The sequence below is a fragment of the Octopus sinensis genome, linkage group LG21 (assembly GCF_006345805.1).
Source record: "Octopus sinensis linkage group LG21, ASM634580v1, whole genome shotgun sequence".
Taxonomy (NCBI): domain Eukaryota; kingdom Metazoa; phylum Mollusca; class Cephalopoda; order Octopoda; family Octopodidae; genus Octopus; species Octopus sinensis.
In genome coordinates this window covers 12,778,339-12,850,427 of record NC_043017.1, presented here as the reverse complement: position 1 = coordinate 12,850,427, position 72,089 = coordinate 12,778,339, and the positions used below count along the sequence as shown (strand labels likewise).

The following is a 72,089-nucleotide window of genomic DNA, read 5'->3' as shown; positions in this document are numbered from 1 at the left end:
TGTATGTATGTGAGTGCATATGTGTGTGTATTTGTGTGTGTGAGAGAGAGAAAGAGAAAGAGAGAGAGAGTGAACGAGAGAAAGAGAAAGAGAAAGAGAAAGAGAGAGAAAGCGAGGGAGAGAGAGAGTGTGTGTTTGTATTTCTATATGTTCATGTATATGGATATGCATGTATGTGTGTTTTTGACTGTGAGTGCGTGTATGTGTGGGAAGGCTTGTGTGTACGTACCTGAATAAGTGTGTGTGTGTGTATGTGTGTGTTTGTAAGTATATATATATATGTCTGTAATGTGAGTGTGTGCAAAAAAGAAAGAGAGAGAGAGAGCAAACCAATTGGCATTATGAGAATCAAAAGTTTTTCTGCCCCCTCCTGCCCTCTTGCCCCCACCCCCCATCATGTTGCAGGGGTAGGGGATGGGATATGCAGTGACAAGGCTCAGAAATCTAGTTTGAACAGGTCACTACAAAACTACTCAGTCCCTATGTTCCCTAATCTATTAATCCCCATCAAGATTGGATTAAGGTCAACTGATGCCTTAAGCCTAATCCCCTAGTGGTACATACCACACTTGGCCTTTCCTTTGTCTAACTTCTTGCAAGTGACGTTAAGATATCATAAAAGTAAGAATGATAATAATATAATAATAATAATAATAATAAGAAGATAATAAGAAGAAGAAGAAGAAGAAGAAGAAGAAGAAGAAGAGAAGAAGAAGAAGAAGGAGGAGGAGGAAGAAGAAGAAGAAGAGAAGAAGAAGAAGAGAAGAAGAAAAGAAGAAGAAGAAGAAGAAAAGAAGACGAAGGGGAGAATAATATAATAATAATAATAATAATAATAATAATGATAATAATAATAATGATAATAATAATAATAAGAATAATAATAATAATAATAATAATAATAATAATAATAATAATATAATAATAATAATAATAATGATAATAATAATAATGATAATAATAATAATATAATAATAATAATAATAATAAGAATAATAAGAAGAAGAAGAGAAGAAGAAGAAGAATAAGAAGAAGAAGAAGGAGAAGAAGAAGAAGAAGAAGAAAAGAAGAAGAAGAAGAAGAAGAAGGAGAAGAAGAGAAGAAAAGAAGAAGGAGAAGAAGAAGAAAAGAAGAAGAATAAGAAGAAGAAGAAGAAGAAGAAGAGAAGAAGAAGAAGAAGAAGAGAAGAAGAGAAGAAGAAGAAGAAGAAGGAGAAGAAGAAGAAGGAGAAAAAAGAAGAAGAAGAAGAAGAAGGTCTTAACACTAGAGGAGTATAAATCAAGACATGACAGGGTTTGCTAATATCTACCCTTGCTAATACTTTGGCATCATAAAATCAAAACTGCTGACAAGTGGTATAATCCCCACCCTGAGGCTGTAACTGAGGGAGAAAATGTTAATGATTCTTTGGGACTTTACTGTATATACAGACCGGACCATCAAAGCTAATAAACTTCATATTGTCGTGGAAGACCAAAACAATAAAGTTTGTTTAGCAAGTCACATGAGTATCCCTTGTGATCATAATAGCTTGACGAAAGAATTTGACAAGCTCAAATGGTTCCGGGTTCAGTCCCACTGCGTGGCATCTTGGGCAAGTGTCTTCTGCTATAGCCCCGGGCCGACCAATGCCTTGTGAGTGGATTTGGTAGACGGAAACTGAAAGAAGCCTGTCGTATATATGTATATATATATATATATATATATGTGTGTGTGTGTGTTTTTGTGTGTCTGTGTTTGTCCCCCTAGCATTGCTTGACAACCGATGCTGGTGTGTTTACGTCCCTGTCACTTAGCAGTTCGGCAAAAAGAGACCGATAGAATAAGTACTGGGCTTACAAAGAATAAGTCCCGGGGTCGATTTGCTCGACTAAAGGTGGTGCTCCAGCATGGCCGCAGTCAAATGACTGAAACAAGTAAAAGAGTAAAAGAGAGAGAGTATATGCTAATTGAAATTGAAAAGATGTGGCATCTCAAGGTGGTTGCAATACAAGTGATGGAAGGATCATGAGGAATGATCAAAGAAGGAACTGAAGATTATTTGTGAATGATCAGTGCAATAGATTGTTTTAATTGCTATGTCATTCCTATTGAGAAGAGCATTGTTGATGTCAGAATGATTTCTGCTTGTGTATTTTAGTTCTTTTTTTTTTTCACATATAGGTGTAGGAGTGGCTGTGTGGTAAGTAGCTTGCTTATGAACCACATGCTTCTGGGTTCAGTCCCACTGCATGGCACCTTGGGCAAGTGTCTTCTACTATAGCCTCAGGCCGACCAAAGCCTTGAGTGGATATGATAGACAGAAACTGAAAGAAGCCCGTCGTATATATGCATATATATATGTGTATGTGTATATGTTTGTGTGTCTGTGTTTGTCCTCCCAACATCGCTTGACAACCGATGCTGATGTGTTTACATCCCCGTAACTTAGTGGTTCAGCAAAAGAGCCAGATAGAATAAGTACTAGGCTTACAAAGAATAAATCGTTATCTGACTGGCAGGAGAATGCATTGCATGGCAGATAGTTGCAGTAAATAGTAGTGAGATATGATTATGGTTGCAGAAAGGAAGGCTGAAAAGGATAATAGAAAGTTTTTTAGTAGCAGCACAAGATCAAGCTTTAAGGATTAATTGGATAAAAGCCAAGATAGACAAAAACCAAGTAGATTCCCAATGTAGGTTATGCAAATCAAAAGAGGGAAGTGTTACTCATGCAGTAGCATGCTGGCACAGAAAGACTACAAGAAAAGACATAACTTATGGAGAGTAATCCACTGGGAGTTATGTGGAAAGTTAGGATTTGAACATGCTGATAAATGGTATGAACACGACCCTAGTAAAGTACTAGAAAGTAAGAAATATAAGATGTTGAGGGACTTCAACTTTCAGACTGACAGAGTAATAGAAGCTAGAATGCCTGATTTAGTAGATGTAGATAAAGGGAATAGAAAGAGCCAGATAATTGAATTTACAGTCTGAAATGATGAAAAAAATCAATATGAGAGGTTTAGAAAAAATAGCAATGTACCAGGACCTAGCCATTGAATTACAGAGACTATGGAAAGTGCGGGTAAAATGTATTCCAGTAGTTATAGGTGCATTAGGAACTATCTCTAAAGATTTGAACAGATGGGTAGAGGAAATAGGCATAGAACCCAGTTTAGTACAGCTCCAGAAAATGGTGTTATTAGGGACAGCTAGCATATTTAGGAGGGTTCTTGGCATCTAAGGTTACTTGTGGTCGATGTTAGGAATTTTTCTATTCTGTTGTGTGTATATGATTAACAACAACAACAATTGTAATAAGGATAATAATAATGAACTTATAATATAGAGTAGTCAGGTGCACTACAGCTCATAAGAAAAGAGTAAAAGAGGGGACAGAGAGCAGATATGTATGTCCAGTAAAGAAAGACAACAATAATAGTCAAAAGTATGTCCAAAGTACATAGAATAAAACATAAAAGACAGGCATGAACTGTAAAAGAGACATAAAGAGGAAAGGAAAAGATAGATAGGCACATAAGGGATAGTACTAGTGAATTTAAGGGAGCATGGAATTTTTGGAGGATGCTGTGTTCTGACAGCTAACAACAGATGTGGGTACTTTATTTCATGCTTCAACAATTCTGAATACGAAAAAAGAAGTGTGTATTTAGGGCAATAGTTTACATTTTTATTCCATTTTTCTTTCTTTTTGTTTTTTTGTAAATTAAACTGATGTAATTTTCGCATTTTCCATTATAAATATATGCATAATCTGCTTTGAGCATATAAATTCATAAGGCCAAGATTTATCTGGGTTTTCAAAGTGTTCAGATTGAAGGTACAAAACCCTCTTTTCACTGAGTGGGTCTCTCAGTCCCTTACAGGGTTAACCACAAGGTATCTTGTACTCAAGGCGGCGAGCTGGGAGAAACGTTAGCACGCCGGGCGAAATGCTTTGCAGTATTTCGCCCGTCGTTACGTTCTGAGTTCAAATTCCGCCGAGGTCGACTTTGCCTTTCATCCTTTCGGGGTCGATTAAATAAGTACCAGTTATGCACTGGGGTCGATATAATCGACTTAATCTGTCTGTCTGTCCTTGTTTGTCCTCTCTGTGTTTAGCCCCTTGTGGGTAGTAAAGAAATAGGTATCACTGGTGTTCATTTTTAATAGTATGTGCTGGAGTAACATGAAATAAAAAGCCTTGCTCCATATATATATGATGATGATGATAAATGTGTTTCTATATATATATATATGAGAGGCTTCCACATAGTTTATATTCATCAAATTTTACATACAGGATATTGGTTAACTTGAGGCTGGAGTAAAACCCATTTGTCTAAGTTGTTATACAGTGGCCCAAACAGTTATAATAAAACTTCTTTAACACATGGCTGTGTCTGCACCAATTATACCTGAAAGAAAAGCAAAGAAAAGATGGAATGGTCAAAACTGGAAAGCCTTTTATCATAGGTTAACCTGAATAAAACTGATCTAGGGTTAAAGAAAATCATAAATAACAACTTAACCCTTTCATTACCAACCCGGCCAAAACCGCCTCTAGCTCTGTAGTACAAATGTCTTGTTTTCTTAAGTTTTGAATTAAAATCTACCACCAAATTTATGTTCCTAACACTAGCTTAATGGTAACTAAGTTATTTTACAAGACATATTTACAAAGTAAGAAAACAGCACAGCTCCCATGACTTCAGGAAACATTTTTTCACGCTGAGAGTTGCTGAAGCATGGAACAAACTGCCGGCATCAGTTGTTAGTTGTCGGAGCACTGCATCCTTCAAAACTTCCATGCTTCCTGAGATTCGCCAACACTACACTTGATTTTCTCCCCTCCATACACACACAAGCATGTATCTGACTCATACATTGTTCGCTTTCCAGACATTTCTACATTACTGCATATACTTTATACGCACTTTCTGACAAGTTGTGGTGCACCTGAGCACTGTATACAATAATTCCATTTTTATTATTATTATTATTATTATTATTATTATTATTATTATTATTATTATTTTACTAAATTCTTTGTTATATTTAAAAGAATTGAAAGAAACACAGAGCATCTCAACAGAAATACGGTAATGAAAGGGTTAAGTTTGGATGAGTGTTGTTAGCCTGGTGCTACCTCGAACCGCTGCCCTACCTTGATGAAACACTCACTGCTGTCTTTTGCAGTGATGTGTTAAAACAGATGTCGATATGAAAATATAATAAATGACGCATACACACATGCATGCAGACGCGCGCCCACATGCGTGCACACACACACACAGATAATATATGTATGTATATGAATGTAACATTCAGAATATTTATGAAATCTACAATGCATACATATGTACATTACATATTTGGAGATATATATAACACACATATGTGTATGTATACATATATGTATGTATATATACATATATATATATATATATATATGTGTGTGTGTGTGTGTGTGTAAATTTATACATATAAATATATATAAATATGTATATATATTATTCTTGTATATGTGTGTTTGTATATATATATATATATATATATATATATATGTATATATATATATGTATGTATGTATATATATATATATATATATGTATATATATATATATGTGTGTGTGTGTATACACACATATATATATGTGCTTGTGTTTGTGTGTATATATATGCTTGAAATATTGGGTGTGTTTCTAAAAATGATGTGTAATATGTTGCTTTTATATTCACAGGTGTGGCTGTGTGGTAAAAAGCTTGCTTCCCAATCACATGGCTCTGGGTTCAGTCCCACTGGGTGGCACCTTGGGCAAGTGTCTCCCACTATAGCATTGGACCAACCAAGGCCTTGTGAGTGGATTTGATAGACAGAAACTGAAAGAAGCCCATCATATATATGTATGTATGTATGTATGTATGTATGTATGTATGTATGTATGTATGTATGTATGTATATATTTGTGTGACTGTGTTTGTCCCCTCACTATTGCTTGCCAACTGATGCTGGTGTTGTATGTCCTCGTAACTTGGTAGTTTGGCAAAAGAAACTGATAGAATAAGTACTAGATTTACCAAGAATAGGTCCTGGGTTCAATTTGTTCGGATAAAGGTGGTGCTCCAGCATGGCCACAGTCCCATGACTGAATAAAAGAATATGTATATTTGTATGTGTGTGTTTGTATATAAAGATATTTTTAAGAAGTTGAAACTTTAGAAATATTACTTCATTAATGGTTAAAATTTCATCAACAGCAAAAATATATGAGTTTCATTGGGGGTTATGGCCTCATTTATGCCCCCTTACTTCAAAGATATACTGCATTATATCTGTCCTTATGCATAGAATATAATTTCCAAATTTTATAAAGATCCATTCAGTACTTTTGAGCTAGTTTTGGATCATAAAAAATGACTAAAATTTGGGATTTCCAAATTTCATAAAGATCCATTCAGTACTTTTGAACTAGTTTTGGATCATTAAAAATGACTAAAATTTGGGATTTCCAAATTTCATAAAGATCCATTCAGTACTTTTGAGCTAGTTTTGGATCATAAAAAATGACTAAAATTTGGGAGTTAAGGCCCCCATTAGGGGGTTTTAGAATCCTCATGAGAAGCGGAAACTTTGGGAATATTTCTTGATGTGTGTCAATTACCTATGGTTGAAATTTCATCAACATCGGAAATTTATGAATTTTCATGAGGGGGTTCTTCCCCCTTTAACCCTTTTGTTACCAACCCGGCTCTGGCTCTTTAGTATAAATGTCTTGCTTCCATAAGTTTTGAATTCAAATCTTCTACCAAACTTTAGTCAAAATTTATGTTCCTAACACTAGCTCAATGATAACGATGTTATTTTACTAAATTCTTTGTTATATTTAAAGTAATTGGAAGAAATACAGAGCATCTCAAAATAAATACTGTAACGAAAGGGTTAAGCCAACTCAAATTGAAACCAAACATGCTGCATTATACTTGCCCTTATGCATTGAAACTAAGTTCCAAATATAAGGATCCATTCAGTAATTTTGGTCCATGAAATTGTATGAAACATACAGCATTGGATTTTGCATTCCAAATTTCATTAGGATCGGTGCAGTAATTTTCGAATGCATAAGTAACACATGAACACACGTAAAGACACTGACATTTATATAATAGATATGAATATGCACATATACATACATGTATAAATGTGTGTGTGTTTGTCCCCCACCATTGCTTGACAACTGATGGTGGCATGTCTACGTCCCGGTAACTTAGTGGTTCAGCAAAAGAGACCAATACAATAAAGTACTAGGCTTACAAAGAATAAGTCCTGGTGGTGGTGGGAGATTTGTTTGACAAAAGGCGGTGCTCCAGCATGGCTGCAGTCAAATGACAGAAACAAATAAAAGAATATATATATGTATATGTATATATGTGTATATATATCTATATACATATATATATATTTATATATATATATATATATTATACATATATATATATATATACATATATATATTATATATATATAATATATATATATATATATATAATATTATATATATATATTATATGTGTGTATATATATATATATGTATATATATCTGTAAATGTAATATGTGACAATTATTCTGTAGCCAAGATAAAACTCCGAGTTTCGGATTCCAAGGTGGAAATCCACGCTACCATCTCTTCAGTTATCCGGCCATCGGAAAAACGCTATGAAAAATGACCCATATATATATATATACATACATACCATATGCACACATGTATTTATTTGTATAAGGTTGTATAAGAGCAAATACTTATATGACTAGTCTGTGAGTAACTGTGTCTAAAGTGAAAGAGATAGAGAGAGAGAGAGAGAGAGAGTAGGAAAGGGAGAATGAGAGAGAGGAGAGAGCCAGTTGGTGTAAGAGAGAAGGTGAGAGGGTGGTGTGTGTGCCTAAGAATTAATACGTGTATTCTGATGAGAAAGCAAACGTGGACCTGAGTATCAGTCACTGCAATAATGGAGCTGACATTGTTCCACATCCTCTCACATTCTGTGCAGATGTTTTATACACAGTTACTCTAAGTGTAATCACTCACACATGCATACACATATACCTATGTGCATGCATGCATACACACACATATACATGTGTATATGTGTGTGTATATATATATTATATATATGCATATATATATATGCATATATATATATATATATATATATATTATATGCATATATATATATATATATATATAGTTAATCCAAACAAGAAAGCACACAAAAAAACCAACAACGCGAGGACGTTGGAACAAATATAGTATTATTGGACGCTCAGGAAAGCAGGAAAGAAGGAGGGTTTACGTTTCCAGCGGAGCTCTTTGTCGGAAACATAGGAGAAGGAAAGATCCAGAGAGGGGAAGACGGAGGAAAAAAAATCGCCAACGGTACATACGCGGTCACATACATATATGCATATATATGTATATATATATATATGTATATATATATATATATATATATATATATATATATATATATATATTATATATTAATATATATGTATATATGTATATATATATATATATATGTATATATATGTATATATATATATATTATATATATATATATATATATTATATATATGTATATATATATATATATATATATATATATATATATATATATATATGTATATACACATGAGGGTGTACCCAAAAGAAACCGGAATTTTGCAATATTATTTTATTCCCCTAGTATTTGATGTTTACACTTTTATCGCCCTTCAAAGTGTTCTCCATTTGAAGCAATGCAATGGTCCAAACGTGTTTTCCACTGTTCAAAGCAGTCCTGGAACTCTTGTGAAGAGATGCCCTTTAATGCCCCTGTCGTTTTTCTCTTCACCTCCTCCTCCACATCTGCAAAGCATTTTCCTTTAAAGATTTTTTTTCATTTGGAGGAACAGAAGAAAGTTAAGTGAGATCATACCCTCTTTGGCGGATATATTCTGCATTTTGATGGGATGCCAATCTATCACAGGGTTATTCGTTTTTGCTAGCTGAGTGAACTGGAGCAACATAAAATGAGGTGTTTTGCTCCAGAACACAACACATCACCTAGGCCAAAATGCAAAACCATAGTTTTACGATCGCGAGTCCAATACACTAACCACTAAGCCATGTTCCTCTGCTGATGCAAGGAAATGAGGAGTTAAGATATAAAAGAAGGGGCAGAGCCAAAGAAGTTTCTTGTAGACGAACTACAAGTCTATTCATATTTTAGAAGAAATTATGGAGGTAATCAAGGTGGAATGTTTTTATATCCTTTTCATATATCCTTTATATCTCTTTCTTTCTCTTTCTCTTTTACTTGTTTCAGTCATTTGACTGCGGCCATGCTGGAGCACCGCCTTTAGTCGAGCAAATCGACCCCGGGACTTATTCTTTGTAAGCCCAGTACTTATTCTATCGGTCTCTTTTGCCGAACCGCTAAGTAATGGGGACATAAACACACCAGCACCGGTTGTCAAGCAGTGCTAGGGGTGCTAGGGGGACAAACACAGACACACAAACACACACATGCATATATATATATATATACATATATACGACGGGCTTCTTTTCAGTTTCCGTCTACCAAATCCACTCACAAAGCTTTGGTCGGCCCGAGGCTATAGTAGAAGACACTTGCCCAAGGTGTCATGCAGTGGGACTGAACCCAGAACCATGTGGTTGGTAAACAAGCTACTTACCACACAGCCACTCCTGCGCCTATATCCTTTTCATATTCCTTGATTTCAAATTTAAATTTCTGATCTTGTCTTCCAATGTGAAGAGATGTTTCCCTTCAGTTAACAGCCATCCACGGGGTACCACACATGTGAGTAAAACGTAAATGATTCATTTTAAAAACACCAACTTAATGCTTAAATTTCAGGGATAATACAATAAACTGTTTTAGTTTCAGTGTGGCACAGGCATAATTCCTGTTGTCTTTCAGATCCAATATTTAAACTAAATATAACAATATTATGTATAGGCACAGGAGTGGCTGTGTGGTAAGTAGCTTGCTTACCAGCCACATGGTTCCGGGTTCAGTCCCACTGTGTGGCATCTTGGGCAAGTGTCTTCTGCTATAGCCCCGGGCCGACCAATGCCTTGTGAGTAGATTTGGTAGACGGAAACTGAAAGAAGCCTGTCGTATATATGTGTATATATATGTGTGTATGTGTATATGTTTGTGTGTCTGTGTTTGTCCCCCTAGCATTGCTTGACAACCGATGCTGGTGTGTTTACGTCCCCGTCACTTAACGGTTTGGCAAAAGAGACCGATAGAATAAGTACTGGGCTTACAAAGAATAAGTCCCGGGGTCAACTTGCTCGACTAAAGGCGGTGCTCCAGCATGGCCGCAGTTAAATGACTGAAACAAGTAAAAGAGTAAAAGAGTATCCTATGATTAACTAGTACAGCTCTATAACAAATTAACCCTTTTGTTACCATATTTCTGTTGAGATGCTCTGTGTTTCTTTCAATTAATTTTAAATATAACAAAGAATTTAGAAAAAATAACTGAGTTATCATTCAGCTAGTGTTAGGAACATAAATTGTGACTAAGGTTTGGTGAAAGATTTTAATTCAGAACTTTTGAAAATAAGACATATGTACTACAGAGCCAGAGGCGGTTTCAGGCGGGTTGGTATCAAAAGGGTTAAATATAGCTGAGATGTCAGCTGATAAAATCTACCTCTTCATTTAGTGATATTGTGACGAGAGAAGTGTGCATATTTGCGTTACATTGAATATAAGCTTTCCTGTGATTATAAAGCAAACTTTCATTTCATGTGACTCTAAATAATGAAGATTACATATATATACCAATTCTATTTTATACAGTCACATGAAATAAAATTAGCTTAATCATGGCAACAAATGCATTCTCTAGGGAGTACCTAGCAAAAAAATCTTTCGTATATTCCGTATATATAAAATTTTGGTGATGCAAATAGAGACAGACATCAAAACATGAGTCACTTTGTAATAATATTATTAATAAATATTAATAAGTATGTGTGGTGTGTGTGTGTGTGTGTGTGTGTGTGATCTTTTTTTAGTTGTCTCAGTCATTTGACTGTGGCCATTCTGGAACACTGCATTGAAGAGTTTTAGTCAAACAAATCGACCCTGGGACATTTTTTAATTTTTGAGGCCAGTACTTAATTCTATCAGTCTCCTTTGCTGAACTGCTAAGTTATAGAGATGTAAATGCACCAACACCAGTTGTCAAGTGCTGATGTGGGAACAAACACAAAGACACACGCACACACACCAGATATATATATATATATATGAATATATATACATGCATACATACATACATATATATATATATATCATGGGCTTCTTTCAGTTTCTGTCTACCAAATCCATTCACAAGGCTTTGGTTGGCCCGAGGCTATAGTAGAAGAGACTTGCCCAAGGTGCCATGCAGTGGGACTGAACCTGGAACCATGTGGTTGGGAAGCAAGCTTCTTGTTACACAACTATACCTGCACCTATATATATACATACACACACACACACATATATATATATGTGACCTCGTCTGTATCACTAGCGATTTTTTCCCCTGTCTTCCCTTCTCGGGATCTTTCCTTCTGCTATGTTTCCGACGAAGAGCTCCGCTCGAAACGTCAAACCCTCCTTCTTCCCTTCTTTCCTGAGCGTCCAATAATACTTTATTTGTTCCACGTCCTTGCGTTGTTGTTTTTTTGTTTTTGTTTTCTTGTTTGGATTAACTTTATATATATATATATATCTATATATATATATATATATATATATATCCGTAATAATGAAGGGTGAAATTAATTATTTGGAAAAATTATCAATTACACCAAGTAGTCTTCGGCATGTAAAAGCCTCATTCGAGGAAAATTTAAGTAATACTAAGCAATAAGGGTTAGCAACGAGTTGCCTTACCACATATTTCTAAATTCGGTATGTGGTAAGGCAACTCGTTGCTAACCCTTATTGCTTAGTATATATATATATATATATATATATATATATATATAGAGAGAGAGAGAGAGAGAGAAAGAAAGAGAGAGAGTTAAAGAGAGATAGAGAGATAGAGAGATTTCTATATTTGTTTTGCAAGATTCTTGATGTCAAACTGTATGTTAAAACAGATATTGTTATATTTGGGGACGGTCATTATTTTTTTGCCAATTAAACACACAGACTATTTAATTGATCTTCATTTGGGTTTTTAGTTGTATTATTTTTAGTTGTCAAAAGTTGTATTATTTGTTTGTCCAAGTTCTTCTGTCATATATTCTGTGACCTCATCTGTGACTCTGACCCATGTGCCTCCTCTTGTCCTGCTTATTCTATTTTTAAATAGTGTTTTGTGTTTAAATGGAAAAAAAAAACACAAGGCCATCCCCATGTATAACAATGGAAGTGTGTGTATGTATATATACCATCATCATCATCATAATCATCGTTTAACGTCCGCTTTCCATGCTAGCATGGGTTGGACGGTTCAACTGGGGTCTGGGAAGCCCGAAGGCTGCACCAGGCCAGTCAGATCTGGCAGTGTTTCTACAGCTGGATGCTCTTCATAAAGCCAAGCACTCCGTGAGTGTAGTGGGTGCTTTTTATGTGCCACCGACACAGGTGCCAGACGAGGCTGGCGAAGGGCCACGCTCGGATGGTGTTTTTTTTTTTTTATATGCCACCGACACAGGTGCCAGACACGAGACTGGCCCATTCTGTCTGTGTGTGTGTGTGGCTTCTAGGATCTCGGGCATCCTCCATCCGATTGTGCTCAAATTTGATATGTAAATACCGACGGTATCAGGGCATGTTTAATTCTTGAAAAAATTACAAAAATCAATTTCAGGTGAGAATGCGATCGATAAAGCCGTGGGAAATCGTTATTCTTTGGAACAGGAAAAAAGTCTATCTTTATTTCTTCTTTTGCTGGTGTCTCAAATTTAGGTTAAATCAGTGTTTCTCAAAGGGGTGGCCTATGGGACGGTTGGACAAGTTGTTTTGAGAAAATTTGGTTTAAACGTTTGACAACTCAGCGCCATCCATTGGACAGAGCGTTTTGCTTGTATATATATAGATAGCTAGATAGTTTTATATATATATATATATATATATATGCAGGATGTGGTGGATACATTCTCACCATTTAACACTTTTAATTTTGCATATGCACATTGTTTGTTTTTGATTTTGATTACACCACCACCACCACCATGCCAAGTAATCAAAGTTCAAACAAACTGTGCCCAAATGTCTCATTCTGTGTCCTGCCAATTTCTTGTCAGCACTCTTTTTGCCTGGAGGACCACAATCTGGTTCTCCATACCAAGTAGGATGGCGGCTACCAGCCAGGCAACATCCACATCAGGAGAGGTCTCATCTACCCTTACCTGAGAAGCTCGTCTTCCCAGGTAAATGGATAGAAGGACCACCTCTTCCGTCTTGAGGGGAGTAACGGCATGCTGCCTTTCCACAGCCTCGGACACAAACCGCACCGCCATTGTTGTGAACTTTCTCCCTCTAGCTAGGTAATCTACCTCCTTCCAGATGGGCTGCAGAGCCCTTTCCACTTCAGCTCTCGTAGTCACCTCTATCCGATGCAGTCCTACGTTGTATGTTCTATATAACAATGTTCTCTTGGCTGTCCTTTCGGTAGTTTCCCTGGGTGTGTGGGGGCGGATGCCTTGACATTGTTCCCCTCTCTTTTCATTATTTCTTGGAATCTTTCATTTCCCTCCAAACACACATTTTCAGACTGCTCACTTTACCGCCTCTACAAAACCTCTCCTTTTCGTCTCGACATCTCACCAGCTCCTCCTCAGATGACGACAGGTCTGAGTAGTTAGTTATCTCCATTTTAATAGCGTTTCCCCACTTTAAACAGGGGGAACTAAGTTAACAAAACTGCCGTAAGGCAGCAAAAACAAGTGTCTTAAGACACAACAAATACAACTTTGACTAACTTTTCGTACAAACAAATGATTCTAGCAACAGGGAAAAAAAAATATCAATGTTAATTTATTGATGCATTTGAGCAAGTCTATGTTTGTATTATCAGACAATTAAAAAAAAAAAGTTCAAAAAAATTCAGAACTCTGCAAAAATCCGGTACAAATTCTTCTTGGTTCAAAATGTTGCTTACTTTTTACTCAACCTAATATATATATATAACTCCACTGGAATGGACGAAAGCGCTAATATATGATATATGATGTATAAAAACATGTAATATACAAATAAATATCTGTAAATATAAAACCATCCGAATTTCTGAGTACCTCATTTCTTCTAATATAAAATATCTGTACATCATCTCCAAACCTTCTAATATATATATATATATACGACAGACTTCTGTATAGTTTCTGTCTACCAAATCCACTCACAAGGTTTTGGTAGGCATGAAGCTGTAGTAGAACACTCGCCTGAGGTACAACGCTGTGGTACTGAACCTGGAAGCATGTGGTTAGGAAGCAAGGTCCAGTCCTGTGTTAATTATTTTATCAAACCCATAGATGTATAGAAAGACAATGTGGTCTCCGTTCGGGATTCGAACTCAGAATGTAATGGGACATCAACTCTAATAGCAGCAAGACTCTTTACCATTTCTACCCGCACCACCACTTCCGTCACCACCACCCAGCACCTGAATCCATCTTACAGTGAAAGAGAAGTTGTAATATAGCTGAAATGGTGCTTCCTCTTCTTATTCTACAGGAATGGCTGGCATTCTGCTGGTGGCTAAACGAAAGAAACTGCTTCCATCAGTTAAATCTTAGCAATATAACAGACATCTCTTTATCTGCCAACAGTTTGTCTATCAGTCTGCCTCTGCCTCTGTCTGTCTCTCTCCTTCCCTCTGTCTCTCTCTCTCTCACTTTCTCTCTGTGGAAATGAATGGTACTCCTATAAACGTATAAACGGATGTATATGCTAGAGTTGTGTCTAAGGTGTCCATGATTGTGGATCTCATTTTGTACACATAAAATGATATAAAATTTAGAGCATATATCTTTATATATATATATATAATGATATACACATATATATTTATATAGTCGTGTGTGGTCGTTGTTTTCTTTCTTCTTCCTTCTCTCTATTTAAAATCAGGTTATTTATACACACATGCTTACATACACCCGCACGGGCACGCAAACACACACACACGCACGGATCGTCTTGTTTGCAAACTGCATTTGGTGAGAGAGAGAGAGAGAGAGAGAGACAGACAGACAGACAGAGAGTGGGTAGAAAAAGCAAGCGTATATGCATGTGTGTGTGAAAGAGTCCGTATGTGCTTGTGTGTGTGTGTGTATGTTTGTATGGGAGACAGCGTGCATGTGTGTGTGTGTGTGTGTGAGAGAGAGAGAAAGAGAGAAAGAGAAAGAGAGAGAGAGAGAAAGAGAGAGAGAAAGATAGATAGATAGAGAGAGAGATAGAGAGAGAGAGCATGAGACAAGCAGGGCAGGGGTAAAAACGAAATGTGTTCTCATTTAAAACAAGACGTTCCCCAAATATCGGTCAGTGTTTAGGAAAAAATATCACAAGCAGCAGTCCATTTTATTATTTCCATTACACTTCAACATCTTTGAATCTTAAGAACGTTTGGCATTAGTGGAGAAATACGTGTTATAAGCTAGTTCGGATAATGGTAGGGGATCGCCATAATGATATATCATATTACATGTTCAAAGATTCCAAAACATGATGCTGCTATTTAGAAATTCTTCGCTGACGTTCTATCAGTTCCTAGCTCAACTTTTCTTGGAGACGAGAGAAAAATGGTTAAACGAAGAAAATTTTTTCGTTACAGGTGTTAAATATGTTCAGCGGAGTAGTGTTAAAATTCGGTTATAATGCCATGACTGGCGATTTATGGCTCCGGAGAGAGAGAGAGAGAATAAGCTAAGTGAAAGTAGCAGCCAGTAAGGTGAAGCGTATTCGGGATCTCATTGTGAAGACGTCATCTCTTTCGACTTCCTAAACTGCTGAAATTCGCAGCGCGAGTGAGATAGTAATGTATGGATGCACAAAAACGCAACAATCTGTTATTTCAAAACGATACGTGCAAACGTGCGCGCCTGCACACATACACACATACATGTATGTATGCAAGCATACATATATGCATGCATGCATGCATGTATGCTTATACACAATAGATACATGCATGCACAGATACATGCATGCACAGATAAATGCATACATATATGCATGCATGTATGCTTATACACAATAGATACATGCATGCACAGATACATGCATACATCTATGCATGCATGCATGCTTACGTGCACATTAATATGTACATGCACGCACGCATACTTGCATAAAACATGTCAATGCATGCATATGTATATATGTCTATGCCTGTTTGCATGCCTATATACATGCATGCATACATATATACCAATGTGCATTCATGCATGCACACATGCAGGCATATTTGCATATACATATGTATGTGCATGCATTAGTACATATGCATAATTATTCATATGTATATATCAATAGATACATGCATACAAATATATGCATGCATATATGCATAACTGTATATATATATATATATATATATATATATGTGTGTGCATGCATGCATGCATTTTCTATATATGTGTGCATGCATTTTCTATATATGTTTGTACATGCATGTATGCATGCCTATATATACATGCTTCTATACACGGTTGAAATCAACTTTTGTCCAAGTATGACTAATTCACAGAAAATCGTAAATTTCTTGGATGTTACCATGGAAACCTACTAAGGGAGGACAACTACCAGCCAAGGAACGGCTGGCCAGTTCCAGAATTAGCTAAGCTTTATTTAGACTATCTTTTCTAGATCCTTCCTAATTAACAGGTGAGCAGTGCTATACCTGGTAAGAATTATTCAATCACAAGAGATGCTGCCAAATCTCTCTGTTACTATAGTTTTGCAAAGAGACGACCAATAGCCATTTAGATGCCTATGTGCAGGTTTGTGATTCCATGCTTCCAGTTGGTCAAGCCAGTGCATTCCACTACTCCTATTGCTTGCTTTTTGCTTGAGGGGTTGGGGTCATCCCAGGTCAGTGGTCCCAGAGACATCATCATGCATAGAACCAACCAGGTCCACCAGTGCTCCCCCATCATTTGCAGGCCTGCACCAGCCCCTCTGCATCCTCCAAGGTGATGTCGAGCCTCTGCAGATCTCCCCCAGCCACATCTGGCCATCTGGTGTGGGGCCTGCCATGAGACCTCTTCTAGCCTGCGGCTGCTGTATCATATGGAAGTAAAACCCTGAGAATCATTGAGGACATCAGATGGTACCACTATGTTTCCCCCAGCCACATCTGGCCATCTGGTGTGGGGCCTGCCATGAGACCTCTTCTAGCCTGCGGCTGCTGTATCATATGAAAGTAAAACCCTGAGAATCATTGAGGACATCAGATGGTACCACTATGTTTCCCCCAGCCACATCTGGCCATCTGGTGTGGGGCCTGCCATGAGACCTCTTCTAGCCTGCGGCTGCTGCTGTATCATATGGAAGTAAAACCCTGAGAATCATTGAGGACATCAGATGGTACCACTATGTTTCCCCCAGCCACATCTGGCCATCTGGTGTGGGGCCTGCCATGAGACCTCTTCTAGCCTGCGGCTGCTGCTGTATCATATGAAAGTAAAACCCTGAGAATCATTGAGGACATCAGATGGTACCACTATGTTTCCCCCAGCCACATCTGGCCATCTGGTGTGGGGCCTGCCATGAGACCTCTTCTAGCCTGCGGCTGCTGCTGTATTATATGGAAGTAAAACCCTGAGAATCATTGAGGACATCAGATGGTACCACTATGTTTCCCCCAGCCACATCTGGCCATCTGGTGTGGGGCCTGCCATGAGACCTCTTCTAGCCTGCGGCTGCTGCTGTATTATATGGAAGTAAAACCCTGAGAATCATTGAGGACATCAGATGGTACCACTATGTTTCCCCCAGCCACATCTGGCCATCTGGTGTGGGGCCTGCCATGAGACCTCTTCTAGCCTGCGGCTGCTGTATCATATGAAAGTAAAACCCTGAGAATCATTCAGGACATCAGATGGTACCACTATGTTTCTAACAAAGAACTGCATGCACACATGCACCAACCCATAGCCTCCCACCTTATAGCTATTTGTTGCATGCACTAGTACAGACATATCCTTCTCCCATTGCTGCAGGGCTTTTTTGAAGGTAATGTGTTTTTCCTGGAAGTTCCTCTGCATAGAATTTATTCTAGTGAGAGAAGCACACACAAAATTGTACTTACTCTTCGGATAGAACAGCCTTTCACAGCATTGGACAGAACTACCAGAAGCAGAATGATCTTCAGGTTTTACACAAAAATGTAGCAATGAAATTTGTTTAGCGGGGAGTGAACCCAGGTCCAAAATATTTCACAAACAAGGTTTTTTTTTTTTTTTTTCAATCTTAATATCAAAACAAACACAAATATATTGCTGCTGCTGCCACTGCTGCTGCTGCTACTGCTACTACTACTACTACTACTACTACTACTACTACTACTACTACTGTAGCCTCAGGCTGACCAGAGCCTTGTGAGTGGATTTAGATGCAGAGAAGCCTGTTGTGTACACACACACACACACACACATACACACATATATATCTATGTATGTGTGTCTTTCTGTCTGTGTTTGTCCCCAGTGTTGGTGTGTTTACAACTCCATAACTTAGTGGTTTGGCAAAAGTGACCAATAGAATAAGTAACGGCTTAAAAAAATAAGTACTTGGATTGATTCATTCGACTAAAAATTTTTCAAGGTGGTGCCCCAGCAAGGCCATATTCTGATGATTGAAACAAGTAAAAGCTAAAGGCTAAAAGACAGGTCACCATGTGGTTTTACAGTTAATGACTTTCCAACTGATACAGTACTGCTTGCTTAGGTGCTACGATTATTCACAAACTGGGAAGATCATCATCATCATCATCATCATCATCATCATCATCGTTTAACGTCCGCTTTCCATGCTAGCATGGGTTGGACGGTTCAACTGGGGTCTGGGAAGCCAGAAGGCTGCGCCAGGCTCCAGTCTGATCTGGTAGTGTTTCTACGGCTGGATGCCCTTCCTAACGCCAACCACTCCATGAGTGTAGTGGGTGCTTTTTACGTGCCACCTGCACGGGTGCCAGACGAGGCTGGCAAACGGCCACGATTGGATGGTGCTTTTTACGTGCCACTGGCACGGGGGCCAGGCAAGGCTGGCAAACGACCACGATCGGATGTTGCTTTTTACGTGCCACCTGCACAGGTGCCAGACAAGGCTGGCAAACGGCCACGATCGGATGGTGCTTTTTATGTGCCACTAGCACGGGGGCCAGGCAAGGCTGGCAAACGACCACGATCGGATGGTGCTTTTTACGTGCCACCAGCACAGGGGCCAGGCAAGGCTGGCAAACGGCCACGATCGGATGGTGCTTTTTACGTGCCACTAGCACGGGGGCCAGGCGAGGCTGGCAAACGGCCACGATCGGATGGTGCTTTTTATGTGCCACTAGCACGGGGGCCAGGCAAGGCTGGCAAACGACCACGATCGGATGGTGCTTTTTACGTGCCACCAGCACAGGGGCCAGGCAAGGCTGGCAAACGGCCACGATCGGATGGTGCTTTTTTCCGTCCAACTGCAACGGGGGCCAGCCGAGGCTGGCAACGGCCACGATCGGATGGTGCTTTTTATGTGCCACTAGCACGGGGGCCAGGCAAGGCTGGCAAACGACCACGATCGGATGGTGCTTTTTACGTGCCACCAGCACAGGGGCCAGGCAAGGCTGGCAAACGGCCACGATCGGATGGTGCTTTTTACGTGCCACCAGCACAGGTGCCAGACGAGGCTGGCAAACGGCCACGATCGGATGGTGCTTTTTACGTGCCACCGCACAGGGGCCAGGCAAGGCTGGCAAACGGCCACGATCGGATGGTGCTTTTTAACGTGCCACCAGCACAGGTGCCAGACGAGGCTGGCAAACGGCCACGATCGGATGGTGCTTTTTACGTGCCACTAGCACGGGGCCAGGCAAGGCTGGCAAACGGCCACGATCGGATGGTGCTTTTTACGTGCCACCAGCACAGGTGCCAGACGAGGCTGGCAAACGGCCACGATCGGATGGTGCTTTTTACGTGCCACCTGCACAGGTGCCAGACGAGGCTGGCAAACGGCCACGATCGGATGGTGCTTTTTATGTGCCACTAGCACGGGGGCCAGGCAAGGCTGGCAAACGACCACGATCGGATGGTGCTTTTTACGTGCCACCAGCACAGGTGCCAGACGAGGCTGGCAAACGGCCACGATCGGATGGTGCTTTTTACGTGCCACCAGCACAGGGGCCAGGCAAGGCTGGCAAACGGCCACGATCGGATGGTGCTTTTTACGGGCCACTAGCACGGGGGCCAGGCAAGGCTGTCAAACGCCCACGATCGGATGGTGCTTTTTACGTGCCACCAGCACAGGTGCCAGACGAGGCTGGCAAACGGCCACGATCGGATGGTGCTTTTTACGTGCCACCAGCACAGGTGCCAGACGAGGCTGGCAAACGGCCACGATCGGATGGTGCTTTTTACGTGCCACCAGCACAGGGGCCAGGCAAGGCTGGCAAACCGACCACGATCGGATGGTGCTTTTTATGTGCCACCCAGCACGGGGCCACGAGGCTGGCAAACGACCACGATCGGATGGTGCTTTTTACGTGCCACCAGCACAGGGGCCAGGCAAGGCTGGCAAACGGCCACGATCGGATGTGCTTTTTATGTGCCACCAGCACAGGGGCCAGGCGAGGCTGGCAAACGACCACGATCGGATGGTGCTTTTTACGTGCCACCAGCACAGGGGCCAGGCAAGGCTGGCAAACGGCCACGATCGGATGGTGCTTTTTATGTGCCACCAGCACAGGGGCCAGGCGAGGCTGGCAAACGACCACGATCGGATGGTGCTTTTTACGTGCCACCAGCACAGGGGCCAGGCAAGGCTGGCAAACGGCCACGATCGGATGGTGCTTTTTACGTGCCACCAGCACAGGGGCCAGGCGAGGCTGGCAAACGACCACGATCGGATGGTGCTTTTTACGTGCCACCAGCACAGGGGCCAGGCGAGGCTGGCAAACGGCCACGATCGGATGGTGCTTTTTACGTGCCACCAGCACGGGGGCCAGGCGAGGCTGGCAACGGCCCGAGGCTGGCAATGGCCACAAGGCTGGCGTGTTTATATATTATGTGAGTGTGCATCCTCTTGATTTCCTGTAATTCAGACCACCTCATGGTCCCAGAAACATCCAAGAACAATGACACTCACTTGTTTCCAAGTAAGGTAATATTTACCCAGGGGCAAGCATGTATTCGCAGAAGATTGGAAATGAAGGACACCATTTGTGGTGACACCTGCCTACAACCATCATACAATGCAAGGGCATGGAGACACTAACATGCACACACACACACACACACACACGCACACGCACACACACACACACAAACAACCAGAGTCACACACACACACACGCACGCACAGACTCACACAGTCACACACACTCACACTCACAGACACACACAAACACACACACACGCCTACACACACAGAGTCACACACACGCACACACACACAGAGTCACACACAAATGTAACACATTCACACAGAGTCACACACACACACACACATAACACACACACCACACACACACACACGCACACGCACACACACACACACAAACAACCAGAGTCACACACACACACACGCACGCACAGACTCACACAGTCACACACACTCACACTCACAGACACACACAAACACACACACACGCCTACACACACAGAGTCACACACACGCACACACACACAGAGTCACACACAAATGTAACACATTCACACAGAGTCACACACACACACACACATAACACACACACACACACATACACGAACACACTTATACACACAAACACATGCACACAAACATGCACACACACAAACACATGCACACACACAAACACATGCGCACACACACACACACACACACGATGGGCTTCTTTCAGTTTCCATCTCCCAGATCCACTTTCAAGTGTTTGGTAGGCCTGAGGCTATAGTCGAAGACACTTGCCCAAGGTGTCATGCAGTGAGACTGAAATTGGAACCATGAAGTTGGGAAGCCAGTTTCTTACCACACAGCTACGCCTGCAAGCAGTGAAAATAGCAGCAACAACAGTGGAGGCGCAATGGCCCAGTGGTTGGGGCAGCGGACTTGCGGTCAGAGGATTGAGGTTTCGATTCCCAGACTGGGCGTTGTGTGTGTTTATTGAGCGAAAACACCTAGAGCTCAACGAGGCTCCAGCAGGGGGTGGGTGGCGACCCCTGTTGTACTCTTTCGCCCCCAACTTTCTCTCACTCTTTCTTCCTGTTTCTTGTCTCCGACTTCCTACGCAACCACTGAGCCTCGATGCACATTAATCCGGGAACCAAGTGAGGCTGTCGGGGCGGGGGGGTTGACCTGCTTTCTCTTCTGCGGGTCTTACGAATAGCAAAGGACCACATATCGGACTTCTCCCACCTTGCGAGCTCTGGGAACGAAGACCGATTCGCTCAACAAACAAACAAACAAACAAACAAGTAGCAACAACAAGAACAACAGCTTCAATGGCAATAACAACAAGAACAACAATAATGATAGCTGTAGCAACAACAACCACCAGAACAATGACATGAATAGGATTAGCAGCAGTAACAGTAGCAACAATAGTCACAACAGCAACGTCAGCAACAACAGCAGGTGCTGTGGCAACAATAACAACAAAAACTACAACAACAACAACAGCAGCAGCAGCCGATGAAATTTTGTTCAATGATAAGATATGAAGAAATTAAGGTGTTTACTGAAATACCTGGCTTTTTTTTTTTTATTAATGATTAAACTCGTGGTTGTATGGTAAGAAGCTTGCTTCCCAACCATGTGGTTCCAGGTTCAGTCTCACTTTGTAGCACCTTGGGCAAGTGTATTTTATTATGGCTTCGGGCCAACCAAAGCCTTGTGAATGAATTTGGTAAACTGAAACTGAAACTGAAAGAAGTCCCACATACATATATATAGATATATATATAGATATATATTTCTTTACTACCCACAAGGGGCTAAACACAGAGGAGACAAACAAGGACAGACAAACGGATTAAGTCGATTACATCGACCCCAGTGCATAACTGGTACTTAATTTATCGACCCCGGAAGGATGAAAGGCAAAGTTGACCTCGGCAGAATTTGAACTCGGAATAATGTAGCGGCAGACGAAATACGGCAACGCATTTCGCCCGGCGTGCTAACGTTTCTGCCAGCTTGCCGCCTTCTTATATATATATAGATATATGTTCGCAGGATGGCCTGCTGTGCTTGAGGAGACCTATTGAGTCAAGTACATCAACATCAAAATAAAAATCAAATGGAAATAGTAGTTGTGATATCCATGCCAGTGGCATGTACAAAGCACCATCTGAATGTGGCTGTTTCCAGCCTCCTCTGGCCCCTGTGCCGGTGGCACGTAAAAAGCATCCACTACACTCATGGAGTGGTTAGCGTTAGGAAGGGCATCCAGCTGTAGAAACACTGCCAGATCAGACTGGAGCTGGTTGCAGCCTCCTGGCTTCCTAGATCCTGGTCGAACCGTCCAACCCATGCTAGCAAGGAAAGCAGACGTTAAACGATGATGATGATGATGATGTTTATATATATATATGTGTGTGTGTTTGTATGTATGTGTCTGTGTTTGTCTCCCCATACTCACACACACCACTTGATAATTGGTATTGGTGTGTTTACATCCCTGTAACTTAGTGGTTCAGAAAAAAAGACCAATAGAATAAGTACCTGGTTTGGTAAAAAAAAAAAAAATTGTGAAATGTAGCCTCAGGCTAGATGTGGAATGTAGGACTAGGCCAGACAGAAGATATAAACTCATGTCAGAAGTTGAAAGTAGGATTAAGCCAGATATGAAATGTATGCTCCAACCACTCCGAGAGTGTAGTGGGTGCTTTTTGTATGCCACCAGCACGGGGGCCAGTCAGGCGGTACTGGCATCAACCATGCTCGAATGGTGCTTTATATATGCTGCCAGCACTGCATCAACCACACTAGAATAGTGCTTTTTATGTGCCATCAGCATGGGAGCCAGTCAGGTGGCACTGGCATCAACCATGCTCGAATGGTGTTTATAATTATATAATTATGTTAGAGGGTGGCGAGCTGGCAGAAACGTTAAGCGCACCGGGCGAGATGTTTGGCGGTATTTCGTCTGTCATTACGTTCTGAGTTCAAATGCTGCCAAGGTCGACTTTGCCTTTCATCCTTTCGGGGTCGATAAATAAAGTACTAGTTTCGCACTGGGGTTGATATAATCGACTTAATCCGTTTGTCTGTCCTTGTTTGTCCCTTCTATGTTTTAGCCTCTTGTGGGTAGTAAAGAAATATATTATTATATAATTATGTTAGCGCTTTACCAAAGGAGTCCCCCATGGTCAAACAGGTGGAAGAAGGGTCCTTCAAAATCATAAACCTGGCCCATCTGGCTTACCAAAACCCCTTCACATCTCCACACAAGCCTGCCTGTATGTTTATTATGAGGGGTTGCTGAAAAGTTCCTGGCTTTAAGGGTATTGCAAAAGGCCTGGTTCAAGGCCCGACCTTCTTAGTTCTTTTACAGGGCTTAGAAAAACTGAAAGAAAGGTTGCAATAAAAGTATGAATTTGAGAGGGGGACATGTTGAATAAGGTCATAATTAACTGATCCTCCTGTATTTTCTTTTACCCCAAGCCAGGAACCTTTCAGCATCCCCTCATATTTAACCCTTTAGTATTTAAACCGATCATATCCGGCCAAAATAGTTAATCTGTTTTATGTTCAAATTGATCAGATCCAGGCTCTCACACCTACCCTACAATGTTATTCTACATTAAGTAATTGCACCATCAAGATCTTGAAGATATGAGATAATGCATGATTAATTCAAATCAATGGGAATCAAAAGGCATTATGTTTGACAGAATAATCTGAACGCTAAAGGGTTAAACACAAAGTTAGGACATCAGAAGACATGCATTGAGGTCACCGTACCAGATCTTTTGCGTCCTGAGTTCAAATCCCACTGAGCTCAACTTTTTGCCCTTTACCCTTCCAGGGTTAATAAAATAAAGTATCAGTTGAGTACAGTGGGTGATGGTATTGATTAACCCTTAGATGGTATTGATTAATCCTTAGGCGGCGAGCTGGCAGAAACGTTAGTGCGCCGGACGAAATGCTGAGCGGTATTTCGTCTGCCGCTACGTTCTGAGTTCAAATTCCGCCGAGGTCGACTTTGCCTTTCATCCTTTCGGGGTCGATAAATTAAGTACCAGTTACGCACTGGGGTCGATGTAATCGACTTAATACCTATGTCTGTCCTTGTTTGTCCCCTCTATGTTTAGCCCCTTGTGGGCAATAAAGAAATAGGTATTTCGTCTGCCGCTACGTTCTGAGTTCAAATTCCGCCGAGGTCGACTTTGCCTTTCATCCTTTTGGGGTCGATAAATTAAGTACCAGTTACGCACTGGGGTCGATGTAATCGACTTAATACCTATGTCTGTCCTTGTTTGTCCCCTCTATGTTTAGCCCCTTGTGGGTAATAAAGAAATAGGTATTGATTAATCCCTTCCTGTGAAAATTATTGGGTTTGCTACCTAAATTGGAACCCACAGCAGAGATGGCTGTGTGGTTAAGAGGCTTTCTTTTCAACCATGTGGTTTTAGGTTCCGTCCTACTGCATAGAACATTAGGCAAATGTCTTACTAAAACTCTAGGCCAACTTATTCTTAGTGCTTTGTTGTCATTAGTGATAAAGTGAGTCCTCCCGAAAACAGTTTGGTAGATGGAAACTGTGTGGAAGCCTGCCATGTATGTATGTGTGTATATGTGCATGTGTGTGTGTGTTTGTCCCCCATCACTGCTTGACAACCGGTGTTCGTTTTTTGATGTCCCTGTAACTTAATAGTTCAACAAAAGAATCTGACAGAATAAGTACCAGACAAAAAAAAATGGTACTGGGATCGATTTGTTTGTCCAAACTTTTCAGGGAAGTGCCCCAGCATGGCCGCAGTCCAATGACTGGAATGAATGAAAGAGGAAAGGCGAAACACATAAGGAAGAAACAACAATGAAAAATCTTTATATATAAAAGAGAGGTTGTGTGTCTGTCTCCTACGATTTAGATTCCTAACTACTCCCACATTTTGCGGTGCAGTGTAACCAAAAGCGGGTATCTTATAGTCGTGATTCATATCGAGCCCTTCTGGGTATTTGCGCGCGTCTACGATGTCTACGTGTGTCTACGATTAAAAAAAAAAATTTACCATAATTTTTTTCCATTTTAATGCATTTTTTTCGCTATTTTTTGGCTATAACTCTCTAAAAATGCTTATATAGTTATTTCCCTTACAAACCCGAGCAACGCCGGGCGATACTGCTAGTAGTTGATAAAATAAAATTAGGTCAGATTTGTAGTTCGTTGTCTTTACTTCCTTCTTATTTTTTTTTTGTCTGTCTGAATAAATGGATAGAACAATGAAAAAAAAAAAAAAAAAAGAATGGAAAGAATAGTTCGACCTAATTTATTGTTGATAACATTTTTCTCTTGGAGGTTGTAGATTCCTCATTCTCACTGCCAAACTTTTATTTGACAATCAATTGTCAAATTCGTTTGACACAAGAATCTATTAATATACCAAATTTCATTTAAAATCTCGAATGCGTTATAAGGAATCGACCCATTATTTGGCCTGTTGTTTATTTTATCGATCCCTAATGTATGAAAAAAACAAAGTTTAGACTTCAGCGGGATTTGAACTCAGATCATACTGAGCTGCAACTAAATATTGTAGGCATTTTTTGTCCGACGCTGTAACCAGTAATAAACCGTTAAACAAAAATTCTTCTGCAAAACGACAAATAGTTAATCTATAGATGATACTTTGTCGAGAAAGGACATCCAAATAAATGGATTATCAAGAGTTTTGTCTCATATGTTTATCCATATTTTTAGAATGACTAAATTTCTTTGAACCAAAGTACTTATTAATTCAAGAATTAATTGTCATATTCTCGAAATTGAAAAAAACTTATCTTTCCTATATTTTTAATAAATAAATTACTAAGATACTCATTGATCGATATAATTTATAATTAATTTACCAGAAAAAGAAAAATAGATCGATAAAAATATACAAAAGCTGATCAAAGATCAGCTTTCTTATAAAGTAGTTCGTTCTGTGGCGGAAGGTTTGTGCGGAGGGATACAATGACACTGAATCTATATAAAGCGTGGTCACGCTGTTCTAGCATTCTTAGTGCTTTGTTGTCATTAGTGATAAAGTGAGTCCTCTCGAAAACAAGAAGGGACTTAGATTATTTATAAATTTTATTTGAAAAGGTGACCATACAAACTTATCAGGATGGTAGAAGCTGGAATGAAATGTATAAAATATTTGCTTTTTGCATTCAACTTCATTTTTGTGGTAAGTATTGAAGAAATCTCTGTTTTTTTCTTCTCTCTCTCCTCCTCCTCCGTCTTGTGCCAAAGAACCTGTAAACTATCTCGACTACTATTGTCAACACTAGCTACAAAATTTACACACACCTCTCTCTGCCTTGACGCTTTCATTGTGTCAAGTCTTCGATCATTTCACCCATTAAAAATCCTCTAGTTTTAATTCTTATTGCATTCTTTCAATCTCTTTCAAGTTTTGGAGTTCTTAGAATAAATCTCTTTTATTAAAGGCCTTTGTTGTTTTCTCTTCAACTCTGAAATATCTCAAACAAAATAATATTTCAGTGCACACTTAAACACACACACACACACACACATATATATATATATATATATATATATATACAGGGTGTCCCCAAAAAATGTATACACATAGTAGTTCGGCATATATATATATATATATATATATATATACAGGGTGTCCCCAAAAAATGTATACACATAGTGGTTCGGCAAAAGAGAACGATAGAATGAGTACTAGGCTTACAAAGAATAACAAATTTACAATTATTTAAGGTGTGTATACATTTTTGTGGGACACCCTGTATATATATATATATATATATATAATGAGGAAACCTTCATGCAGATCGTTGCTATCTCTAGAATGCGCTATTTACTGTTAGTCATGGAAAACTCATATTTTTCTTATCTATAATGCTCGCACACTTTATTATATTAGGTTAGTCTTCTTAGAATTTGTGTGTGTGTTGGGGAATATCTGAACATTGAAGTCCGCATTCCTGTTTACTAATAAAACGGCATTAAAATAGTCTTCTTCTCTGCTATATGGCGATTCTACTATTGTAGCAAATATTCTTTGCCTATTTCTTAAATATTACATTACCTGTTTCCTCCTGTCGCCACCGTGTCCATATTGTCACCATTGTGGTCATTAAGGTGTCTTAATAACTACGGCTTTGTTCACTTACCCCTCCCTCCGTCTGTTGTCATCACTTTGACTGCCTGCCATTCCGAAAGTCTGCCACTATTTTTCCTTCCCCAGTTCTTGTACCCCACCACCTCTACTCTTCTTGCCCCCTTCACATAGAATTTATTTCTCTATTATATTCTGATATTACTTACTGCCTTGTCCAGTTGCCCCCTCGTTCTGTCATCGCTGTTTTTCCCTCCTCAGTTCTTACCCTTCACTATCATTTGGCCCCCTATTATATTTCTTGTACTACTTAACTGCTTTTTTTCCAGCTGGCTCCTCCGTGTTTTCCAGCGCTGGGTTTTATACCAATCACCACTCTAAACTCTCATATTCTCCTGGTCTTACCCACTCAAATTTTTTTAACGCCTCCCTCCTCAATAACCACAGGTTAGAACTGGTTATACACCCAACCACGCACACACCCTGTTACCTCCGGGTTTAACCTCTCCGACTTCATTTCTTCTTTCAAAGCTTTTCTTCTGAAAGATATATATATATATATATATATATAATCTTCATATCGATTTCTTTTGTACCTTGAGAACTAAACACTGTTATATTTCGCTTTCTCGCACAATTCCATCATAGGCTTAACTCCGTATTGAAGCTTTTTAATATCTATGTCAATCGAAGACATTCTTTTCTCTCTCTTTATCTTTTTCTGTGAGTGGCGTGACGTGACACTGAGAAAGTTTAATTTAATTATTTGCAAAGTGGTCTGGTCTTCTTCGCTCTCTCGACCAGCTGTTCAATGTTTTTGACGAAAGTTCGAACCTGTTACATACACACATACACACAAAAAAAAAAACCCAATTCCCATCAACTGACGATTTCAAGGCAGATCCTCTTTGCTCTGCTACTAGCTTCGTTTAAGTCAATTAAAATCAAACCAAAATTAAACGTTAAAAATATATAATTTGAACGTTTTCTAGCTAATCTTACACCTAATCTTGTCCTGGTAATTTAACTAAGCTAGTCTTGTTTGTTTTAGCCCCAGATCAGCCATGACTGAGCTGACTCAAAAACTGTCCTAACCATGACCATCGCGTATGAACTGTTATACCTTGGAATCAGTTGTCTATTGTGGCCTTTTCTTTTTGATTTTTATAATGGTAGGGTTTGGTTGCGTATTACTGTATGTGTTGGAATCATTTGTCTATTGTGGCCTTTTCTTTTAAATTTTTAGGATGGTAGGGTTTGGTTTCAGGGAAGTTTGGCTATTTCTTGTAGGTTGAACGACCAAGTAGTGGCTCTTCGGCTCTCGTTAGAATTTTCAATTGTGGAGGTCCCTCCCTCCCCGTCTACTCAAAATCCCATTTCTTCATTTGAACCTCCCCTCCCAAAGAAATGTATGCGTGTGTACACACACGCACACACATATTCTACTGTGAAACATTGGCTTACGAATTTAATTCGTTCCTGGGGGCCGTTCGTTACCCAAAATGTTCGTTAATCGATTCGTTGGTGATGAAAGGTATTCGTAAACCGAAGTTTTACTATATACAGTTTTATCCATGCATTTCAGCCAATTACCAATTTCACTGTATAGTGTGAACATGAATATATCCACGCTCTATTGACAAATATACGTGTGCCTGTCTTTTTTCTGGCTTAAGGATTCTTAGATGCACACGCACACATTACGCGCGCATACCTGTAGAATCGGAAATTATTTAATGCTCCAAAATCCGCAATTTTTTCGGATCTGTGTATTTTAAGCGTCGTAGAGTGCGAATTTACAAAAGAAAACCATTTGGTGGTGGAGGAAAGTTAGACTTTTGTACCCACCTTTTTCTGTGTAATTTTTCAGTCTTTACTCGGAAATTTTTTTTTATTTCAGATTTGTTTTAAATATTTGACATGATAATTCAAAATTGTGCGTAGCACAAACCCAAAGAAATTTTTGCACTCACTCACTCACACACACAAAAGTCAAGACTGAAAATTTGTAGTGGGGTGGGGCAAAAAAAAAAGAAAAAAAAAACTTCCCTTCCTTTTTCTTTATGTAGAATCATAATCTGCGATACATAAAACACAGATCCAGAGAAATTACAGGTTTTTAACACCACGTAATCTCCGACGCTATTTTGAATGAATGCCTTTTTTTAAAATCGTGATGGGCGAAATGTTGCCTACTTGTTTACTGCTGGTTTTATCGCAAAATCTACCAAAATTAGACCGTTTGGTGTTGGTCGTCAGGCCTGACGGAGTAGCTCTATCCACGGTTATAGGCGTTCTGGCTGCGATCACCTCGTCCTCCTCTCGGAGATGGGTGTATCAAGCACTAGATTCATTATCCATTACGGGCAGAATTTTCCCCTTCAAGTTCCCTAATTTATGGGAAAGAAAAAGAGGATACTAGGAAAAGTGTTTATATAGAGGAGCCCAAACCGTAAACATAATTCCCGTTTGAAATACAGGAATACCGAAAAGATTGGTGGTGATGGTGGGGGGGGGAGCGTACTCCTTTCCCATAATATATATATGGTTGTTCGAAGGACAGGTATACCCAAATTTGGTATTACCTACACAAGTGTCTCAACTTTTTTTTTTTTTTTTACCCTCCCCACAATTTTCAAAAAATTAAATTTTTTTTTTTTTTTAATGAAAATTTCTACAAATACTCCGAGTTTGCCGATTCCGATTACATCAGACATTAATGTGGAAAAAATTGTTAGGCGTGCGCACATACATACTGACACACATTTAAAAATGAAACTTCAAATTGAAAAAATTGCGATATCACCATGCACGTGTGTACGCCCACCAATTTTTTTATTTTTTTTTATTCACATTAAACTGATATTATCGTAATCTAAACCATCTGAAAGGTACTCGTGGTAAAATTCACGAAAAATTACGTATTTGGATCAGGCTATTGTTAAATAGTGTACTATTGTGCCTGACAAATAAACTTAGAAAATATTAAAATGTTGGCGTTTTGTAAGGTTTCTTTTATTGTTGAAACTCTGTTCCCATGCTCAGAATAATAAAGTTTCTCACTGTAAATGGAAAGGTTTTTCACACTGAAACGAAAATACTGGGTACAATAAAATGTAATTTTATTGGTGTGTGTGGACTAAAATTGCTTGTCCAAATCAGAATTGTTTGGGTGTTCCAAATGTATGTGAATAGAGTACTTGGCATCTGTCTGGCTGGGCATAGGTGTGTGTGTGTGTGTGTTTGCATAGGGATGAGTGTTTGTCCATATATATTAGGCATACCTTGTATATGTGCAGGTGTAGTATGATGGCTGACTGGTTTGGAAGATTGCTTTGTAACTACAAGGTGCCAGTTTCAATCCCAGTATATGGCATCTTTAAGCAAATATTATTTCCTATGACATCTCAACAACTCATATAATGTCAGTGAAAGTGATTTGGGGGAAAATGTATAGATGCCGATCTGGTAGATTATACCTGTAACTAAAAGGTACAGCATTGTCATGCAGTGTCATGCTGAATTTACCTTGGCATTCATTTATGAAGGATGCACATGTCTGTGCAATGGTCAGCGACTTGTATTCAGGTGCAGGTAATTCAGTTGATCAAGCAATTAGATGCTAAGAGATTAGGAAAGAAACTCCAAAGGAATGGAATATACATAGGTGTAGGCATGTTTTCCAACCACATGGTTCTGGGTTCAGTCCCTTTGGCAAATATTTTCTATAGCCTTGGGCTGACCAAAGCCTTGTGAATAGATTTGGTTCATGGAAACTGAAAGTATGTATGTATGTATGTATTTATGTATGTGTGTACATGGTGCAGCTCTCCAGGTTACCAGTTCCATTCAAACCCATTCCAGCATGGAAAGCAGACGTTAAATGATGATGTGCGTGTCTTTGTGTCTGTTTGTCCCACCATTTCATGAACTGGTGTTGCCGTGTTTATGTCCCCTGTAATTTAGCACCTTGGTGAAAAAGACCGATAGAATTAGAACCAGGTTTCATGTTACTAAAATTTCAAGGCTGTGCTCCAGCACTGCTGCAGTTTAACAACCGAAACAAAAGGTAAAAACTTTAAACTCGTGAATAGTTAGCTTGTGGGTGTGTCTGCTGTTACACTAATGAAATAGTGTCAATTAGTAGATTATCAAAGGACGCACTAGTAGGGTGGTGTTTATTTTACTGTCATGATGCTTTAGTTTTATTTTAGTTCTAATACAGTGAAGTGGAGTCTAGAAGATAGTAGTTTCAAAAGTAAGAATTTAATATTTGATTTGAATAGATTCACTATTCTCTGATTAATAAAACTGTCATGAGCTTTGTCTACATAGGTGCACTTCTGTATATGTATGTATGTGTATATATATATAAATACAATATAATAGGCCCAGGCATGACTGTGGTAAGAAGCTTGCTTTTCAGCCATGTGGTTCCAGGTTCAGTCCCACTGTGTGGCACCTTGGGCAAGTGTCTTCTATAACCTCAGGCTGATTAAAGCCTTGTGAATGGATTTGATAGACAGAAACTGAAAGCCTGTTATGTATGAATATATATCTGTTTGTGCCCCACCACTGCATGACAACCAGTGTTGGTTTGATTACATCCCTGTAACTCAGCAGTTTGGCAAGAGACCAATACAATAAGTTCCAGGCTTTAAAAAAAAAAACTGTACTGAGGTTGGTTCATTTGACTAAATTCTGATATTCTGTCAGACCATTTTGCTGAACCACTAAGTTATGGGGACATAAACACACCAACACCAGTTCGCAAGTGGTGGGGGACGCACACATATAGTGTTCATCATATTTTGTATATGTTTGGAGGGATATACTCTTTGGGCAGGTTCTGCTGATTAAAGACGTCTGTATACACACACATGTCCACTTAATTTTGACTCTGTAGTCCGCCTGTATTGAATCCTGTTTGTCAAGCAAAATAGTAACAAATGCATGTGCGTGTGTGTGTGTGTGTACATGCTCTTGCATGCATAGAATTGGCTGTGTGGTAAAGAAGTTTCCTTTCCAGCCACACGGTTTTAGGTTCAGTTCCACTGCATGTCTTCTATTGCTCTGGGACAAACACACACACACACACTACCAGTCTTATGTATGTAAGAGCATGCACATGAGTGCACACACACTTGGTACTATTTTGCTGTAACAGAACTCAATATAATTGGAGTACAGTCAGTATTAAGTGGACAGGTCATTCATTCATTCATGTGTGTATACAGACACATCTTTAATTAGCAGAACCCACCCAGAGAGTATATTTCTCAAATCTATTCAGTATATGATGTACACTGTGTGTCTCCTACCACTTGCTAACTGGTGTGTAGACTTATTGGTTCAACAGAATAATTATCAGGGTTTAGTCAAATGAACTGACCCCGGTCTGGGCAAGGTTGTTTATGGAGGACCAGTAGTCAGTCATCCATGCATACTAACCTTCCCCTCTCCACTGGAGGACCAGTAGTCAGTCGTCCATGCATACTAACCTCCCCCTCTCCACATCACTGATGTTATCCAAGGGAAAGGCAAAGGCCAATACAGCTTGGCACAAGTGAGGTCGAAACTCATTTCTACAGCTGAGTGAACTAGAGCAATGCGTGAAATAGTGTCTTGCTCAAGAATGCAAGATTGTGGTTTCAATTCCCAGACTGGGCATAGTTGTGTTCTTGAGTAAAGCATTTCATTTCTCGTTGCTCCATGATCATTTCATCATCTAACATATGGTGCACCTGTACAGGTATTGTTGATTTGATTTGATGGAGGGAGTGAGCTTACGAGTGGACAAACATTTGATCACTATAAACAAATCATCTGTGTGGTTGTCTGGCAAGAAATTACGGGATCCTCATACATCATCTAATCATGAGAGTCTGTGGTCTGTGTGTGTGTGTGTGTGTGTAAAACAAATGTTAGTAGCTGTGTAATTATATATCATAGCTTGGTTTCACAAATTATTTAGGAATGTTACTGTCCACATGTATTACTGCTGGCTTGGTTACCCTCTCCTCACAGTCAGAAGCTAGAACAGGTCACTTAACTCTGTTGATAGTCAGTGTAACAGGCAGCAAGGTAGTTTCTTTTTTTTTTCCCCCCGAAGAGTCTCATAGACATTTACTTTAGGACACCTCAGTCATGGTGGTCACTACAGAGTTTACCATCTTTTGCAATCTTTTGTAAGTAGTGATTCTACAACCTAGAAACATGCCCCACCTGACATCACTGTTAATAGCAGGTCTTTGATCTTGGTGACGGTGGTCATTTTAGTGGATGTTGAGGATAGAGCAGACAAAAAGTGGGTATCCAGTGAGCAGGTGAAAGTAGGTAACTGCTGACTGGAAGGTTGCACGGGAGGGTGGTTTGTACAACACCTATTTTGTATAACCTACTAAATTTATTTGCTTTTTCCTGTCTGATGTCTACTTTTGTTGATCTTGGCATCTGATGAAATTGTGCACATCAGACTGTCTTCAACTCTGTCTCGCTGAGTAATAGAGGGAGTTTGGTAAATCTTACCATGCTGTGGGCCGATTGAGAACTTCTCCCTTTAGACGTCTAGTCAGGACTAATCTTTTTGCAAAGCATAGCTTTTATTAAATTTATTAAATATTTCATACATAAGCCACAGCTTTCAGGAAGGGTTGGGTGAAGGAACCTATTTCTTTATTACCCACAGGGGGCTAAACATAGAGGAGACAAACATGGACAGACATAGGTATTAAGTCGATTATATCGACCCCAGTGCTTAACTGGTACTTAATTTATCGACCCTGAAAGGATGAAAGGCAAAGTCGATCTCGGCGGAATTTGAACTCACAGCGTAACGGCAGCCGAAATACCGCTAAGCATTTCGCCCGACGTGCTAACGATTCTGCTAGCTCGCCGCCTTGGGTGAAGGAACCGATTATATTTCCTATTCTCTACTGTTTCTTATGAATCCCAGAAGCACGAAAGGTAAAATTAACCCTTGGTAGAATTTGAACTCAGAATGTAAAGGACCAGAACAAATGCTAAAATTCTACCAATCCACCACCCAATTGTTTTTCAGTTTTTTTTTTATGAAATTACTCTTTGGGTGTCTTTATCTGTTGGTTCACTATTTCCCCATTGTCATAGGACTTTTCTAGTCTTGGCTTAGGCTGAATCTGGGCTATAGTGAATCACAGCTGTACCAGATGTCCAGCTTCTGGGGTTATGTCAGGGGCATAGTGGGTCAATCAGGCTGGTCTGAGGAGTGTTTTACAATGTTGCTGAATATTGCCTTTCTGTTAGGTTGGAACTTGAACATTTTTGGCTGGGTTTCTTCAGTACAGCCTGTTGAAAATCAAAAGCCCTTAATGAATTTCAGAGGTTATGGATTGTTGGTTACCGTTGATTGGTCTAGTTAGCCAGAAGTGCATCACATGTCTTCTCATCTTGACATCATATGAATTGTAAATGAGTATCAATGTCAACCAAGTGGTGGTGTTTCTAATCTTTTGTGAAAAACTTATCTAACCATGGAGAAATACCAACTTGCTTGGAAATAGGTGGCACTTTGTGACAGGAAGGGCATCTGACCATAGAAAAATCTGTTAAGGAATTTTGTTTACATGCAAAAATGGAAAAGTGGACATTACAGTTATGTATACAGGCAACAAGGTGATGGAAATGTAAGGGCATTGGAAGAAAACTTTGCAGTATTTGTTCCTGTTTTGAGTTCAAAATTTGCTGAGGTCAACAGTGCCTTTTATAATTTTAGGTGGAGGGCGATAAAATGTAGTACCTGTCATATACTAGGGTCAGTGATATCCATTTACTCCCTTTCCTTAAAATTGCTAGCTTTGTGCCTAAATTAGAAACATGTGTGTGTTTACATATAATGTGTTACATAGTTTTTTAAATGAGTATATAAAGTATCTGAAAAAAGAAAATATAGTTGTCAGAATATGAAGATGGATCATGGATATTTATCCTCACTTAAACATGGATGTTCTTTTAGAACAAACTATACTCCAGTAAATACCACGAGAAAAACTCTCATAGGCTTTTGGTGCAAAAATGCACTCTTGTTTATATTGCTATATTCTTCATTCCTATTTATTGTGCCAGACAGCACACTCTACCTATCACAGTGGCATAGGAGGTGTGCCACCTGACACAGTGCTTATGTCATCCCCATTTAACCTTGGACCTCCAACTCTACAGGATTATACAGCTGACCCTAATATGCTGCCCCTTATAAAAGCATCACCCTGTACACACACACACACTTTTATTCTTTTGTTTGTCATTTGACTGAAGTCATGCTGGAGCACTGCCTTTAGTTGAACAAATCGACCCCAGAACTTTGTAAGCCTAGTATGGTTTCTTTTGCTGAACCAATAAGTTATGGAGATGTAAACACACCATCAGTTGTCAAGTGATGGTGCGAGGGACAAACCCCCCCCCCACACAAATACGTGTGTGTGTGTATATATATATATATATATGTATATATATATACACACACACACACACACACACACACACACACACACACACACACACACACACACACACACACACACACACACACACACAATGGGCTTCTTTCAGTTTCCATCTGCCAAATTCACTCACAAGTCTTTGGTTGACCTGAGGCTATAGTAGAAGATACCTGCCCAAGGTGCAATGCTGTGGGGCTGAACCCAGAACCATGCGGTTGGGAAGCAAGCTTCTTACCACACAGCCACACCTGCACGTGTGTGAGAATGTGTATATGATGTTTGGTGAGGCTGTAGGTAAGCAAAGCAGAAGCAATGCTAATGAAATTTGTTAAACATTTTATAAATTCTACTCTGTTTACGTGCATTCCTGAGCCCACTCACCTTCTCCAGACTTTTTTTCTTCACCTTTCACCTCTTCTTCCACCCCCACCTCTTCCATCACATGTCGGTACTGCTAGTCTGCTAGAATTGCTATTCTCTCTCCTCACCTGCAGCACTCAAAGCATCTTCCAGTATGGTAGATATGTTTTGAGACACTTGGAGACGGAGTTGCTATATTTTGGTGGAGGCACAGGTAGTGGGCATTGTTTGAGTTGTTTCAGAAATATTTTGTCTATTCGGATCGGATCGTTAAATTCCTTTCAACCACTTAGTATTTCAAATTTCCTCCAGATTATTGCATTTTTTTTTACCCCCTAGAAGTATCAGAGCTAGAAATTTGAAAAAAATTTGAAATACTTGAAGTGGTCTAACAGGTACCACCACCTGAAAGGCTTCTGATTATTCAAGTGTATTGAATGGTCGAAAGCCTTTCATTTGTGATCCTCACCCACTAGTACCAGTCAATGTATCCTGGATTGCATTGTGCAATATTTTCTTTAAAAAAAAAGTAATGAATACATGTACAGGTAGTGGGGGAGGCTGATAGCCTGATATGCTCTTGCTTGCACACACATGCACGCACGCACACACACACACACTTCAACAGTATCAGCACCAAGCAACACTTATGCATAAGCGAACTTCTGTTAAAATACAGTTGTTGAAATGTTGCAAACATATTTTAGTCAACCTAAAGTTTGCTTACATATATAAATGTATATGTGTGTGTGTGTATGTATATATGTGTATATATAGGGAAAAATAGAAGTTGAAAATGCACTGAAGCATACAAATTCAAATTGGGACAGATTTTTACTGTAAAATATCACTTTACATGTTCAAGGAATTTAATATATGCTATCAAATGTCAAGGTTGTAATGAAGATTACATAGATCAAAGCTTAGTCTAAGAAATAGACTGACCATTCACTGACAACAAATACCAGACCCCAGTACTAGACAGCTTCCACTGAGTGGACACATAAAGCTTAGTCTAAGAAATAGACTGACCATTCACTGACAACAAATACCAGACCCCAGTACTAGACAGCTTCCACTGAGTGGACACATAGATATATGTACAAAAAATAAGTCCCCCAAAACCCAGGTCTTCCACTCTACCTATGTTCAGCAAATACCACAGATAAAGTACAGATAAACAAAGAAAATACTTTCATACAAAAGTATAAACCAAGACTTTAACAGTGGACATATGCAAATAACTATTCACACACCAAACTCATTCTGCCACCTAACATGAATAACCTACGCAGCTAACAACCTAAACTTTAGATACTGGATTACATACAAATGACTCCAGCCCACTCTCCCATCAGACAGATTAAATTTGGAGTGCCTTGATTGTAATTAAAAATGTTCCCAACTGTGTTGGCCTTCTTTTTAGGCGCCATTCTCTACAAACAACTTGACAGAAAACATTCAGAGCATTGATTGTTTGGACAACCGTGTCAGCCTTAACTTATGACACCACACATCATCACATGATACTAACACATGGATGTAGTCAGGAACCTACAAAAATTTCTAAGACCAGTCATGTGACTATCTTCTCTACCAGTCAAATCCTATTCAAAATATATGCTAATTTGAGCCATGAACTCCCTATAAAAATAGGTATTTCTTTACTACCCACAAGGAGCTAAACACAGAAAGGACAAACAAGGACAGACAAACGGATTAAGTCGATTATATCGGCCCCAGTGCGTAACTGGTACTTATTTAATCGACCCCGAAAGGATGAAAGGCAAAGTCGACCTCGGCGGAATTTGAACTCAGAACGTAACGACAGACGAAATACTGCTAAGCATTTCGCCCGGTGTGCTAACGATTCTGCCAGCTCGCAAAAATAGAGCAAGGTTAAAACTCTAGTCAGAAGCGCTACATCTTTCCAATTTCAACTTCTTGAAAACCTGTGTAAACTGAAACTGGTTAAAGCTTTAAATATATTAAAAGTATTTTAACTATTCTCAGTGCATTTTCAACTTCTATATTTCTACCCATGTGGACTAACATAACTTGGTTCTCTCTCTCTCTCTTATTTATATATATATATATATATATATAATAAATGCTCCCTTTTAAAGCCTAGCCAGGCTCATGGGCCTGGTTTCCCGGTTTCTATGGCGTATGTGTTCCCCAGCTGGATGGGACGCCAGTCCATTGCAGCGTTACTCATTTTTGCCATCTGAGTGGACTGGAGCAACGTGAAATGAAGTGTTTTGCTCAAGAACACAACGCGTCGCCTGGTCCAGGAATCAAAACCACAATCTTACAATCATGTAACCACTAAGCCATGTGCCCACACACACACACACACGCACACGCGCGCGCGTGGGTGGGAAGAGAGTAGCTGAAAGAGAGACCAAGCCCACTTGGATCTGGACTTACCTATGTTCAATTTGTCTGTTTGACTGAATTTAGCAACAAAATTATGCACCCTATGAATTAAAAAAAAAAAATATATATATATAGGCGCAGGAGTGGCTGTGTGGTAAGTAGCTTGCTAACCAACCACATGGTTCCGGGTTCAGTCCCACTGCGTGGCACCTTGGGCAAGTGTCTTCTACTATAGCCCCGGGCCGATCAATGCCTTGTGAGTGGATTTGGTAGACGGAAACTGAAAGAAGCCTGTTGTATATATGTATATATATGTGTGTGTGTGTCTGTGTTTGTCCCCGTAGCATTGCTTGACAACCGATGCTGGTGTGTTTACGTCCCCGTCACTTAGCGGTTCGGCAAAAAGAGACCGATAGAATAAGTACTGGACTTACAAAAAGAATAAGTCCCGGGGTCGAGTTGCTCGATTAAAGGCGGTGCTCTTGCATGGCCGCAGTCAAATGACTGAAACAAGTAAGAGTAAAGAGTAAAAGAGATATCACACACAGACTTTAGATTATATTATCCAAGGCATGACGTCTGGCGAGATGGTCGGTCGGTCGTAGCTGGAATATCTTTGTTCGTAATCCTAAACTGTAACAACGGTAACATCTCGTTTCTATGGTGCTTTGTGTTGTTAGCAAAAACCGTTGAAAACCTGCTGGTGTGTTGTTGACAGTGATTCCATGTTATGTTGGTTAGAAGTATTGATCTGTCGACTGATTGAACTACCAACTGGTGCCCTTCTATTATTTCTTCTTCCGGCAACTGTCGTGATTGAGCTTATTAATGATAGTAGCTTCCTCTCTCTCTCTCTCTTTTTTTACTTTTTTTTAGAGATTGTTGATAATATTATAGGAGTTTACATTACACCCCAGTGTCTCTAATTTTTTCTGTCTTTCACTTTCTTTCTTGCTCTTTACTGCTTGTAATGCACTCTCTGTCTGTCTGTCTCTCTCTTGCTTGCTCTCTCTGTCTGTCTACACAAACACAGTGGATGCTACAGATACTTAAAACACTTTGTTTCTGTGTTCACTTTTTCAAGTGGTTTTTACTAATAAAATCGTATATGTGCTTGTGTGTTTCTGTGTTTGTCCCCCCCCCCAACATTGCTTGACAACCGGTGCTGGTGTGTTTACGTCCCTGTAACTTAGCGGTAGCGGTTTGGCAAAAGGGACTGCTAGAATAAGTACAAGCTTACAAAGAATAAGTCCTGAGGTCATTTTGTTTGACTAAAGGCAGTGCTCCAGCATGGCCACAGTCAAAATGACAAACAAGTAAATGAGTAAAAAAGCACATATTTAACAGCTGAATGGTAGCCACAGGATTGTGGATTTGATTCTACTGCATGGTACTTTAGGCCATGTCATTTTTTTAATTTTTAATAGCCTTGTGTCAATCTGGATCTTGTAAATGTAATTGGTTGGACAGAAACTGGCATGGATTGACCTATAATTCAAAAAGTATATCCTTGTCCTGCAGCACACACTGTCGTGCCAATTCTGCTTGAAAATTAAGGCTATACGTGTCTGGCTATACGTCACTTGGATATTAATTTAGGAGCAAGTAATTCAGTAGATCGGGCAACTAACAGATCTATTGCATACATTACTCTATTACTCGTTTCAGTCATTTGACTGCGGCCATGCTGGAGCACCGCCTTTAATCGAGCAACTCGACCCCGGGACTTATTCTCTTGTAAGCCCAGTACTTATTCTATCGGTCTCTTTTGCCGAACCGCTAAGTAATGGAGACATAAACACACCAGCATCGGCTGTCAAGCAATGCTAGACGGACAAACACAGACACACAAACATAGACATGAATACATATATATATATATATATATATATATACATATATATGATGGGCTTCTTTCAGTTTCTGTCTACCAAATCCACTCACAAGGCTTTGGTCAGCCCGAGGCTATAGTAGAAGACACTTGCTCAAGGTGCCATGCAGTGGGAATGAACCCGGAACAAATGGTTGGTAAACAAGCTACTTACCACACAGCCACGCCTAGCATTATTTGAAAAATGTGTAAGTTAGTTGTAATGTGAAGAGAATGCTGCTTCAAACATACTCTTCTCCAATTCCTGCTAGCATGGAAAATACCCAATGCTAAATGATATGAGCTAATGTGTTTACATTGAAGCTTTCTAATATTTAAATTCTTTTTTTTGTATGCAAAATGTTAATACATACATACATTACTATCTACATAGCAAGTGATATAGTGTATATCAGTTACAGTTATTTAGTGAAAATAGCTTGATTGCATGCAGAAACAAACTTGAGCAGTGTGTCCATGTATCAAATTCCACTGTGTAGTTAGTATATCTCCCTCATCATAACTCATTTTTTTTTTTTTACTTGTTTCAGTCATTCGACTGCGGCCATGCTGGAGCACCGCCTTTAGTCGAGCAAATCGACCCCGGGACTTATTCTTTGTAAGCCCAGTACTTATTCTATCGGTCTCTTTTGCCGAACCGCTAAGTGACGGGGACGTAAACACACCAGCATCGGTTGTCAAGCAATGCTCGGGGGACAAACACACACACACACACATATATATATATATATATATACATACATACACACACACACACATATATACGACAGGCTTCTTTCAGTTTCCGTCTACCAAATCCACTCACAAGGCTTTGGTCGGCCCGAGGCTATAGCAGAAGACACTTGCCCAAGATGCCACACAGTGGGACTGGACCCGGAACCATGTGGTTGGTTAGCAAGCTACTTACCACGCAGCCACTCCTGCGCCTATTTTTAAATAAAATCAGGTTGTGGTTCGAATAGCTTTGACCATTATCCATCACAATCACTTGCAAAGACAGGCACCATATAATGGGACTGAGCTCTTTTGAAGTAAACCTTCTTAACCATGCCCTTCTCTCTCTCATGTATGAATTGATGTTTGTGTTTTTCTTTTGTCAAGTTATATATAAATGCTATTTAAACTGAAGAATTTACTCAATGCTTTTTAGTAGAATACAAGTTTATTAAATTTTCACTAGAAGGGCGCAGGAGTGGCTGTGTGGTAAGTAGCTTGCTAACCAACCGCATGGTTCCGGGTTCAGTCCCACTGCGTGGCATCTTAGGCAAGTGTCTTCTGCTATAGCCCCGGGCCGACCAATACCTTGTGAGTGGATTTGGTAGACGGAAACTGAAAGAATATATATGTATATATATATATATGTGTGTATGTTTGTGTGTCTGTGTTTTTTCCCTTGACAACCAATGCTGGTATGTTTACGTCCCCGTCACTTAGCGGTTCGGCAAAAAGAGACCGATAGAATAAGTACTGGGCTTACAAAGAATAAGTCCCGGGGTCGATTTGCTCGACTAAAGGCGGTGCTTCCAGCATGGCCGCAGTCAAATGACTGAAACAAGTAAAAGAGTAAAGAGTAAGGGCAACATTGATTTACGTTTTGGCATGCTAGCTTTGTGGGACTATGAATGCTAGCAAGCCAAAACATTGAAGTCAGTGTCACCACTCTTTTTGTAAAAGTTCAAGAAACATTTGTATATAAAATATATTAAAACTGAAATTTACAAGAATTTTCTAGACAGTAATGACTGGTTTTCTTTTAGTAAAAGTTAGATAATTTCAATTATTTCAAATATTTTTCTTTGTAACGAGCCAAAATCTAATGTTAAATTATCTTCATTTTTTAATTGGAATAAGTCTATTTATCACTGTGATCACTGTGACCGACCAGGCTATCAGATGTTGCTACACATCGCTGGTCACAATGCGCTTCACATTGTTTTAGCCTTCAAATGACGCCACCCCGCTGGCTAAGTGAGCAGGTCAACAGAAGAAAGAGTGAGAGAAAGTTGTGGCGAAAGAGTACAGCAGGGATCGCCACCACCCCCTGCCGGAGCCTCGTGGAGCTTCAGGTGTTTTCGCTCAATAAACACTCACAACGCCCAGTCTGGGAATCGAAACCGTGATCCTACAACCGTGAGTCCGCTGCCTTAACCACTGGGCCATTGCGCCTCCAAGTCTATTTATATACCCACATTTTGGTAGTTTCTACTAGGGTCCTGAGAGAATGAAATATAAACAAGATGTTACTATATTCTGGTTTCCCGCCTACATGTTATAATTCCTACAATGCCAGATTCTGTTTTGAAATTCAAATAAATCTAATTGGGATATGTTAGTGTAATCATCATCACTATCCTTCAACCCTTCAGTGTTCAGATTATTCAATCAAACATAATGCCTATTGATTCCCATTTATTTGAATTAATCATGCATTATCTCATATCTTCAAGATCTTGATGGTGTAATTACTTAATGTAGAATAACATTGTAGGGTAGGTGTGAGAGCCTGGATCTGGTCAGTTTGAACATAAAACAGATTAAATATTTTGGCCGGATATGCCAACCCTGCCTCGAATGGCTTCTGTGCCGGTGGCACATAAAAAGCACCATCCAAACGTGGCCGATGCCAGACCCCTCTGGCACCTGTGTAGGTGGCACGTAAAAAGCACCCACTACACTCGCGGAGTGGTTGGCGTTAGGAAGGGCATCCAGCTGTAGAAACAATGCCAGATCAGACTGGAGCCTGGGGCTGCCCCTGGCTCCCCAGACCCCGGTCGAACCGTCCAACCTGTGCTAGCACGGAAAACGGACGTTAAACGATGATGATGATGATGATGGCCGGTTTAAATACTAAAGGGTTAACATCTGTTTTCCATGCTGGCATGTTCCACCCGAATGAAAAAAATTGTGGGTGCCTTATCCTCCTGTCAACAGTTTTCTTTTGACATTGGATCACTGACCATAATTTTGATTTGTTAATTGCTTTTTCTGATTTTAATTGTTAGGTTGTGTGTCTTTTATTCACTTTGCTAATGTGGGGTCAGATGAATTGTTTTCGAGTTACTGTTTTACAGCTGGTTGCCTTTCCTGTGGTTTAATCCACCCTTGCTTGTTTTTCATGGAAAGGATTGTGTAATTTACATGGTCTTCAAAGGCATCAAGTGAGTGAATTGTTTGTTGACATGGGTGTAGCGAGGGGGACATCACTATTTGTAGCTTGCAGTATTCAGAAAAGGGGCAAATGTAAACGCATACACATATTCACACACACACACACACACACTTGTGCACAAATGCATGAACTCACATGCACATACACAATTGCACCTGACTGCATGCTCATATGCAGACATTTACACAAGCATATTTTTTATGCAAACGCACACACTTGCACGCACGCACACACACACTTTCTCTCTCTCTCTCTCTCACACACACACACACGTGTATGTGGTGGGCATCTTAAGATATAGCTGTCTATGGTTGGATGTGTCACTCTTTGAACCTGAATGTTTTGAGGCCCTGTCACTGACTCAATGCTAACTTGATGCTAATTGGCCATCATTTTGCCAGGCTTTAACTTTAGATTCTTTGGATGCTTTCAGATTATTCTGTCAAACGTAATGCCCATTTATTTGTATTGCTTTGAGATTACCCCTTAGCATTCAGATTACTGTCAAATGTAATGCTTATTTATTCAGTGTTTTCAATTAATCAAGCATTACCTCATAGTTTTCAAACTTTGATGTGGTCGTTTATTTCTGGAGTGACATTGTAGGATAGGTATAAGGGGTAAGATTTGGCCAGTCTCACCATAAAACAGGTAGAGCATATGGACTGGATATGGCGGATTTAAATGAGTTAATTGTAGCTTTGAGATTTCAATGATGTGATTAAGCTTTGAATGAAGTTGTTAGATAGGTGAGAGAGACCAGATCTGGTCAGTTTGAACATTTTGAGCCAGATATGTCCAGTTTAAATGCTAAGAGGTTAAGCACTCGAGTTTTTCAGTTGAGTGGACTGGAACAATATGAAGTGTCTTATCTGACACAATTCACTGCCTGGACTGTGAATTGAACTTGTGCCCTTATGACTGAGAGCCCAGTTGCCTATCCACTAGGTCATATGCCATTTTTTTGCAGTACTAACGGTTATAAATGTATAAGAAAAATCCTTCTGTGGTGCTTCTGTAACTAAGAAAAATCTTTTCACAAATTCCTAGAGAATTTTTATTAAATTATTGTTTGGTCCAAGACTTAAAATAGTTTCCCTTTGTTTGGGTTTTCCAAAACTGTTGGTGAATGGTTCTCAGATAAAATTTTGTCTGCTAGTGAAGAGGTGGGAGTCCATATTCCTCAGTTTGTGGTATCGTCTGGCCAAAGAGAAATAACTGAAATCTCCCTTGGATCACATTAGGAACACTTTGGTTAAGGTAATCGTGGATACAATGTTTGAAAAAAACCAAAAAAAACAAAATGGGCAAGATGGCTGCATTTAGAATCCCTTTGATCATTTGGTCTGGTTACAATTGTAGTAGAAATAGTTAAGATCAAAACTATATTTAAAGGGGACATAAATATTAAGTATCACCAATTTGCAACTGAAGAAAAAGCAATCTTGACACAAGCATAGCTGTTTTTTTTTGTTTTTTTTTCATCCCTACACCAGGTTCTGACGACTTATTTGTACTTCAGTGGTGCTTCAGACTTCTAGAGTTTTTTCTGGCTTTGTCTCGACTTGGCATGGATTACCATTTTTTGGGTCCCTGGCTGGCTATGAGTTGATCTTGTAGCCTTTTGTGCAAGTATTTTCTAGGCCTTGTGAGTGAAATTTGGTCGATGGAAGGTTTACTGAAGGCCATCATCGCGTGTGTGTTCCCACTTTAGCAGCCACAACTCTTGTTAACAATATGTTCAGCAGCTCAGAAAGTTGACGCGCAAATACTAGTGGTATTAAATCCTTTAAATTGAGTAAGGGTTTCATCCAGGAGGTGCTTCCACCAACCATAGAATAAATACTTCCTCAAGAATAGAAAAACCATGGAAATGTGAGAATAGAAAACAACTTTGTAACAACTTTTTCTTTGTAACGAGCCAAAATCTAATGTTAAATTATCAATTTTCATTTTTTAATTGGAATAAGTCTATTTATCACTGTGATCACTGTGACCGACCAGGCTATCAGATGTTGCTACACATGGCTAAAACAATGCTACACATCGCTGGTCACAATGCGCTTCGCATTGTTTTAGCCTTCAAATGATGCCACCCCGCTGGCTAAGTGAGCAGGCCAACAGAAGAAAGAGTGAGAGAAAGTTGTGGCGAAAGAGCACCGCAGGGATCGCCACCACCCCCTGCCGGAGCCTCGTGAAGCTTCAGGTGTTTTCGCTCAATAAACACTCACAACGCCCAGTCTGGGAATCGAAACCGTGATCCTACGACCACGAGTCCGCTGCCTTAACCACTGGGCCATTGCGCCTCCAAGTCTATTTATGGTAGTCTTAACCATGGTAGTTTTGGAAAATCATCATCATCATCGTTTAACGTCCATTCTCCATGCTAGCATGGGTTGGACGGTTCGACCGGGGATCTGGGAAGCCAGAAGGCTGCACCAGGCTCCGGTCTGATCTGGCAATGTTTCTACAGCTGGATGCCCTTCCTAACGCCAACCACTCCGTGAGTGTAGTGGGTGCTTTTTACGTGCCACCTGCACTGGTGCCATGCGAGGCTGGCATCGGCCACGGTCGGATTGGTGCATGCACGACAATTTTATTATGACAACTTACCAAGCTTCCTGGTAACCTGAAGAAAAGTCTGTTAAACTGGCATCAAAAGGATTATTTTAAATCCTAGATTTAAGCTTTGTGAGATTTGGTTTGGGATTTTTTTTTATACTTGTGGGAGGGGTGAATGGTAGTTCTTGTGACTCTTGCAGGCTTTCTTAGACTGCAATTAAATGTGCTTGGTGTTTATCAACTCTTCTTGGGTGGATGGGTCTTCTTGAGTACAGCAAGGCACCAGATATCTCTGACTCCTATCACAAATCAATATCACCAAAGTCTCGAAACTGGGATAAGCTTAATTCAAAACTATTCTTTTATTTCTTTATTTGTTTGTCATTTGACTGCGGCCATGCTGGAGCACTGCTCTGAAGGGTTTTTAGTTGAACAGATTGACCCCAGGACATTTTTTAAAGCTTAGTACTTATTCGACTTGTCTCTTTTGCCAAACTGTATGTTATGGGGACATACACGTCAACACCAGTTGTCAAGTGGTATTGGAGGGACAAGCTCAAAGATACACACAGATATATATATATATATATATATATATTATATATATATATATATATATATATATATATATATATCTATCACATGATCACATGACCGACCAGACTATCAGATGTGGGTACACATCGCTGGTCACAATGCGCTTCACATTGTTTTAGCCATCAATATATATATATATGTATATATATTTGTGTGGTGGGCTTCTTTCAGGTTTCATCTATCAAATCCACTCAAAAGGTTTTGGTCAGTTCAAGGCTATAGTAGAAGACGCTTGCCCAAAGTGCCACACAGTGGGACAGAACCCAGAGCAATGTGGTTAGAAAGCCAGCATTTTACTATGCATCCATGTCTATGTCTGAATAAGCATTATATTTGACAATCTGATAACTGAGTTAGGACTGCTTTAGAAGCTGGGTGGTCCATGTTTGAGGATTAATCTCTTATTTTGTCTTTTGTCATCCTTATTGGTGCTGGTTACGTTGTGGTCAAACTGGTTTTTGAATTGAGCATGTTATGGAGTGATTAGTTGGGTTGTTGGCTTTTTGAAGTTTCTTCCAGTGTTTTGATTTTAGAGCTGAATTGAATGCTTGTGGCATCTCCATTCTACTGTCTTGTCCCTCCTTCAAACCTTATGCTAATGAATATGCTCAAACCTCCCCTCCCCCTGAACAATTGCCCCATTAGTATTCGGATTACTCTAGCAAATGTAATGCTTATTTATCATCACGTAGCTTCATGGTTTTGATATTTTTAGAATGACATTGTAGGGTAGGTGTGATAGGCTGGTTCTGACAAGTTTGAACATAAAACAGAACCAGTTATGGCTGGTTTGAATGCTAAAGAGTTAAATATGTTAACATTTTTCTCTGCTGATAACAGGAGTTAAAAAAGAAAGATTTTAATCCTAATTTTTTACCTTTCTATAGTACCAGTATAGTATTGGTTTCAAATTTTGGTACAAGGCCAGCAATTTCAGAAGAGGGGTTAAGTTGATACATCAACCCCAGTGTGCAACTGGTACTCATCTTATTGACCCCGAAAGGGACGAAAGGCAAAGTTGGACCTTGGTGGGATTTGAACTCAGAACGTTGAAGACAGGCAAAATGCTGCTAATGCTAGTGTAGCATATTGAAATAAGGATTAACGCAGTGAGCTGGCAGAATTGTTAGCATGCCAAGCAAAATACCTAGTGGTATTTTGTTTGTCTCTATGTTCTGGGTTCAAATTCTGCTGGGGTTGACTTTGCCTTTCAACCTTTTGGGATTGATAAAATAAATACCTATTTCTTTATTACCCACAAGGGGCTAAACACAGAGGGGGACAAACAAGGACAGACATAGGTATTAAGTCGATTACATCGACCCCAGTGCGTAACTGGTACTTAATTTATCGACCCCGAAAGGATGAGAGGCAAAGTCGACCTCGGCGGAATTTGAACTCACAACGTAACGACAGACGAAATACGGCTACGCATTAGCTCCCAGCATCCCCCGAAATTCCTGGCCTTATAATAGGGATTCTTTCAATGGCTATTTTGGCAAGACTTAAGTTTATCCTTAATGGAGGAAGTTTCTCTAATAATGGTTAAACCTGGCTGGAATTTTAATTTTTTTTATTTTACATTTCAAAATGATTAAAATATTACTTCGTTCCTTGGTTTTTTGTGTTTGTTTCACCATGCTAGCATGAGTTAGATAAAAAAATGTTATTGAGGTGTTATTCAGATATTGTGCTGGTTCTTGTCTGATCACCAAAGTTAAGCAACATTGAGCCTAGTTAGTACTTAGATGGGTGACCACTTGGGAAATCTCGGTGCTGTAAGCATCTCACACTAAGGCACAGCTGTGTGGTAAGAAGCTTGCTTCTCAGCCACATGGTTCAGTGTTTAGTCCTGCTGCATGGCATCATGGGCAAGTGTTATCTATAGCCTTAAGCCTACCAAAGCCTTGTGAGTGGATTTGGCAGGTCTCCTCACCATTGCTTGACAACCCATGTTGGTGTGTTTATATCCCTGTAACTTAGTGGTTTGGCAAAAGGACTGATAGAATAAATACTAGGCTTACAAAGAATAAGTCCTGGGGTTAATTTCTTTAAGGTGGTGCTCCTGCATGGCCTCAGTCAGCAATAAGAGAATATAACTGGATGTTCTTCCTGCTGCTAACCCTTATTTAAAATATTTTTTTCCAAGTACAGGGTCTCTTATTTCATATTCCTTTGAAGGTACAGAGCAAATAGACATTTTGACAAATAACAGCACCACACATAAGACTTTTGTAGAACACAAATATAAGCGCACGTGTGCACACACACACAGGGGACATGCATGGTTTTTGCATCACAGAACCAGAGGCAATTTTGGTTGGGTTGGTAGTGAAAAAGATTGAATATTTTGTTTTACTCATTGGACTAAAACCATGCTGGTGCACCAACCTGAAGGGTAGTGTTGATCAGATCAATCCCAGTACTTTTTGTTAAGCCTGGTAGTTACTCTATCGATCTCTTTTGCCAATCTAAGTAAAGGAGATGTCAACAAACCAACACCAGTTGGTTTGCTTACAACACTTACATAACGTGTGTGTGTGTGTGCACACATCATTTAACTTCCATTTTCCACTGCTGACATGGGTTGGACAGTTTGACAGGACCCAATAAGGTTAGGGGCTGCGCCTGTTCTGGCATGGTTTCTACAGCTGGATTTCCTTGATGCCAACCCACCTTACAGAGTGTACTGGGTGCTGTTTATGTGGAACTAGTGCTTTTAATGTAGTTACAACACCAGTGTTTGTGTATGTAAATGTCATCATCATCATCGTTTAATGTCTGTTTTCCATGCTAGCATGGGTTGGACGGTTCGACCGGGGTCTGGGAAGCCAGAAGGCTGCACCAGGCTCCAGTCTGATCTGGCAGTGTTTCTACAGCTGGATGCCCTTCCTAACGCCAACCACTCCGTGAGTGTAGTGGGTGCTTTGTATATATAACGGGTCTCTGAACCGTTTCTCTTTGCCAAATTCCCTCACAAAGCATAAACTGGGGTGGGTTTGGGGCCATAGAAGACACCTACGTCAGGTGCTCTTCAGTAGTACTGAACCTGAAACCAAAGGGTTTACAAATTAATCTTCTTAACCACACAGCCATGTTTCCTCTCCCCACTAAAAATTCTTTCCCCATCCCAAATGTCCTTTCTAGTTAATGACATCTCAGTGTTTCATTTATATTAAAATATGTATATTTTCTCTGTTACAGATTGCTGCAATAGCACTGATCGCAGTTGGCATTGTAGTACAGACCAACTTCTCAGGGTATTTGAATTTCTTTGATGCGCCGGTGACTTCGGTGGCGATACTGCTGATAGTTGTCGGCGTTATTATGTTCTTCATTGCTGCATTTGGTTGTTGTGGAGCCATTAAGGAACACAATGTCTGCACCATGGTGGTAAGTATTGCTGTTCTCTCTCCTTTATTTTTATTTTATTTTTTTTTTTTCCTATTTGAAATAATATCAATGCCTTTTCTACCTACCTTTCCTTTCAACAGTGACTATATTAACAGGCTTTGGTATTTTGTATCTTTTTTTCCGGACAATCTTATTTATGGCGTTAACATCCATTTTTCATGCCGACATCAGTTGGGTGTTGGATAGTTTGACCAGAACCGGCAAGCAGGTAAGCTGCACCAGGTTCCGGTCTGCTTTAACAGCTGGTTGCCTTTCTTAATACCAGCCACTCAACAGTGAGTGTTGGGAGCTTTTAATGTGACACTGGCATTGGTGCTTTTACGTGGCACCAACACAAGTGCCTTTTACGTGACACCTGCACAGAACTCTTGCGGACTAATCCCCTTCACCAGAGGGAGTGGCCTTAACACTTCTGCTGTGGAAGATGGATCAGTGTCAAGTATCTTGGTCCCTTGACATCTCATTTGAAATGTTCAGCATCTGAGGTTGTCCTGAGGTCATCCTTCAGTACTTCATCCCATGTCTTCCTGGTTCCTCCTCTTTTATGAGTTCCATCCGCTTTGAGAGATTGGCACTTCCTTATCGAGCTGTTGGCATCCACCTGCACCTCAGCACAGTCTTTTCTCTTGCACACTGTACCTAATTCCTCTTATGTCTAACTTCACTCTCAATACACTTGCAGTCTGTCAATCAGTGGTGCATACTAACCTCATTCTTCTCTAGCCCTTGCATGGCCCTTGCATTCAGGGCTCATGTCTCACTACTATATAAAATTGCTGTTTGTATACATCATACAATCTTCCTTTCACTTGAAGAGAGACTTTTGATTAATAGGGGTAAAAGCTCTCTGAATTTTCCCCATCCCATTCTTATTCTAGCTACTACACTTTCTGTACATCTTCTCCCATTACTAATTTGATCTTCTAGGAAGCAAAACATTTACTATATCCTTGGGTTTACTAAAGCTTTGTGAGATTTGGTAGACAAAAACTGAAAAAAGCCTGCCGTGTCTGTGCCTTTGTGTATGTGTTTGTACTCCCCAGTGTTTGACAACTGGAGTAGGTGTTTTTACATACCCGAAACTTAGCAGTTCAGCAAAAGAGACCAATAGAATAAACGCAAGGCTTTACAAAAAAAAAAGTCCTGGGGTTGAAAAGTTAGACCAAGTCGTCAAAGCAGTACCTTAGCATTGCCGCAGTCTAATAACTGAAATGAGTAAGACCTGCACATGCATGCAGTCATGGAAACATGTACATGTAGGTACATGCATCTGCGGACACCTGCATATGTATGCATGTGTGTGCATATATAACTGTCACTGCAGACTCTCTCAGGAAATCAGTCTGGGGCAGCCTGCAACCGCTGAGACCTTCGGAATGGCACATCTAATTTTCCTGTTCTCTTTTACTTGTTGCAGTCATTAGACTGTGGCCATGCTGGGGCAGCCACCTTGAGAAATTTTGGTTGATCAAATCTACCTCAGTACTTATTTTCCTTTTAAGCTTGGTACTTATTCTACTGATCTCTATTGCTGAACCGCTAAGTCACAGGGATGTAAACACTGCAACACTGGTTGTTAAGCAGTGGTGTGTGTGTGTGTGTGTATATATATATATATTATATATATATATATATATATATATATATATATACACGCACACACACAGACAGAGGCTTGTTTCAGTCTCCGTCTACAAAATTTACTCACAAAGTTTGGATGTTATAGGAGAAGACACTTGCCCAAAGTGTCAGACAGTGAAACTGAACCCAGAACCATGTGGTTGGGAAGCAATCTTCTTATCACACTGCCATGTCTGCATCCATCACCTTGAATTTTTCATAGTGTGGCCTCACTTAATGACAAGCCATGTCTTTATGCAGCTTGCTCCTCAATAAAAATTGTCTCAGCCTTATAACTCCACTTTTATACTTCATTTATGCTGTGTACAACCCATACCTATTTCTTTACTACCCACAAGGGGCTAAACACAGAGAGAAGACAAACAAGGACAGACAAACGGATTAAGTCGATTATATCGACCCCAGTGCGTAACTGGTACTTATTTAATCGACCCCGAAAGGATGAAAGGCAAAGTCAACCTCGGCGGAATTTGAACTCAGAACGTAGCGACAGATGAAATACCTATTTCTTTACTACCCAGAAGGGGCTAAACACAGAGAGAAGACAAACAAGGACAGACAATCGGATTAAGCCGATTATATCGACCCCAGTGCGTAACTGGTACTTATTTAATCGACCCCGAAAGGATGAAAGGCAAAGTCGACCTCGGCGGAATTTGAACTCAGAACGTAGCGGCAGACGAAATACGGCTACGCATTTCGCCCAGCATGCTAACGTTTCTGCCAGCTCGCCTCCCTTACAACCCATACCTGCAAGATTGGAGTGGTATTTCTAATACACCATCCAGCTGAACACTGTGATTTGCTCTCTGGTTGAGAGCAAATTTTTTCCGTTTTCCTGTTTTCTGAGCCTGGTGATGGAATGATGCAATCATTAGAACACGATACTTGTTCCAAGTTCAAATCCTGCCATGGTAAAGTTTGCTTTTCTCATCAGGGGTTCAATTAAAATCACAACGACACAGGCACACCAACATGATCGTCTGTTGTTAGAAGGTTGGAAAGAATGCCATGTCGTACTTGTTCTAGTGCTTTACATGTGGAGTTCAAATCCCACCATGGTCTCGGGAGATGAATAAAAAGTAGCAGCCCAAGGCTGTGTAGAGGCAAAACTTTAAGAATGTTGGATTGAATACTTTACGGTGTTTGTTGTGGTTCTTTGCATCCTGAATTCAAATCCTGCCATGACCTCTTTGGGTGGTAGACTTATTCTGTCACTTGGTTTAAGACTAATCCCCGCCACCTGGTACTGTAACTGCCTTTACCTATGTCCATGTTATTGCAAATATATTGAGGCCAGGTGTTTGGTTTGAGAATATCTTCCCTCTGCCTACCTACCAGCCTTGAAAGCTCTGTAATGGGTCATGGGTACCACCTTCATGCCTGAATAAAAAAAAAAATTTTTTTAAATGTATTTCTCCTCCATACATTGACTTCATCAATCTCACATGTCTGAGGGTCTACAAACCTCATGGACATTGTCTCCTTGTGTATTAATCCACTGAAGGGAGTCGACTGTGGCAACTGCCTCACAAGTCATATCCACAGTTGAATATATAATCTAATTTAAAACTTGAATCCTCAAGCAAGTCCTGAATGTTGCTTAGTCTCATTTCTAACCCTTACTGGAGTTTTATTTTCTTTTATTCTTTTAATAAGAAACCTCTTTCTAATTCTTAAAAACATCAGGTGTTTACTTAAGGTGTTTTGACTGATCAAAATATTGTTGAACACTAACAGACTCCAATCTCTGGCCCTCATGTGTACTTCCTCCTCTCCTCACTGTCTTTTCTCTTACCACTATAACAACTTCAGTTCCTCAGGAGTTGTTTGATCTCATAGCATTTCTTACTCGGGCCATCTTGACTCATTTGTCATCTGTCTTTCCTTTTCAATTTTATCCCAAGCCTCACACTAACCACTTTGCATACTTCAACTCTCTGGAATTCCATATTGGTCAGTTTTTCTTGTGGCTGTTCAAGACATGCCACATGTTTGTCTGTTGGATGGATGAGGATCAATTAATCATCCTGAAGGATGTACTTGTACTTGTGGTGACATTCACCCTGGACAGGTTGAGTCGGCTTCTTCTACTCATGGAAGAAGTTTCATGGGAATATGTGGATTTCACAAGCGGTCCCCAACAATCCCACATGTGGAGACATCCTGTTTGCTGCAGATTGTCCGCAGACGCAGGGACAGAACGACTGAGGAGCCGCCGGTTGCCGAAGCAGACACTCTGAGGATTTTCACCAGTGTCCCGTCTGCCAGGTTGTGGCCCTAATACCACTGTGTCAGACCAATCCTCCTTGGGTGGCCCTACCAGGAACCGAAGTTCCCGACGGCATAGCTCTGACACTGCCCGTTGCCAGTGTCCTGAAGGATGGATGACTGATGTCTTGCATGTTAACCCTTTTGATACCAATGTACCCAAAACCGCCTATAGTTCTATAATACAAATTTCCTGTTTTAAAATGATTTAAATTGAAACTACCCATCAAAATCTCATGTTAATTTTGAAAACTTGCGTAATAATGGCAGTTATTTTGCTAAGTTCTTCATTACTTTCAAAATTGATTGAAACCGGGTCAGTGTATTTCAAGAGAAATATGGTTACAAAAGGTTTAACCCTTTTGTTATTTATTTTGAGATGCTCTGTGTTTCAGTCAATTAATTTTAAATATAACAAAGAATTTAGTAAAAGAACTTAGTTATCATTAACCCTTTAGTGTTTAAACCGGCTACATCCGGCCCACTATATTCTACATGTTTTATATTTGAACTAGCCATATCTAGCCTTTCACACCTAACCTACATTGACATTCTAAAAAATCACATCATTGAAACCTCAAAGTTGTAAGATAATGCATGATTAATTCAAAACAATTTGAGGGAAAAAGTATTACGTTTAACAGAATAATCTGAACACTAAAGGGTTAAGCTAGTGTTGGGAACATAAATTGTGACTAAGGTTTGGTGGAAGATTTTTATTCAATACTTATGGAAACAAGACATTTGTACTCAGAGGCAGTTTTGGCCGGGTTAGTAACGAAAGCGTTAAAGAGAAGTGTTGCACACAGTCAGCCTCACCCTCATCTGTAACCATTCTTCAATACAGTGGCAAGACGAGGTTGAGACGACTGGTGATGGATGCAGCGAATAACTTACTTGCCTCATCTTGTTCTCTGCACTCCACAATGCATCACTGCAGTGCCTCCCCTCCAATGAACTCGGCAGGGGAAGCTAGACTCAGTGGAGAAGTGATGTCTCTTGTTTGCTCTTTTGTACTCTCTGTTGTTTCTCTACAATATATCGAAATCGAATTGAACCAGCCAGGATCCCTGGTCTGGTGGTACGTAAAAAGCACTATCCGACTCGTGGCCGATGCCAGCGCCGCCTCGACTGGCTTCCGTGCCGGTGGCACATAAAATACACCAATCCGACCGTGGCCGTTGCCAGCCTCGCCTGGCACCTGTGCAGGTGGCACGTGAAAAGCACCCACTACACTCACGGGGTGGTTGGCGTTAGGAAGGGCATCCAGCTGCAGAAACACTGCCAGATAAGACTGGAGCCTGGTGCAGCCTTCTGGCTTCCCAGACCCCGGTGGAACCGTCCAACTGTAGAAACATTGCCAGATAAGACTGGAGCCTGGTGCAGCCTTCTGGCTTCCCAGACCCCGGTCGAACCGTCCAACTGTAGAAACATTGCCAGATAAGACTGGAGCCTGGTGCAGCCTTCTGGCTTCCCAGACCCCGGTCGAACCGTCCAACTGTAGAAACATTGCCAGATAAGACTGGAGCCTGGTGCAGCCTTCTGGCTTCCCAGATCCCCCGGTCGAACCGCCCAACCTATGCTAACATGGAGAACGGACGTTAAACGATGATGATGATGATGATCATAATGTTTTAAGCCTCAATTTAATTTCTTTTTCAGTTTGCTGTTCTTTTGGCTTTAATCTTCATTCTCCAACTGGCTGGTGGAATTGCTGCCTTTGTCATGCGCAGTGATGTAAGTTGATATTGTTTTCATATTTGCCCCCTAAATTTGTGTTCATTTATTTTAAGGAATTTTAAAATTATAACATATTTTCTCTCCTTTTGTTTTTCCATTGTTTTATATTTCCCTGATCTTTTTATACTTTCATTTCTTTAGAGGATCTTTAGCGGATCGTTAACCTTCAATGTTGGAAGGTTAATTCTAAAAATGAGGTTGGGAAATGAAACGAGAAATAAACAGAAATAAAAACAAAAATAAAGACAAATTAAAGTAAAAAAAAATGGATAAAATAGATAAAAGCTAAACAAATGAAAAAAAGAAAAATGAACAGGCAAGACCTGTAGCATCACTTTAGAGCATGTAATTTATAATTCAAATATGACAGTTATAGTAAATGTGCATAAAGTTTCTTACAGCTGTTTCTAGAATAGCTGTACAAAGATTCCTATATAAAAGCCAACTACTCTGTCTTCAGGGAGGAAGAATCAAGGAATATCCTTAAAGGATATTAATAGTTACAGTTCCATTGTCAAAGAATTAAGGAATAGCCTCTTAATATTTTTTAATTCTTCTTCTCTGATTTTATATGGAAATCTTTGCTCAAAGGGATTTGCAGCATATATACAAGCTGTAAGATCTTTATGCACATTTACAACTCTTGCAGTTATGTTTGAATTATAAAATTACACTATCTAAAGGGATTCCATGTCTTATTTGTTCATTTTTTTCTTTCTAATGTATAACTACCTGATGGGTGGTGAATCACTGATAGCTATTCATTGTTTGGTGGTTTCACTTTCACTTTAGTTGTAGTTCAATTTGGAGTTTTAGTGGTCAACAAACGTGCTTATTGCATATACCTATGATGTTACATCATTAAACATAATTTTATCTGTACTCAGTGTGTGTGTATATATATATATATATATATATATATATATATATATATATATATATTTTTAATGAAATGGATAAATGAATTATCTTGTTACGGATTATTCAAATTATAACCGATACCTGGGTAGCAAATTCTTTGAAACGTGTAGAAAATAATAAAAAGGAATTTTGTAAAATCTTCGTTCAGCTCCATTTCTTCCCTCACTAAATAAATATATATATATATATATATTGTCTTTATACGCACACATACGCACATTTTGAAAATAGTACCTTTTTTTTTTTTTTAATAAAATTTTTTTATTTTGAATTTCTTGCCAAACCCTAGAAATTTGTTTGCACAGGGCCAGATCAGATTGAGCCTGGTGCAGCCTTCTGGTTCATCAGTCCTCAATCAAACCGTCCAACCCATGTCGTGGACGTTAAATGACAACGATGATGATGAGGGCTCTGGATTCCTCTTTTCAGAACCTACTTTGGGAGTAACCTGACCTTACAATCATCAGCATAACATTTTTGTTGGTTCTCACTCTTAATGAGGATAATAATTAACCCTAATATAATATGTATGTATGTATGTATGTAATAAGTTCAAGTAAATGGAGGCCATATTGACTTGTTTGGAAAATTTTAAGTAATTGCTTCATTGATTTGATTTGATTTCCTTCCAACTGATGTTAACTCATGTTCATTTTTCCAGCTTGAAAATACTGTTACCGAAACCATGAAAAAAGCCGAACAGAATTATCTTACTTCACCTGGTGTCAAGAAAACTTGGGATGATGTTCAAACTGACGTAATTATTCTTCTTCCTCTTCCTCTTTTGTGGGGTTCCATTTTTTTTTTTTTTTTTTTAAATTAAATTCTTTTATAAACTTGTTTTTGTTCTTTTTGCTTTTCTGTTGTCACAAATGCAGATATGACTGCTTTTGTACCAGTTTGATCTCTATCGTGCGATACCTTGGGCAATCTTCTATTACAGCCTTTGGTTGACCAATGTTTTGAATGAAATTTAGTTGTTGCCAACTGTACTGAAGCCCATTGTGTGTGTCTGGGTGCATGTCTTTCATTATGAAGGGGTACAAAAAAGTTCCTGGTTTTAATGGTATTGCAAAAGGCCTGGTTTTAGGCTCAACCTTTCGAGTTCTTTGACAGGGTTCAGAAAAACTGAAGGACTGCTGTAATAAGTGTGTGAATCTGAGAGGGGGATATGTTGAATAAAATCATAACTGATACTCCTGTATTTTTTTTTACCCAAAGCCAGGGACTTTTTGGCAACCCCTCGTTTATTTGTATAAATTAAATAAGGATCAGCTTAATTAGCCCTTAAATGTTTCTTCAGAATTAACCCTTTCATTACTGTATTTATTGAGATGCTCTATGTTTCATTCAATTATTTTAAATATAACAAAGAATTTAGTAAAATAGCTTAGTTATCATTAAGCTAGTGTTAGGAACATAAATTGCGACTAAGGTTTGGTGGTATATTTTAATGCAAAACTTACGAAAACAAGACATTTGTACTACAGAGCCAGAGCCGGTTTTGGCCGGGTTGGTAATGAAAGGGTTAAGGTGCCTGAAGGGCAAATGTAGGGTTTACATTTTTTTAAAGTTAAATTGATATTGAAGGATTGTAAAACTGTCAAGTTTCTTTCTCTTTCAGTTTAAATGCTGTGGTGTGGATAAATCAACTGAATGGCAACAGGTTTATACAAATACTACTTTGCCAGATTCGTGCTGCGAGAGTGACAAGGGATGCAATGAATCAAGCAAGGACAAATACCAAACTGTAAGTCTACAGAGTTTTGTGCATTTTTCATTCATCATCTGTTTTTCCATGTTGCTGTGGGTTAGGCAGTTAGAGAAATGGTGTCACGAGCTGACTTCTCTATTCTGTAATGTTGTATGTTATATTTATGTATGGTTGCATTGCATGCACAAACTAGCATTACCGTAGTAGTCAAATAGCTGCATGCCTCCAAAGATTTCCTGAAGAAGGAAGTCTTAACCTTGAAATACTAAAATACCTGTTACAAGTAAAAGACCATTGATTTGTATTATTTCTTATAACAATAATCCGATCGTGGCCGTTTGCCAGCCTTGTCTGAGACCTGCGCCGGTGGCCCGTAAAAGCACCCACTACACTCACGGAGTGGTTGGCGTTAGGAAAGGCATCCAGCTGTAGAAATATTGCCAGATCAGACTGGGCCTGGTGCGGCCTTCTGGCTTCCCAGACCCCAGTTGAACCATCCAACCCATGCTAGCATGAAAAGCAGACACTAAACGATGATGAACTTGCACTGTTTTGGCCTTTATAAAAAGAAAATTAAAAGCATTTAAATTTCTATATCTAAATGGATGACAACAGTCACTAAGCAAGATTGCCAAAATCCTTGGAATAAAACAAGATTTATAAACCTACTTCATATAGGTGTAGGAGTGGCTGTGTGGTAAGTAGCTTGCTTACCAACCACATGGTTCTGGGTTCAGTCCCACTGCGTGGTACCTTGGGCAAGTGTCTTCTACTATAACCTCGGGCCGACCAAAGCCTTGTGAGTGTATTTGGTAGACGGAAACTGAAAGAAGCCCATTATATATGTGTATATATGTATGTGTGTGTCTGTGTTTGTCCCCCCAACATTGCTTGACAACCGATGCTGGTGTGTTTACATCCCCGTAACTTAGTAGTTCAGCAAAAGAGACCGATAGAATAAGTACTAGGCTTACAAAGAATAAGTCCTGGGGTCGATATTTGCTCGACTAAAGGTGGTGCTCCAGCATGGCTGCAGTCAAATGACTGAAGCAAGTAAAAAAGTTAAGAGTTATAAAAAAAAATGGTTTTCATAGGGTTCCTTTTTATCTTTTCTCTCTCTCTCTCATTTTTTTTTTTTGCTTTGCTTCTCTTCTGTGTCCCTCTTTATTCTTACTCTTTTTTCCGCCTTTCTCTTTCTTTCATTCTCTTAGAGTTCTTTTTTACTTTGTCACTCTTGAACTTATGGCCTTAGGATTGTGAAACACCCTAACCAACCAAACCACATACCTTCAATGGTTGTTACTCTATTGCCTTTACTAGATGTGTCAGTCAGCATTTTATTTACCATTAGTATAATTTGATAACACTCATCATAAATTGTGGCTTTTATTTCTATTTCAGGGTTGTGCCGATGCATTTATTTCCTGGTCAAAGAGTAATTTGGCGAAAATCGCAGCTGCAGGCCTTGCCCTTGCTTTTATTCAGGTAAGCATTTAAGCTGGAAATTGCATCCTTATGTTGAAGTGTTAGCAAATATCAGTTTGGTGGAGAAGTGTTGGGAAGGGAACCAGAATGGGTCAGGGAAGAGAAGGAGGTGACAGAGGACAGTAGGTGGGATATAGTGTGAATTATTGGGATAAATGGTATTATTTACAGTATTTGAGCAAATTAGGAGAGTGGAGAGATGGGCTTTAGAAGATGAGTTTTTGGTGGGGGACTTGATTGGACCAAACTTTTGCTTTTTATGTCAATATATGTGCAGGAGTGGCTGTGTGGTAAGTAGCTTGCTAACCAACCACATGGTTCCAGGTTCAGTCCCACTGCGTGGCATCTTGGGCAAGTGTCTTCTGCTATAGCCCCGGGCCGACCAATGCCTTGTGAGTGGATTTGATAGATGGAAACTGAAAGAAGCCTGTCGTTTATATGTATATATGTGTGTGTGTATGTATATGTTTCTGTGTCTGTATTTGTACCCCTAGCATTGCTTGACAACCGATGCTGGTGTGTTTACGTCCCTGTTACTTAGCGGTTCAGCAAAAGAGACCGATAGAATAAGTACTGGGCTTGCAAAAGAATAAGTCCCGGGGTCGATTTGCTCGATTAAAGGCGTTGCTCCAGCATGGCCGCAGTCAGATGACTGAAACGAGTAAAGAGTATAGCTACAAATTTATTTTTTTTGTTTATGGGTGTCTTCTGTCAATGGAAAAGAGCAATTTTTGGGAGGTGGAGAGAATACTCAATCTAGTCACAATAAAATCTTTCCAAGAGTGAAAGATTAATCTTACAGTGGCTGAAATCAGAAGCAAGCTCTCAAGTGTGGCAAGGCAGCTGGGGTGGATGAAATTTGGCCAGAGATGCTAAAAGGTATTCAGTTACTGACTTGTGTATAGCAGGTGGCTTGGATCACTTGAAAGACACTGAAGCAATGACAATCCAGAGTGGTAATCCCAATTTTTTAAAAAGGAAATTTGTGCTCTAATAACAGGAACAAAGATATTAAAAAAAAAGTTAAGACTACTTGTATTATTTACTCTAACCATTGCTCATTAGATGTATCTTTGTCTAAACCATTGCTAATTTTTTTCTATTCCAGGTGATTGGTATTGTGTTCGCTTGCTGTTTGGCTCAGGCTATCCGGAAAGAATATGAATGTGTGTAAAACCTATCTTATGTAGAAGCAGCTAAACCAGCAATTTTTTGTTCCCAGAAAACCTGCTGATATGTTTTTGTTAATTTTTTTTTTTTCCTTGTCTGTATATACATTTGGTCTATCTCTGTTGTTAACTTCTATTTTTCTGACTCTATATTATATTAACTAGCAGTACAATAAATTAAAAAATATATGAACAAATGATAATAAAAACATTAATGAAAATTTATTTTTTTTTGCAAATGGAAAATGGTTGCATACTGTTGAAAAGAGAAATAGCTCCTCTTCATACTAATAGGTTTCTGCCAAGTTTGAGATTAATTTCCTCCCTATTTTCTCTCAAATCTGTACCCTCCTTTCTTTTTTTTTTTTAATTCATAGATTATATTGCTTTAGCATTTATTAGCTTTTCTGTTTTTGGAATTTTCTGTCTTGAGTTTTTTTGTAAACTTTCAATGTAGAATTGAAATGATCAATTCTATCGTGTTTAATGTTTTATTTCATTCTAGTTAATTTCTGTTAAAAGCTGCTTTTTAATATATAATGTACATATATATATATATATATATATATATATTTGTGTACATTTTATATATATATGTATACACACACACACACACACACATGTATGTGTGTGTGTATGATATATAGAACTCCATTGAAATATTTTTCATAATTCATTTTTGTCATCCTTTGGACTACATAACTGGTTCATCTCTCTTCCTTTTCTCTTTCCTTTTCTTCATCTCTCTCTCTCTCTCTCTCTCTCTCTCCAAGTTGAGAATAAATAAAGAGGGCATGGTTTAGTTTTCTTGTTTTGTGAAAATTGTTGAAAAAAAAAAAAAGAAAAAACCCACCCCCTTAAAGAAAAACAAAAGAAAAAACAGGAACTGTTGTAACATTTTTTGTAAAGGTCAGAAAATGAAGACAACTAAGGAACTCTCCACCTTCCTGAAGAAGGAAAAAAATGACCTGTAAAGTTATTATTGGCTGCCGCCAGGAGTTAACGTAAAATCTTGACAGTGGCATCCTAGTTATCAAGTGAAAACTTTCCTTTATTTAAAGAATTGTTAAACCTTTTGAAATGGTACCGCATGGAATAATTTTACCAAATTAGTTAGCAATTTACATTGGTACATTAATAATTTCTTTTCTTAAACTAGTTTGTTTATTTTTTTACATCTTCTTTTTCTGTGAAATATTTTTTGGTTACACAAATTTTGTGTAGTTTACAGTGGAAAAAAAAAAAATATTTCTGTATTTATCGGAGACAATTCTATATTTTCAAGTTGCATGTTGGTCAGTAACATGGTTTATATATTTTTATATTCTTAATATTTGGGGATATATATGTATATATGTATGTAAGTATGTATACATACATATATGTAAATATATATGTAAAAATATACACACTGTCAAGGGCAAAAGATCATTTAGATATTTGTTTAATATTGGAAACTTTGTTTATTCGTTTTCCATCAATGTTGAAACTGTTCTTATACAAAAAAGAAAAAAAGACCCTATGGCTTACCATTCCATTTGCTGGCATTAAAACACTAGTAGGGGAATGACTAAGTCATGGGTTCGATGTGCAAGAGACATGCACATGAAAAGCACTCACATGCATGTAAAACACATTAACACAAACATCACGTTCTTGAATTCTAATTATTGTTGTAATCTTAGAAAAGATCTTGGTTCTCTATAAACCCACTGTCAGTGCCTTTGTCTTCATGCTTGTCTTTTGCATGGTGGCCTTTGACCATTTTGTTAACTCACTGGCTGTGCCAGCTGTTTATCTGTAATAATATAAACTCATCCCTGTACCTCCTTAAATAATAACAATAATAAAATTTGTTCTCAACAATTCTGTTTTCGTTTTCTTAATTTTATTTTTATTTTATCTAGTTTCAGCTCACGAGCTGTGGCCATGCTGGGGCACCGCCATAAGATTAAAATTTTTTTCTTTTTTACTCTATTTAATTTTTGTGTAAAGGTGCCGGCTTGGCTGTGTAGCTAAGCTTGCTTCACAACCATGTAGCTTCGGGTTCAGTCCCTCTGCAGTATCTTGGGTATCTACTATTATAGTCCATGGAAAATTTTAATTTAAATAAGCTTAAGTTTGTTATAAAAGCAGGGGTGGTCTCAAGTGGGGTTTTTTTTTTCCCCATCCAACAAATTCCTCTTACAAGGTAGTGGGGGAGGCCAACCCAAGGCTACAGAAAATGTTACTTGACCATGATGCCACACAGTGGGACTTGAACCTGGGCCCTTGTGCTTGCAAAGCAAACTTAACCATTTTGCTATTCTGTGTATATCAGTGAGGTGGGGGTAAGACAAACTGATACTTCTCAATTAAGTTCCCTGTGATATTCACTCTACCCAAGTTGAACAGGAAATCTCATTTTACCATTATAAATGCAAATATTTAATGACGGTGGGGACACAGTATTTTGTTATGCAACCATATTACAATTCTGAAAAGTTTGTGCCGATTTTTTTTTTTTTTTTTTATTTTTTTTTTTTTTAAGGGAAAGAAAAAGGTCAAATACTTGCCATTACATTTTTAATCAACCAAATATATAATAATAATTATAATAATTGTGTACAGTGCTCAGGTGCACTACAACTCATCTAAAGTATATATATAATCAGGTGTAGTTTCAGCGGATTACGGAAAGCATGAGAGCCTTAAAGTATGCAGTGTCATGGCAGTCAACAACTGACGCAGGCAGTTTATTCCATGCTTCAGCAACTCTGAGTGTGAAAAAATGTTTCCGAAAGTCATGGGAGCTGTGTTGTTTTCTGACTTTGTAGGCATGTCCACGTGTGTTAGACACATGGAGATTAAAAAGGTCACAATGTGTCTCAATCATTCCTTTAACTTGAAAATACCCTCTTCCCAGAAATGAGATGGTTTCATGGCAAAGAATTCAAGGTATCGTTTTACATCATCCAAGGAATTGAAATTTTTACCATTAAGACTATTCTACAGAGACCTGAATAAGTGGAAATCTGAAGGGGCAATATCTGGTGAATATGGAGGGTGGGGTAACACATCCCAGCCGAGCTGCAGCAATTTTTGTCTGGTTCCCAAAGCATCAAGTGCTGAAAATGAACTTTCTTATCTTCCATTTTAAAGGGTTTCAGAATTAACACAGGTTATAGGAACATAAACCTTCTTCCACGAAAAGATAGCTTAAACTGTGCTCTAAATGGAGGTGTAGTCAAATCCTATTTTATGGACTCAACCATGTTCTAAAATAAGTCGAAAGGTAAGCTACTATAAATCGGCATGAACTTTCCGGTCAGCCCAATATATTGAACGTTTTTATAAGTCAAACTGTGTTCTACTGTGTTAACAGTGCTATTACATTACTTGTTGGTCTCTATGGATTTTCTATAGAAATTATAACCAACACTGACTTAAGATGTTTTTTTTTTTTTTTATCTCAGCATGCTTAATCTAAACAATGCAACTGAAGATAGATAATGGGTGTATTACCATATTTCAGGAGTTTTGTTCCCTCATCAGTGTCCATTAACCGTGCACACTATCAATGCTTTATTAGCCACTAAATATATATTTCTTTACTACCCACAAGGGGCTAAACGTAGAGGAGACAAACAAGGACAGACAAAGGTATTAAGTCGATTGCATCGACCCCAGTGTATAACTGGTACTTAATTTATGGACTATGAAAGGCAAAGTCAACCTCGGCGGAATTTGAACTCAGAACGTAACGGCAGACGAAATACAGCTACGCATTTCACCCGGTGTGCTAATGTTTCTTATTTCTTTACTACCCACAAGGGGCTAAACACAGAGGGGACAAATAAAGACGGACAAAGGTATTAAGTCGATTGCATCGACCCCAGTGCGTAACTGGTACTTAATTTATGGACTATGAAAGGCAAAGTCAATCTCGGCGGAATTTGAACTCAGAACGTAACGGCAGACGAAATACAGCTACGCATTTCGCCTGGCATGCTAACGTTTCTGCCAGCTCGCTGCCTTTTAGCCACTAAATATAACCATGTAGCATCCAAGAAGCTGGTAAGTAAATAATCAATGACTTGCAGTGAACCAATAATTAGCCTGTTATGAACTTGTAACTGACTTTGCTGAATTTCACATGCAAAGAATAAACTAGAAAATAGAATTAGAATAACTGCCAGCTACAATCTAAATATATTTCAGCTATCCTTAACCCTTTAGTGTTTAAACTGGCCATATCCGGCCCAAATATTCCACATGTTTTATATTCAAACTGGCCAAATCTAGCCTCTCACACCTAACCTATATTGACATTCTAAAAATAAACAACCACATCATTGAAACCTCAAAGCTATAAGATAATGCATGATTAATTCAAAACAATTTGAGTGGAAAAGTATTAGACTTAACAGAGTAATCTGAACACTAAAGGGTTAACATCTAAGATTGCCTGAAATATTTCAAAGAACAGTTGTGTGTTTTAAAGAAAGGTTAAATCTTTCGGCTTTATTTGCTTAATTTTCAAGTTAACATGTAAAAAGAAATGAAATTGTTGAACTGCATTTTTGATGCAATGTTTCTCAGCTTGACCAGTTTGCATTTGTGCGAGCCAGGCAACGTATGTTACCGATACAACCAGCAGCAGCTTCCTGTAAACTGATATCTGTGGTTCCGACCATCTTCATAAGTGGCTGGCGCGGCAGACACAAAATATGAAAAGAGAAAGAAATAGAAATTGATGGAATTAGATACTCTCTTTACTCTTTTACTTGTTTCAGTCATTTGACTGCGGCCATGCTGGAGCACCGCCTTTAGTCGATCAAATCGACCCCGGAACTTATTCTTTGTAAGCCCAGTACTTATTCTATCGGTCTCTTTTGCCGAACCGCTAAGTGGCGGGGACGTAGACACACCAGCATCGGTTGTCAAGCAATGCTAGGGGCACAAACACAGACACACAAACACACATACACACACACACACATATATATATATATATACATACATACATATATACGACAGGCTTCTTTCAGTTTCCGTCTACCAAATCCACTCACAAGGCATTGGTCGGCCCGGGGCTATAGCAGAAGACACTTGCCCAAGATGCCACGCAGTGGGACTGAACCCGGAACCATGTGGTTGGTTAGCAAGCTACTTACCACACAGCCACTCCTGCGCCTATGATGAAAATATTTTTTTCTAATTTTGGCACAAGGCCAGAAATCTTGACTTTGCTCAAAATTATTTTGACCCTGGAAGGATGAAAAGCAAAGTTGGCCATGGCAGAGTTTGAACTCAAAATAGAGTAAAAGAGTAATAACTGACCAGATATCACCCTCCTACTGAAGAAGTTCAAAGAATGGACCATCTGTTGATGTTGCTAAACCTGCAGATCAGAATATTCTGAAGACAGGATGAGAAAGTTAGAAAGTATTGAGATCCAGGATAGGATGTGAAAAGAATCCATAAAGCCTGAAAAGTGAGTGTGGTACCTATTGTGAAAGGAGCACTTAGGGTCATCTCAAAGAAAGCAATATTCTGGTATCAATAGCTGCAAATACCAAACTTCATGGAAAGTATTCAGTCAGCCAGCCCAGTATTTAAAATGCAGTCCATAATTGCCATCTTCCCATGACAACACTTCCATTCCTACTGTCTGTCTCAATATTATTAGTATTATTATGTTGCCTTTTCTCTTCTGTTTCTCTCTCTACCATTAATCTTTATTTATGATCCTTCCTTCTTCCTCTCTCTTTTACCTTTTTTCTCTCTCCCTTTCCTCTCCCTGCTGTCACGTTTTCTTTACAATCCCTCCCTCACATTCTCTCTCTCTCTCTCTCTCTTTCGTCCTGCCTCTCTGCTGCAAACAGCTAACCATACAATGTAGAGCAAGTGAAGTAGTGTTTAGTGTGGAATTTGATTTTTAATTTGTGGCTTTGCTCTAGAAATAGTGGATTCTCGCCTAAAGTCCAGTTAGACAGAAACATTCCAATAATTAAACAAAAACAACTGGAACAATTTACAAGACATTACCCTCCACTTCCTGTCACATGTTCAGACCAAAAACATAAAGATGAGCGATGTCAACATCAACGTTGGTCATAACTATAACAATAACAGTATAACTCTGTTGTCTTTAGCAGAGTGTCCACTTTGTTTGCAAGTCAGACAATTACTGAAAACCCTGACAAAGTTGTTGCAAAAAAAGGTCGGGTTTGGGAGAGCTGCCTTTTCACCCCTGATTATGTCTGGACAGAGGGTACTGAAACAAGGTTCATCAGAGGGTCCACCACACTAACAAATTGATTCTGTTGTTAATTAATCAATTAATTTCCTTTGTTTTCGTCCTTTTTATTATTTTGCAAACCATGACAAAACAAAAACATGGAGAGTGTTTGCATAATACCACCATGGTGTAAAAAGGGAGCACTAAGCCACTAAAAGGTGAGATCCTCTAGTCTAAAGAAACATAATCAAGGGTCCTAAAACTAAGGTGCAACATAAAAATCACTGGTGATGGTGCCATGTAAAAAGCACCCAGTATACCCTGGTATTAGGAAGGGCATCCAGCTGTAGAACCCAAACCAAAACAGACTATGGTGTGGTCCTTCCAATCCCCACCTTTTTTTGCCGACTACGGGAATACTTATAGAAAAGACGCAACAATAAAAGATTTTGATGATGAGCCAAAGACTCCCATCTTAGTAGAAAGAACAAGATGATGGTTATGAGTTCTAGAGAGCAGCAGTTCAAGGAAAGGGGGAAAGAATAGACGGACTTATGACTAACAGGAAGCTCAACAGGGAAATGATGCACCTGAGAAGGTAAGCAGGTGACAGAGGATAATAGACCAGAAAGTCCACTAGAGCAATGACCATGGAAATCATCATCATCATCATCATCTTCAATGTTTGACATCCATTTTCCATGCTGACGTGAACTAGACAACTTGATAGGAACTGGCAAGGCCAAGGACCAAACCATAGTCTGTTTTGGCTTGGGTTCTACAGCTGGATGCCCTTCCTAATACCAGTGTATACTGGGTGCTTTTTACATGGCACCATCACCAGTGATTTTTATGTTGCACCTTGGTTTTAGGACCTCAGTTTTGTTATGGTGGGCATGTCTTCTCGAGTGTAGCAATGTGCCACATACCTCAGTCCTCTGCCATCTCCTTTGTAAGATTCAGCATTTTGAGACCAGCTTTCAATACTTTGTCTCATGTCTTCCTGGGTTTCCCTTTTCCACAAGTTCCCTCCGATGAAAGTACATTCAGACAATGAGCTAAAGACTCCAACTTAGTTGAAAAAAAAGGGCCCACCACACTAACAAATTGATTCCGAATTCTATCGAGCAAGTTAAGACACTTAGAGAAGGCACCAACCCAAAGAGAGCAGCAATATTTAAAGCAAAGCTAAATGGTGGCCTTATAGTAATTCAAGATACCCTCAGACTGTTCACAAAATATGATACAAAATAAAGGTCAATAAATACAGGATTCCTTTTAAGATTAACATGATAAATGCTATTGCGTTACCTTGACAACTCCAGCTTCGTACATTATGATACAATTATTGGCATTCTTCGATAATTGGTAAAGAGCTCTGGCAGTAGAACGGTGGACATCTTCCTGGCTGGATTGTAGGTATTTCACTAATGGTGCCACAGCATTGTGATTACCAAAAGACACTCTATTGTGTCCCCAGCTGCAGCAGCGTGCAATTGCCTCAGCCAAATTCTGGCGTAGTTGGTCGTTGGTCTGGAAGAAAGAAATGTTTCGGAAATGAAAGACAATAATTATGTTGGAAAAATAAATCATAGGAAAAGAAACAATTCCATAAAATTGATCCCAGACTGGCAGACAATTCCTTTAAGAAATTCTTTGGAAAGAAAATGGTAGAGTAAAATGACAAATGAGAAAAAAATGGAAAGAAAACAAAAATAAAAATATTGAAATGAACAAAAGAAAAAGAAAAGTAAAGAGAACTGGTTTAATTCCAACTAGGAAATGAAGATCTGTGTTCCAAATTCTAACTTCCTGAAATGAGAACTGGTGCTGATGAGAGAGCAAAGGAGAAAGAGGAAGAAGAGTCAGAGGTCTGAGAAATTCACCCAAATCTTTCTCCATCCTCATCATTTTTTAGCTCCTCTCTCTCTCTCTTTCTCTCTCTCTCTCTCTTTCTCTCTCTCTCTAATGAGTTCTCTACACTGAAATGCTGCTTGCAAATGTGGGACAATGCATTGACCATGCACATGTGCAAACATGCAGATAGACATATATGCATATATGCAAATACACATACAGATACACATATACATACATACATACACAAACATTCTGGACACTCCCAGACTCTAGATCTTCCATCAAAAAAAGTTTTAAAATTCCATTCACTCTATCTTTTCCTTTTTACTTGTTTCAGTCATTAAACTGGCCATGCTGGGGCACCACTTTGAATTTTTATGCCTGGTACTTATTCTCTTGGTCTCTTTTGCTGAACTGCTATATTATGGGGAGGTAAATGAACCAACACACGTTGTCAAGTTGTGGTGGTGGTGGTGGTGGTGGTGGTGGCGGGGGACAGATGTAGACAGAAAGACATGCGACAAGTTGGCAGAAACGTTCGCATGCCAGGCGAAATGCTTAATGGTATTTTGTCTACCATTACGTTCTGGGTTCAAATTCTGCTGAAGTCGACTTTGCCTTTCATCCTTTTAGAGTCGATAAATTAAGTACCAGTTACACACTGGGGTCGATGTAATCGACTTAATCCCAAGGTGTCATGCAGTGGGACCGAACCAGGAACCGTGTGGCTGGGAAGCAAGCTTCTTTACCACACAGCCATGCCTATGCACACATGCATATGCACGTGCACAAACTCATGGTGTCTTCTATTGCCTCAGGCCGACCAAAGCCTTGTGAGTGGATTTGGTAGACGGAAACTGAAAGAAGCCCGTCGTATATATGTGTGTGTATATGTTTGTGTGTCTGTATTTGTTCCCCCAACATCGCTTGACAACCGATGCTGGTGTGTTTACGTCCCCGTAACTTAGCGGTTTGCGACAAAAAGAGACCGATAGAATAAGTACTAGGCTTACTAAGAATAAGTGCTGGGGTCGATATTTGCTCGACTAAAGGCGGTGCTCCAGCATGGCCGCAGTCAAATGACTAAAACAAGTAAGAGAGTAAAAGAGTAAAAAGACCAGTTTAAGTACATGTAAGTTTACTTCATTTTTCTCTGTACTAATGGCCTTTTACCTGCTAGCTCAGATTTGACTCTGCAACACTGATTAATCTACTGAAACGAACATTTTCTGTTCACATTATCCAATTAATTTACACAAGTGCATTTATACAAACTTTCCTTTATGGATGCTGTAAGTAAAGATTTGCTATGTTTCACTGTTGTAAATTAAAAGTTATATTCTATTCTGAATCATGTCCTAGCTAAAATTGCATTCACAAACCCTGATGTGTGCAATTATTATTGCCTTATTTTTATCAGTGAGGGCGCGTGGCTTAGTGGTTAGGGCATTCGGCTCATGATCGTAAGGTTGTGAGTTCGATTCCTGGCGACGCGTTGTGTCCTTGAGCAAGACACTTTATTTCACGTTGCTCCAGTCCACTCAGCTGGCAAAAATGAGTTGTACTTGTATTTCAAAGGGTCAGCCTTGTCACTCTCTGTGTCACGCTGATTATCCCCGAGAACTACGTTAAGGGTACACGTGTCTGTGGAATGCTCAGCCATTTGCACGTTAATTTCACGAGCAAGCTGTTCCGTTGATCGTATCAGCTGGGACC

General features: G+C 39.5%; 2 protein-coding genes across 2 annotated transcripts in view; one reads left to right on the top strand and one right to left on the bottom strand.

The window, feature by feature from the left end:
• The first annotated feature begins 27,407 nt into the window (after nucleotides 1–27,407).
• On the top strand, nucleotides 27,408–63,237 carry LOC115222869 (CD63 antigen). Its single transcript, XM_029793235.2, has 7 exons — nucleotides 27,408–27,588; nucleotides 51,140–51,328; nucleotides 56,924–56,998; nucleotides 58,584–58,679; nucleotides 59,547–59,672; nucleotides 61,038–61,121; nucleotides 62,230–63,237. The coding sequence occupies exons 1-7, from the start codon at nucleotides 27,526–27,528 to the stop codon at nucleotides 62,293–62,295; spliced, it is 699 nt and encodes a 232-aa protein (XP_029649095.1). The 5' UTR covers nucleotides 27,408–27,525; the 3' UTR covers nucleotides 62,296–63,237.
• Nucleotides 63,238–66,761: 3,524 nt separating this feature from the next.
• The window catches only part of LOC115222766 (armadillo repeat-containing protein 4), a 67,357-nt gene continuing 62,029 nt past the window's right edge, over nucleotides 66,762–72,089 (bottom strand). Inside the window, exons 12-13 of the mRNA XM_036511763.1 lie at nucleotides 69,825–70,046; nucleotides 66,762–66,978 (exon numbers count right to left, since the gene is read on the bottom strand). Coding sequence (XP_036367656.1) covers nucleotides 66,868–66,978; nucleotides 69,825–70,046 — 333 coding nt within the window. The 3' untranslated portion in view covers nucleotides 66,762–66,867. The remainder of the gene's footprint in view (nucleotides 66,979–69,824; nucleotides 70,047–72,089) is intronic.

Bases quoted from the DNA above. Each gene is read 5' to 3' on its own strand.
- LOC115222869 (XM_029793235.2), top strand. From the start codon at position 27,526: ATGGTAGAAGCTGGAATGAAATGTATAAAATATTTGCTTTTTGCATTC. The intron at 27,589-51,139 runs GTAAGTATTGAA...TCTCTGTTACAG, and splicing joins CATTCAACTTCATTTTTGTG to ATTGCTGCAATAGCACTGAT. The intron at 58,680-59,546 runs GTAATTATTCTT...TTTCTCTTTCAG, and splicing joins GGGATGATGTTCAAACTGAC to TTTAAATGCTGTGGTGTGGA.